This window comes from Nuphar pumila, chromosome 6 (genome assembly GCF_984573655.1).
Source record: "Nuphar pumila chromosome 6, dmNupPumi1.hap1.1, whole genome shotgun sequence".
NCBI classification, from domain to species: domain Eukaryota; kingdom Viridiplantae; phylum Streptophyta; class Magnoliopsida; order Nymphaeales; family Nymphaeaceae; genus Nuphar; species Nuphar pumila.
In genome coordinates, this window is record NC_143254.1 from 54,460,486 (window position 1) to 54,532,574 (window position 72,089).

General features: G+C 40.0%; 2 protein-coding genes across 2 annotated transcripts in view; both read left to right on the forward strand.

Moving 5' to 3' along the window:
- Positions 1 to 7,973: 7,973 nt before the first annotated feature.
- Positions 7,974 to 46,706, forward strand: LOC149834869 (gamma-glutamyl peptidase 5-like). The gene is made up of 4 exons (XM_090010334.1): positions 7,974 to 8,465; positions 44,609 to 44,758; positions 45,712 to 45,879; positions 46,493 to 46,706. The coding sequence occupies exons 1-4, from the start codon at positions 8,157 to 8,159 to the stop codon at positions 46,592 to 46,594; spliced, it is 729 nt and encodes a 242-aa protein (XP_089866460.1). The 5' UTR covers positions 7,974 to 8,156; the 3' UTR covers positions 46,595 to 46,706.
- Positions 46,707 to 68,328: 21,622 nt separating this feature from the next.
- LOC149834870 (protein mago nashi homolog) overlaps positions 68,329 to 72,089 on the forward strand; it is a 9,296-nt gene continuing 5,535 nt past the window's right edge. Inside the window, exons 1-2 of the mRNA XM_090011595.1 lie at positions 68,329 to 68,680; positions 69,370 to 69,546. Of these exons, the coding sequence (XP_089867721.1) occupies positions 68,429 to 68,680; positions 69,370 to 69,546 (429 nt within the window). The 5' untranslated portion in view covers positions 68,329 to 68,428. The remainder of the gene's footprint in view (positions 68,681 to 69,369; positions 69,547 to 72,089) is intronic.

Consider the following 72,089-nt stretch of genomic DNA (forward strand, 5'->3'; position numbering starts at 1 on the left):
AGTTCGCAGTCTAATTTGCATTCTTTTCTAATATGCACCACACTTTTACCCAGGAAAACCTGTCCCCGGAGGCTGCCCCCCTTTTTACCAAACCCACAGGGTCACACACGGCACTGGACTGAACCTAAGGGTTCAGTCCATATCCTGCGCCCGTGGTGCACTCCAAACCAAAGTTCGGTTGTGTCGGCTAGACAACCCAAGCCCTCACCCGAGCAAGTTCAAAATGGGGCAAAAGTAGGGGAAATGAGAGTCGGGTCTGGTCCTCTGGACTAGACCATAGTCCAGAACCCTCCCTGGTCTGAACTCAAAGGATCAGACCGGGCTAAACCACAACAATGGCCTGGGGAAACGAGCCCAGGCCCACCAGCAAACCGGGTGCAACTAGCACCCAACGGCTACCAAGGTGCTAAGGCCAAAACCAGGGGTGTTAGACCTACGGTCTGGTCCTCTGGACCAGACCATTCGGTCTGACAGAAATGTCGGTCTGGGCCCATGGCTCAGACCATATGTCATGGTCGGGAGCCCAGTCCAGACCCCCAAGCCAGGTGGGCTTCCCCAACAGCTTGTCGCGAGCACCAAGAAGGAAGGGGAGAAGAAAATAAAGAACTAAGATAGAGAGCTTGGGTGCTCCAAACTGGGTCTGTCCCAGCATGGAACAGACCCACCGAACCCTGCAACCCAGCGAAAAGAAACAACAACCAGAGGGTAACAAAAAAAAAGAAGAAGAAAAAGATACTAGTAAAGAGAAGTCCGGGCGATACTTAGGCAAACACAAGGGCACGAAAAAAAAATAGAAATGGAGGCTTTGGTTAATCTAACAACTTACTTTCAGAGATTACAAGTGCATCATAAGGACCGAGAAAGAATCATTTCCTCGTTCTTTCCTTTTTGAACAACAACGAAACGAGAGGAATAATGCATAAAAATGAAAAATCCAATTGTTGTAGCATCCTCTTTCCTTTCATAGACCAAGAAAAAAAATAGAGGAGATGCTCAACCATATGAGTTGAACATTTGAAAGTAACAAAAAGTATCACTAAGTCCACCGAGAAACCACCATGCTTGCATGGAGGCAAAAGCTTCAAGGTTTCATGATTCAAGTCATATACGTTTTCTAAGAGAAATAAAGAAAACGAGGGAACATGTTATCAAATCTTCACCTTGGTTATTTCGAAAGAAGGATGGAAGAGAGCTACGGAGAAGATGAAGTTCGCTTGCTAAGGCTCCACGAAGATAGTGGAAGCCACTACTCAGCTAGAGGAAGAGGATGAGAGAGTGAGAGGGAAGGGGAAGATGCTCAAACTCGCCAGCCACAAGAATGATCCCTCTCTCTTATCACTTTAAGGTTTTTTTGACAAGGCCCCACAAGAATCAAGGGCTATGATGGAGGTTGCAGGAGATGGGTGGCTGGGGTCAAACACGCCCCACCATGCTCTGAAAGAGCAGTGAATAGCTGGCCCTCTCAGCCAATGCATGCGCCCTCCGAAAAAAAAAGACTTACTTAAGTGCCATGGGGTGCAACCCCATGCACCACTTGAAATGGTGCACAACCTTAAATGCCTTCCTTGGAAACAATAAAAGGGATTTCGAAATCCAAAGGGACGCAACCCCATGCTGATTGCATTGGGGAGGCTCCCCCCTTCATGATGGTGCTCCTTGCACCATCATGAAATGTCTTTATGGGTAGGGCCAATCGTGGCCCTCCCTTTAAAAATCGTCCCACATATATTACAAACACGCCATTGCCTCAGCTGGTCAACTTGACCAGCTGGTTTCGTGGCTATAGTCGTCCTATAGCAGCCTAAAGTGGTTGATCTAAGGCTTGGTCGACCCTTTGACTAACCTGTCCAAAACGGTTTTACCAAAATTTCTCAATTTGTTAATCAAGGTTAAACACATATGTCTTAACGTATATCCTTATTTTGAAATTTCAATACAATGTCCTTCTAAAGATCATATCAAGGAAATTTTTCATCTTTTATGGAAATTGCTCTCGTTTGAATTCTCGTTCTATCGCTAGGCGATCTCCCGTAATTCACATGCACTAATGGGTTTTTTTGTCGTTTGAGTCCCGAATTCGGGGACAAACTATACCTATACATTATAGACTTATCCTTAAAATTTCAAAAGTTAATTCATCATGGATTTTCCTCATTTGCCATTTACATTCTATTTACATAATTCCGGACCTCAAATATCCATAAAGGTACAAAAATAAAAAATTCACGAATCGCACAAGAAATTTCCATTCACTGAAATACTTCGCATAATAATAATACCTTAAAAGTATCGTGGACCTCACATCTGCACTTCTTCCTCTTCCAACAACTGCCATAGCAGTTTTAATTTTGTTAAAACAATTGCGAAATGCAACTGGAAAGGAAAATTAAGATAAAACTATATATAGAACTCACAGTTGCAGTCTCGACAGATGCAATCCCATGCAAATTCAAGCAAATTTTTAGTTTGTGCTTCACACGTTCTCCCTTGGTAGATTGGAATGGACCAATCTAATCATACCCACACAGGAAAACGATGAGCATATGCACTATAATTGTACCTAACCAAGACAACATAACAGAAAACAAGTAAAACTGCATGTCTCACCGTGTAAGTGATTATCTTAGGTTGTGCTTGCACCTCATTAGCATCAGCATAAAGAACATCAACAGTAAATGTTCCAGACCTATAAAAGGTTAATGCCTTCACACTAGGGATGAAATTGCCCTTTGGAAAAACAATAGTTGTCTGCTGGTGCTCAACTGCACCATTTTGAGAGTCAGGCGGAGTGCCTTTCCAAGATAAAGCAATAGAGAATGGGTAGATGTCATTCACCTAATATGCATATAAACATAATCTATTTAAGAATATCCACCATGTAGCCAAAAAATTACTGTAAAGATATAGACGATAACCATCTACAACAACATTCTCATAAAAATAACCTCTCTCTCTCTCTCTCTTTATATATATGTATATATATATATATATATATATATATATATATATATATATATATATATTATAGATAAAACTTATGAGCCACATTTCCTCGTGCGCCCTAGAAATTAAACATAGAAAACTCAAAAGGTCTAAAAAATCAAGTAAAAAAACTAATATAAAACAAAATAATGAAAATAGAGTAACACACAATTGCATACATATAACTATCCCAATAGTCTACTTTGTTAAAGTGCAAATAGAACATCTATAGATTCAAGAAATCAAACAATTTAGCAGCCTATATAAAAATATAATTAAACAACAAAGGTGTTCCGAAGGCATAAGAATGACATTTTGGAACCAAGAAGAGATAATTATGTTAGCTGCACTGCAGAAAAATGCAATGATTCTTATTGCTCAATTTTAATCTTTTGTTTCAACATGTACAAAAACACAGGATGCCCCAAACAAGTATATTAGAAACCTAAAACTAACATCATTAGTTCAACACCAACTAGCAGAAAATTGCTCAAAGACTTCAATGATTCAAAGTGAGTCCCATAGTCTTTACCAACTCTCACTAAGCACTCCTTCTGGGTCAGATGGGTTTAGACTAAAAAAAGAAACAAGAATAATAAAGCCAACTAGGAGAAAGTTAGCAGTAAATTGTAAAAACTTTTTTTTGGCACTCTTTTTGGTGTATTTACAGTTTACTGCACCCATCTTATGTTATGAATGCTTTCAGAAACAGTTTTACAATGAAATTAGATTATGTTAGCTTGTTTGAGGATCAATGCAAATTTATTCTGGGCATGTTGTCACATTTTTGTTTGCATCATTCACTAAATTTAAGCTATAGTAGTTGGAGACTGATTAAAATTTATGGTGCATGGCAATACAAAATGGATATATTTGAAATGAGTTTTACTGATTTATATGAGTTATTACATGTGTTAGCTACTCAGTGTGTTGAAAAGAGCCAAAAAAACAAATACGATGCTCGACTATTGTCCTTAGAAAACAAGAATAAGATGTTCTATCGTGCCTTCTCACACAGAGAGTTCATTCCGTCATCCAGATCAATGGATGGTGGTTTCAAATTCTTTTGCTTTTCAATCATAAATGAGAATAAAAATGATACGAAATAAGATGACACACCGCAGAAAGCATCAGGAAGATTGTCAATCAATTGGGACTTCCACTTCTCCATAATCATTCTGGGTATAACCATAGGGTCTTCAACAAGCTCTTCAGTCCTTTTCCCCTTTCTATGATCCATAATGGTCACAAAGTTCTCTTTTGCAACGATCTCCAACTTCGGTTGCGCCCCAAGAACACTGTACCTCCCCTACTAGAAGAATAATCGAGACCACAATGAGCCCCACATGATTCCAACAACACAACTAACAAACGGGTCTGTCAATTGAGACGTGAAGTAGATGAACGACAATTTAACCGGAGGCTTACGAGATTCGTTCCCTTGTAGCCTTGTTCGATGGATTCGAAGAGGAAGCTAGGAGCCTCCCGATCGTCTTCCTTCACCAAACAATGGTAGGCGAGGACCGGATTGAGATGATCGAAGAATGTGCATATGTAGAGCGACAAAACGTTCCCATTTTTTGATGCCTCGACGAATCTCAACGCATCGTTCGAATCTGTTCCGGTCACAACCCACCGAAAATCACAAAAAAGAAAGGAAACGAAAACCAAAAGCCCCAATTCTCCAACAGAAGAAAGAAAGAGAGAGAAAGATAAAAGGATGGACTCAAGCAAAACCATACCAACAGAGACGATCAAAATAGACATGCATTTCACCAGAGGGCGAGTACAGAGCTGCATAGGGATCCTCCTGTTGCTGCCGCCATCACCGAAACCCCCATGCTTCTCCAAACCCCCCACACTGGGTCAGCCCTGCCATGTAGTCCTCCTCGTCGCTCTACGAGCTTACCACCAACTCGAGGATGCTGCCGAGGAGCAGCATGGCAAGGTGGGCGAGGATGCCGCCCAACTTGGTGCCGCAGCCAGCGGAGGGGTCGTTGCCGTCGCCAAAGATGATACAGACGACGACGGACTCGACCTGGGGGAGGAGGGAAGCGAAGCGCCCCAAGCCACTCTGTAACGAGAGAGAGAGGGAGGGAGGGAGAATTTAGCGCCCTAATTTGATATTTTTAATAAAAAATTAGTGACGAAATTAGCGTGGGAAACTTTCTGTCGCAAAATTCATCGCTAATTAGCGACGGATTAAAGATGAAATATTTCTGCCGCTTATTCGTCGCTAAGTTGCGACGGATCTTGAGACAATTTTTTTTTGCCAATCCGTCGCTAATTCGAGACGGATTGATGACAGAATTTTTTCGTCGCTAATTACGCAAATATTTCGATGGTTAGCGACAGATAGTTTTCTCTCGCTAAACCGTTGCAAATTTGCGATGAAAATTTCCGTTGCAAATTTTCGTCGCTAATCTGGGTTTTTCTTGTAGTTACAGAGCATGTTAGGGATCAACTCGTTTACCAGTAGATTGAGCTCGTGGCTCAACTTGTGTTCATGTTTAGCCGAGTCGAGCATGGCTCGTCCTTGAGTGAACGAGTTGAACATGAACTGGCTTGTGTAAAAACATGTCATGTTATTTATACATGATATATATTACACTTAATAGTTCAAATTTTATGTACATATTTTTCATTCATCATTCTCTTTATATTTATATATATTTTTTGCATTGTTTTTTTATATATTACACTTAAAATATAAATTATATATTAAAATATATATATTATCGATATGAGCTCTCCTGAGCTGACCCAACTCTTTTAAAAGTGTTTGGGCTCAACTCTTTTAAGCTAAACGAGCTTATCATGGCTCAGCTCGCCAACTATATTACAAACCGATAACGAATGAGTTTATAACAAGGCGAGTCACAAGCTGCTCGGTTCGTTTACCAGCCCTAAATTCTATTCAGTCTTCATGATTCAATATGCTTAAAATGGATGGATTTCTTTCTTCTTCTTTTCTTGAGTATTTGAAAATTTACAATTTGCTAGAAAAAATATCGTAAGAGAAAATGGTTTACCTTGGCCTAGCCAAAGGGAAAAAAATACTCTTAGAGAATCAGCATTTTAGCATAAGCAAAAGCCGACATACCACTGAAGTTATCCCCCGGTTTGCTTAGTTGTTACTAGTATCTTTTTTTATTAATGGTCATTAATAATGTTAAAAAATAACGATCAGAATACATAAATTCTGACAACATAATATATTCGTTATGATAGTCTTCTACTCCTTAAAAAGTCATCAACCATCTCCAAAACAGTTGATACTGCGTATTTGTTGATTTAGACATGCATTATGACAGTTGCATAATTATAAGAAACAAAATATCACGATTACAATGCTTGCTTGCATATTACATGAGCTCATCTTGTGAATGATTCAACCGTAGGCAATCAAGGCATTTTGATTTTTGCCTTTTCATTATGTTCCCACAATAAATTGTGGGTTCTACTGATCTTGCTGTGGACTAGTGCCCCTTGAATGGAGCAAGGCACCACAGCTGTAGATATGAAGGTTATAAATTAAAAAAAAAAAAATTAAAAGGTTAAACCAACGTCATATCGAAGTTTTACACTGTCAACGGCTGGCAGAGCCAGAGCAGGGTCTCTAATCCTGAGGGCGGTTTCTTCCTGTAAATATCAAAAAACAAATAACAACTCTATTGACTTCATTGAAAGGCATGCTAAGATGCCAAGATGGTGCATGCCTGAAATGACACATTGCTAGATGCACGAAGGATCTCAAGTTGACCTAGAAATCCTTGCCATAGGACAATATTTTTATGTTATGTCATGTTTAGAATTTTAGAGATTTATTTTCGTTTACTTTTTGTTCCTCTTTCATTTTTGTCGGAAAAATCTAATTAAGCAATAAACCAAATTTACCGTATAAAAAAGAACTGTAAAATAACAAAAAAAAAAATCAAGTGAAACTTTTCTTGTCGAGATACTGCAGATGATAAAGGCAACATATCATAATAAATTTGCACTAGTCTCGAAATTTTCTTGTGGGTGTTTCAAAGGTGAAAAGAACAGGTGCAACATGAATGCACAAATATTATTTGTTCATTAATCACCTGATCACCTTTCATCTTTGGGACAGGCCTGTCAGTTGCAGGGTCCAAGGCCTGATGGAGGGCAATCACACCCGATCCTGATTAATTCGTTTCAAAGTTGTGTCAAAATATAGTGTGATTTTTCTCAATATTTTCAACAAGGTTATTTAGCCATTTACGCAGCCTTTCATTGCATTTCTTTTTTCTTATGATGGAGACCACTGCATGTGAGCTGACTGCCCCCCCTCTTTGGCAGTAAATTCTCTATGACTAACACCATTAATTGTAAAATTCACTGTTCTAATGGAGAAGGAACTGACCTAAGCATGGCTATAACTATAATTTAGGGCGCCACATCACAATAGCAATATCAATACCAATGTTGTCAGTATCGGAACCGTTTGACCAACGATTCAGGTGAATCTGCCAACACCCACAAAAATCAATTAAAAAAGATTACTTTCCAACCAGAACGTGACACATGTTAAATTCATTAAAGTAATATTAAAAAATTAATTTTAAGCTATTTTTTATATTTATTAAAATATAACCGATTCAAGTGGGTATCATATCGATTTTCTGGAGATAAGAACTTATAGGCCGATTCACGAAACACAGATCAATACTTTCTTAAGGTTGTGATTGTGATTGCGATTGTGATTGCGAGAATCTTAAGAAAGTTGGTGACAAGTGTAAGACACAATTGGATCTTTTACTTTCTTGGTCGCGATCGTTCCTCCCTACTTATGACCAAAGCAAACATGCCTTAAAAAAAAAAAATCTCTATCAAAAGAAAACTGATCGTGGGGTTCTTTTTCTTTTATTTTTTTGGTGAGAGGGAGGAGATCGACAACAATTTTAAAACCTTAAGCAAACCAACGTACGGATGAGTGAGTGAGAGACAATAAAATGAAGATGGGCATTTTGGTAATTTGGCTCTCACGGAGGGACGCGATGGGACTTGAAGGGTACCCTTGTAATATCCAGGAAAAAGGAAGGGCCGCTAAGTTTATGCGTGTTATATAAAGGCGCCCGCCGCATGCCAACGATCGTGAGAAGGCAAGGAACGGGAAGGTGGCCGTGGGCGTTTTGGGCGACTAAACGGCAATGGCGAAGGGTAGGTTCGGGGTTCTGTTGTGTGCGGAGGACTCCGACTACCTGAGGAAGAGATACGACGGGTTCTTCGGGGTCTTCGCGGGGATGCTGGCGGAGGAAGGGGAATCTTGGGACGTCTTCCGGGCGGCCTCCGGCGAGCTGCCAAACGACGGCGACCTCTCCGGGTACGACGGCTTCGTCATCACCGGCAGCTGCCGCGACGCCCACGGCGAAGATCCCTGGATCTCCGACCTCTGCTACCTCCTCAAGCGCCTCCACGCCATGCGGAAGCGGGTGCTCGGCATCTGCTTCGGCCACCAGGTTCTCTCTCTCTCTCTCTTTGGATTCTTGTTAAATTCCTGTTTTTAAGGGAATTCTAATCGCGATTAGGCATCGTTAGGGTTGTGACGTGTCATAACGATACGAAGTAAAGGACACGGGACACGTCATTGGTTTCATTAAGAATCATGTACGAAATGACACGACACGAGGCTAGTTGAGTGTCCTTGTGAGGCGTGATGGAGATTAGTAACGACAGAGAATCGGCCAGAGTCCGTATGCATGAGGTGCGGATGAGTAGGGCATGTTCAAAGTTCAATACACGCACTGTCAGTGCATATTCTTGAGTCCCTATTGAAGGCAGCGTGGCGGCCAGTGGCACGTAGAGAGCCATACACTACCGTACATCCTGCAAGCTGATGTAAGGTGGTGTACGGCTTTCCCTAACACCTCACTGAGCGCCATACGGCGCTCAATAGAGACTCCAGAACACTAGCTACAGTGCATGCGTGTTCCGAGGGTGCACACGCAACACCCTCTCGGCCGGGCCTTGCCTCTTGGTCTTGGTGGTGGTTTCGTTTCTTGGGAGTTTTGTTATCGGGGGCCGGAGAGTTTGGTAATTTTTTGGAACGAACATTGCTCACTCATTTATAAAAAAAAAAAAAGATACGCTTGATTCTGTACAACCGGACAGCATGGAGCTTTGTCCTTTATAGGCAGGGGTTTCCGATCGTCGCTCGCCCAGCTGTTTTTATTAAAGCAGTGTTACACTGACGTGGAAGAAATCTATGTATAGAATCAGATGAAGACGAAACATGCTTCGTCACGTCGTAGGGGCTCAAGGAATTAAAAAAAGTGAAAGCGTTACTTGACGTAACACGTGGAGAGCAGTAATTAGTGTCTTTTTGTTCAAACCCGCCACAAAAAATGGCATTGCCTTCTTTCTTTTTTGTATGGCAGCGCTCAGTGGGCCCCCCACAGAGACAGACAAAAAAACGCCTGCCTGCACTCAAAACATGCCATGCCCATGTGATTCGTCTCGGCGAAGTAGGGGGATGGGGGTTATGTTAGAAGTTGAGAGCATTTTCGGTAAGAAACTATACATGTCCACACGTATGACGGGCCAAGCCATCCTGAATTTGAACCAGAGCCCTCGCCCGTGAAGTAAAAACTTTTCCCTTTTGGCTGTCAGATTGGTGGGCTGAGCTGCCCAGGCCTTTTACCCATTTGGATTGTTTTGCCTAACATGGCCAACCTGATTGGTTTTAGGTTTAGGAACCCAATATCTTGGTTAACATCTTATTAATTTACTATGTGAGTAGGGAGAGAGTACTTGTGGAGTTTTACACTTCAGACATAGACTCTGGGCCTGTAATGGAATGTTCAAACCAAACCATAGCAGTGGTTTTTCTATGGAAAAAAAAAGGTATGGGTTAGAACAGGCACCGGGCCGGGCTTAACTGTACCTGACCCATATTACCTAAAGTTTTTTTTTAAAGGAAAGCTGGGGTTAATTAGGCAGACCCCCACCAGTTATTATTCAACGTCCCACTGGGGTTTGAACCTGCAACGTCCCACCACAAGGAGACGTGTGCACTGACAGCTCATACCAGGGCGGAGCCCCCGTTGGTCATGTTACCCAATTTTTTATATTGAATGAGATCCACAATGCCCAGAAATCCCTTGCGTGCATCCCACCTAGATTGCTAGTTATGTTACCTATTTGTATAATTAAATAAGGCATATTTGTTTTTGTTGTTTCTCAAAGTACGTGTGCAACAACCCACCGAATGAGAAAAATGCATCCGTGTGTCCAACCTTTGCCTGCCCGAGTATTGTACGTGAAAAGATCAGGTGCAATATGATTGCACAAATATTTGTGCATTAAGCACCTGATCACCCTCCATCTGATGAATAGTACGGTTGGATAGTTTACCTCTCATATGGGGCCCATTAAAAATTCAGTCATTTATCTTGTAGACAAACGGCATTTAAAGCACAAAAAATGAACTGTTGTAAAACAAGGAAAATCGGTGGAGTTTTGGGTCACCGTTCATTTCATAGATGAATAGGATTCAAGCAGAAGCCAAGCTAGAAATCCAAATTAGAATGAGCACAATATATATATATATATATATATATATATATATATATATATATATATATATATATAGAGAGAGAGAGAGAGAGAGAGAGAGATGTTGGGTCGTTTTCCGGCGCCTCCTCCCCTGTGACAGGGAAAAACCAAAACATTGTTATTTAAAACAGTAAATCACACAGGACAGGGCTTGCGTACCTGATCCGGCCATTTGGATGTTGTGGTCACCGGAGATAGAGGTCGTCGGAGATGAAGGTGATGGCAATTGAGGACGCTGGAGGTTCTCTGCTAAGCTGGGCTGCAGCCACCACAAGCGCAGGCTTCCTTAGGCAGCCAGTGAGTAGACTTGTATTCCTCTTTTCGTATATCAGCGTCGCTCATGATACCCTGTATTTATAAAGCATATAGTGGGAACAGTTTGCGTAATTGTTTCCCCTTATTGTATGCTGATTTATCGGATGGATCATCCCTGATGTGGGGATGTATCCACATCGTGGATAACCACCACGTCAATCGTGGTGCTTAATCCAACATTCTCCCACTTGATCCGACGATAAATCTTTTAACCAGAAAACCTTATGGGAATAACTTGATAAATAGATTGGCCTTTATAATCTATTCTATAGATCTTGAGTTGAATCTCTGATCCTTATGAGATCAACAATAACCATAATAAGAATCAAGAACCGAAAGTGATCACTTTATTTATATACATATGTCAAAAAGAGTTTAACAATTACATCCTCATTACATGTTCAAAATATAATCCTGATGCTAGCCCTTTAGTAAGAGGATCAACGATTATCTCTTTGGTACCAATATTGACAATATACACTAAATGATTCTCCGTCCTTTCTTTGACAACAAAATACTTCAATTTCATATGTTTACATGACGTAGTACTTTTGTTGTTGTTCGAAAAGGACACCACAACTTCATTATCACAGTAGACCTTCAATGGCTTCACAATGGAATCGACCACTTTTAACTGTGATATGGAGTTCTTTAACCATATAGCCTGCGAAGTAGTCTCGTACAATGTTATGAATTCTGCTTCCATGGTGTGAGCAGCAGTGGTCGTCTGCTTCCCACTCCTCTAAGAGATCGCGCCCCCAGCAAGTAGGAAAATATACCTAGTAGTAGACTTTCTACTGTCGATGCATCATCCTAAATCCGCATTTGAGAAGCCAATGACCTCGAGATGATCAACTTTATTACGTCAACATATAGTCTTTTGTCTCTTGCAAGTACCACAAGACTTTCTTGGCAGCCTTCCAATGAGGTAAACCTAGGTTAGACTGAAATCTGCCAAGTACCCCTACTGCAAAAGAAATATCTGGTCGAGAACATGTCTGTGCGTACTGCAAGCTGCCAACAAATGATGCATATGGATAAGCACTCATCTGTACTTTGTCAATATCGTTCTGTGGACAATCCTTTAGGCTCAGCTTGTCACATTTTGATATGAGTGTAGAAACAGGAGAACATTTTTCCATCCCATATCGCTTTAATACATTATCTATATAGGATCTCTGAGAGAGGCCTAAAACACCTTTTGCTTTGTCTCGACGAATCTCAATGCCAAGAACATAAGCAGCCTTACCCATATCTTTCATATCAAAATGTGATGCAAGAAACTGTTTTGTCTCTGAAAGCAACTTTATATCGTTGGTTGCAAGTAAAATGTCATCTACATACAACATCAATATAATGAACTTACTCCCACTTTCCTTAAGGTATATACATTGATTAATAATGTTTTATGTAAACCTGAAAGTCACAACAACTTGGAAAAATTTAATATACCATTGTCGGGTGACCTGTTTAAGTCCATATATTGATTTGTTAAGCTTGCAAACCAAACAATCATTTTCAGAGAAACCAAGAGGTTGTTTCATGTATACCTCTTCATTCTGATCCCCATTGAGGAACGCTATTTTCACATCCATCTGATGTAACTCTAAGTCATAATGAGCTACGAGGGCTAAAATTATCCTCATTGACTCCTTAGTTGAGACAAGAGAAAATCTCTCATTATAGTTAATGCCCTTCATCTGGGTGAATCCATTAGCAACCAATCTTGCTTTATGTCTCTCTATGTTACTTTTGGAGTCCTTGGTTTTAAAGACTCATTTGCATCCTACGGGCTTTACTCCTTTGGGTAACGTGACAAGATCTCACACTTGATTTTTAGCCATAGAGTCTAACTCTTCTTTCATGGCTTCTATCCAGTGCGAAGATTGTTTGCTTTCAACAGTTTTCATAAAAGTCAACGGGTTATCATCCATATCTATGAAATCACCAGGCTCCTGAAGGTACACCACATAATCAGGACGTATGGCAGATCTCCTAATCCTTGTGGATCTCCAAACAGGCCGTTCTTCAGGCTCATATTGAACCTGATCATCTTGTTTGTGCTCTTCCGCATTGTCCACAATAGGTTCACTTTGAATTTGTGCATTAACAATCAAATGATCAACCACACCATCATTAGGAATAACAATATGGTATCTTTCAATGTTTTCCTTAACAAGTGACGAAACTAGATCCTGTACTTCCTTAAAACCAAGGTTTTGAAGTGCACTCAATCCTACTAAACCATCTTTTAGGAATTTTGTCTTGTTCGTTTTAACAATCTGTGGTGAGTGAGATGGACAATAAAACCTGTACCCTTTTTATCTTTCTGGATAACCAATGAAATATCCACTGGTTGTTCTTAGATCAAAGGTTTTAATGTGGGGGTTATACAATTTAGCCTCTGCAGGACATCCCCATATGTGCATATAAGACAGTGATGGTTTCCTACCTGTCCAAAACTCATAAGGAGTTTTAGGCATAGATTTCGTAGGAACCTTATTCAAAATATGCACAGCAGTCCTTAAGGCTTCACCCAACAACTTTATGGGAAGCGTTGAATAATTCAACATAGCTCTGACCATTTCCTTAAGCGTACGATTTCTTTTTTCAGCTAAACCATTTTGATAGGCACTATCAGGCATGGTATATTGAGGCACAATGCCTTTCTCTTTGAGAAATCGCACTAATGGTGCTTCCCTTTGCCTCATCTCAGTAAATCTATCATAATAATCGCCACCTCTATCAGATCTGACTATCTTAATAACCTTATCGGTTTGTTTCTCTACTTCTTTCTTAAATTCCTTAAACATTTGAAAAACATTAAATTTTTCAAAGATCAAGTAGAGATACATATACTGAGAATAATCATCAATAAATGTGACAAAATATTTTTTGCCTGTGTAAGAGAGGGAAAATGGTCCACATACATCCGTATGAACTATCTTCAATATCGCACTACTGCGTTTGACACCCTCTTTATATGTGTTTGTATGCTTAGCCTTTATGCAATCAACACATGGGTCATTGTCGGTAAAATCTAGAGATTTCAAGATCCCTTCATTTACAAGTCTCTTTATTATCTTTTCAAAAATATGACCTAACCTTCGATGCCAAAGCATGTAAGATTTATCATTTGTCAATCTACGTTTATTTTCAACCAATGCGTATTCAGAAGTCAGAGACTCCTAAGTTTGGATCTTCACATTCAATCTATATAAACCATCATAAACTGATGCAGAATCAATTTCAATTGGATTTCTGAATATGAACAATTTGAAATTTTCAAACTTAAAACAATATCCAAATTTATCCAACTTTGAAATTGAAATTAAGTTTCTATTATATGATGGAATATAAAAGACATCATGAAGATCTAAAATTATGCCTGTATCCAGAGTAATCATGCAGGTTTCAGCACTCTTCACATGTGAACGCATCTTGTTTCCCGAATAGATGCTCTTCTCATACATTGTTGGTTCCCTTCTACTCAGGAACAACTATAGACAGTTAAAAATATGAACATTAGCACCAGAATCAATCCACCAGCTATTTTCAAGAATTTGTAATAAATTACATTCATGAGAAACAAATGACAAATTACCTCTCTTTTCTAATCACTTTTTGTACTTTATACAATCTGCCTTCTTGTGTCTCTTCTTCTTACAAAAGAAGCACCTTATGGGAGTAGAGTCAGATTGCTTGTCTTGGGATGACTTATCCCCAGTTGACTTCTTCCTAGCATTTCTTTTAAATGCATTCTTCTTTGGTCCTACCTTGGATGTATGAGAAGCCATATGTGCACTCTGCACCTTCTCCTTTTTCAACCTCTCTTCTTCTTCAACACACTTGGACATAGACATAAGTTCATTGAACATCCATTCATCATTATACGTGTTGTAAGAGATTTTGAAAGGTATGTATTCCAAAGGTAAGGACGTTAGAAGTAAATGCACTAGGAAGAAATCAGAGATGGTGAGCTTCATGTCATTTAGCTGAGACACTATGTTCCTTATCTTCAAAATATGTTGGCGAATGTTTCCCCCTCCAGAATATTTCATAGATATGGGTTTTGACATCAGGGTATTGGCTCTGACCTTGTTTGAACTCGCAAACTATGTCTTAATGGCATTCATGGATTCCCTCACTGTTCTGCATTGTGGGATAGCACTGCGAATATTCTTAGCTACTTTAGATTGCAGAAGCAACAAGCTAAGCCTATTCGAGCGCTCTCACTTCTTAAAAGAAATCTTTTGATCAACAGTGATCTGATAAGTGAGGGAAGTGGGTTCATCTATCCATAGGGCCAGATCTAAATCCATATACCCTAATGTAAAAAGAACAGTTTATTTTCAATCATTAAAGTTAGATCCATCAAGAAAAGGTATAGAGCTTGAGCCATCTAAAATCACAGAACTAGAAACTGCATGACAAAAGACACATATCAAGAGGCATTCGTACGAGACTAAAACTTTAATGGAAAAAAGCACAAGAATAAAGGCCCTTGATATTGATATGCTTATTTCCAGGCGAGTGAAGGGGGTCATCGGAGTCCTACTTTGGTAAAAACTCTGACACACGAAACCACTTCTCCTATCGACCATATTCGGTAAAACTAAGGTTTTTGTGAAGTTAGACCATCGACACAAGGTACCTTTGGATACACGTGTGATGTATCTCGACACATTTACATTATTCTACCTTACTTAAATTCTAAACACAATAAAACTATATTTGGGTCGTTTATCGTTTCATGAATATAAGTACAACAATAATATTGGTTAAAACCATATGATAGTATAAAATTTTGACAACATACATGTATTCAGTCACTTTGGTGACATGAATTTACTAAGTCATCTTGCTATCCTTAATGCCAATACTATACACACATTTATATATGCATAATTACAAATAAATGCATGAGCAATCATCCAAGCCAAGCTTAAATGGGTAAAACCTTGGGTCCTCAAGCAGGAACCGGTTTGAAAGCACTCTGAATCGGTCTGAAACAACCCCGAATCGGTCATCCAAGGGTCCGAACCGGTTCTGAACCTTATGAACCGATGTCAAGTATGAACAAAAGTTCATAAAAACCCTATAATCATATGCCAAAATCCCTGTATTCTCTTATATTTAAGAAAACAGGGTCTTAGCATCTCAGAACTGGTGAGAAATCGGAAAGAACCAGTCAAAAACGGCTCTGAACCGGTCCTGAAAAAGGGTCGAATCAGTCCCTGATCCGGTTCGGGCCAAATAGTGACTGAACCCTACTGGATTTGGGTCGGACCCGACTGTAACCGGATTCGGTCAGACCCGGTATAAACTGGATCTGGGTTGGACCCGACTTGTACTGGATCCGGGTCAGACCCGGTATGAACTGAATTCGGGTCAGACCCGGGTGTATCCGGATCTGGGTCGGACCCGACTGTAATCGGATCCGGGCCAGACCCGGTAAGAACTGGATCCGGTCTGACCCGGTATGAATTGATCCGGGTAGACCCGGTATGAACCGAATCTGGGTCTGAACAAGCACAGAACTCGATCCGATTTCACCCGGTTAAAATCAGATCTGAAAAAGAGCAGAAAAAACCCCGATTTTTCTCGAAAGAGGGGTTTTCCCCATCTTCCAACTAACGATCAATGTCGCCTACCGATGACTCACATAGGAGCCTTGAGGGCGATGCACACCGGAGCCCTGCCGGTGATGTACCACCGGCAAAACCTGCCGCCCGACACAGCCTGTTGCTCTGAAACAGGACGTCAGAGTGTCCCGGATGTCACACATCGCCGGATGGTCTTTGACGCCGATGAATCGTTCATCGAAAACTCCAGTTTCCCGGTGATACAGCAACCTAATGGCCTCAGGTAAAAGAAAAACCCGAAACCCCTTAATTTTTTTATTTTTTTTGTCGCCCAACGGCGACAGTTGCCGGCTGCTGTCGACATCATGTCGCCCCACGACGACCTGTTGTCGATAGCCTGCAAGGTCGCCCCATGACGATGCCTCTCTTTCGGAAAAGCTCTGTCGCCTCATGGCGACAGTCGCCGGAAAACACTATCGCCCAATGGCTACAGTTGCTGGAAAACCCAAAAAACACCATCGAACCCTCGCAACAGAGGGGTGGCGTGGGCCCATAACCCATTGTTGGGTCGTTTTCCGGCAACGCCTCCCCTGTGACAGAGAAAAACCAAAATACTGTTATTTAAAACAGTAAATCACACAGGAGAGGGCTTGCCACTACAACAAAGCAGCAGATTAGCGACGACCACATTTTGTCGCTAACAGGCGTAGCGACGGATTAGCGACAACGAGGCGACGGTATGCTTACGTCGCGAATATTTCGACGCTAACTGGAGACAGATGTATTCCGTCGCCAGGTCCGTCGCTAATTGCGACGGACTAACGAACGCTGTATTCCGTCGCCAATCCGCCGGTACTAAACGACGACCACGGCTTGGTGACGGATTTACTTCCGTCGCTATGCCGTCACTAGATTTATATGAATAGCGACAGATGGTTCCGTCGCTAATCCGTCGCAAACACAAAAAAAAATTAAAAAAAAATTATTTGAAAAATTAAATACCGAGAACGTACAATTTATATTTCCTGTACAATTTATATTTTCTGTAAATAAAAAACAAACCACAAAAAAAATTCCATATAACAAGAATCTACAACAATTAATCGTTCCACCTTAAAATTAACAAGTTTAATTATTTACAATTCAACAATTACAATTAAGAAACATAAAAAAATAGAACTTCTTCAACACAGTTCTCTAATCATCGCCAAAATTTTGTGCGTCTTCTTGTTCATTGTCTTTATCTGTCCCTTCAGCTCCACTACGCTGATTATCGCTAGCAGCCTACACAAGAAAAGAACAGTCAGTATTGATAAACAAAATATAATGAAATAAATTACACACTATATGTGATTCTATCATGTGCTCATGTGTGATCTAAGGCAATAAAAAAACTCTATATGTGATTCTATCATGCTCATATGTGCTCTAAGGCAGGCAAAAAGTTATATATGTGATTCTATCATGATCATATGTGTGCTAAGGCAGTCAAAAAATTGAATATGTGATTATAGCATGTTCATATGTGTTCTAAGGCAGCTAGAAAAACTCTATATGTGATTCTACCATGATCAGATGTGCTTTAAGGCAAACAAAAAACTATATATGTGATTCGATCATGCTTGTATATGTGCTAAGGCAGTCAAAAAATTGAATATGTGATTATAGCATGCTCATATGTGCTCTAAGGCAGGCAAAGCAAAAAAATTTATATGTGATTCTATCATAAATGATATATGTTCTAAGGCAGTAAAAAAACTGTATATGTGATTTGTGCATGCTCATATGTGTTTTAAGGTAGTCAAAAAACTGAATATGTGATTATAACATGCTCATATGTGTTCTTAGGCAGTCAAAAAACTGAATATGTGATTATAGCATGCTCATATGTGGTCTAAGGCAGGCAAAAAAACTTTATATGTGATTATAACATGCTCATATGTGCTCTAAGGCAATAAAAAAACTCTATATGTGATTCTATCATGCTCATATGTGTGCTAAGGCAGTCAAAAAACTGAATATGTGATTATAACATGTTCATATGTGTTCTTAGGCAGTCAAAAAACTGAATATGTGATTATAGCATGCTCATATGTGCTCTAAGGCAGTCAAAAAAACTTTATATGTGATTCTATCATGCTCATATGTGTTCTAAGGCAGTCAAAAAAACTTTATATGTGATTCTATCATGCTCACATGTGTTCTTAGGCAGTCAAAAAACCGAATATGTGATTATAGCATGCTCATATGTGCTCTAAGGCAGGCAAAAAATTTTATATGTGATTATAGCATGCTCATATATGCTCTAAGGCAATAAAAAAACTCTATATGTTATTATAGCATGCTCATATGTGCTCTAAGGCAGGCAAAAAACTCTATATCTGATTCTATCATGCTCATATGTGCTCTAAGGCAGGCAAAAAGTTATATATGTGATTTGATTATGCTCATATGTGTTTTAAGGCAGACAAAAAACTGAATATGTGATTATACCTGAGAGGGACCTGGAATCGAAGATCCCATGTTCAGAACAAGATTGTTGATCTCATTTCGGAGAAAGGGGGCGACGGTGTCATGAAAGTAGTTATTCAGTGATTCCGTAACGATCTGACGTACATCATCACCGGAAAGAATAGTCTGCTGCTTGGAGCTTATGTCGGCGCAAGAAGTCGGTGAGCCGTAACTGGAAGAAGCAATAACTGGTGAAGTGTTCATATTACTCCCAAACCCGAACACGCGACCTTTTTTTGGTTCACCTGTTGCAGTCACCCATGCTGTAGGATCAAATGATGGATGCTGAGTAGCGTCGTCGCCATATCGCTCTACCATCTGTTGCTCATATGCCTCCTACAAAATAATGTTTAAAGTATTCATTAATAATTAATGATAACATTATGATAACTTGCATATATATTACAATTATTATTAATAGAATAAATACATACCGTTGTCGTTCTCGCCTTCTCTGATACGAAGACTCCCGTGGTCTTCCGTTTATGTGTTTCAACAAACACATCCTTATATGGTACACTGCCTCCTTTTTCTGCTTCCTGCGAAGTTAAATGACAAAAGATTTAGTACACAAGTTTGCAACAATACTTATAAAATGAATATTATATATTGATGAGTTACCATTTTCTTCAGGTGGCTCCCAAATGTCTTAGATCCACCTGTGTGTAGATGAGCTTCGGGCATCTTCGATCGATTTTGTGCAGCCTTCGCAGAGTGATTTCTAAATGCATCTCCCGCCCACTTATCGCACATTTCATCTCAGTAATCTCTCCTGATAGTAATAGGGTCATGGCCCTTCCACAGTAATGGATCATCTACTACGCCAGATGCTTTTTTTGCTGCAGTCTTCATAGTGTGCAGCATGTCTGCAAATCGATTGGCAACCACCTTCTGCCACACCTTCCTTGCATCATTTTCTTCCACCGTAATTGCGAAGTGATTCGAAGCCTACAAATATTTTCAGAAAGTTAGTAGACATTACTTAAATAAATTAAATATGAAACACATTAACTATGAGGAACAACTGTATACCATGAATGAGGACCACAATCTGTCTAACACCTCCTTTGGGTACTCTTTCCATTGAGCAACCGGTCCTGGTAGATGTTGAAGAAGTGAATTTCTAATCTCCCGTACTACTTCTTGTGGCTCAAACCTCGTGCTGCACATGAATTGTTACACAGTAAATATCAATATAAAATATTTATAAGATATGCAATAACTGAAAACAAAATACTTACGGTCGATTATCGATATACACTATTCGAATGAGTCTTCTTGTGCCAGCCTGAGAAGACCCTGTTTCCTGTGTTGGCTCTTGACTTGTGTGATCAACTGGTGTAGGTGGGTCGTGTACAGGCACAACATCATCTGTAAAAAAATACGTTAGAAATTCTCAGAATGCGCATTTGAACTAATCAAGCATCCAATTAGTTATATGATATACCTATCACAGGAGCCCGTGAAGATGAAGGCTGAGCCTGGCTACTACTGGATGAGCGACCACTATAACCTCCATGAACCATATTCTAACAAATAACATATGTCATACAATACATTCAAATCATTCACATCAAGTATTGTAATAATTCAAATCATTCGTTGCATAAATTATAATACATTCAAATAATTAAAATCATTCACATCAAGTATTGCAATGCATTTGAATCATTCGTATCAAGTATTACAATACATTCAAATAATTCAAATCATTCATATCAAGTATTACAATGCATTCAAATCATTCGTATCAAGTATCATAATACATTCAAATAAAATTTTTAATCATTCACATCAAGTGTTGCAATACAACTCATGCATTTGCATCAAGTATTACAATACATTCAAATAATTCAAATCATTCACATCAAGTATTGCAATGCATTCGTATCAAGTATTACAATACATTCAAGTAAAATTTTTAATCATTCACACCAAGTATTGCAATGCATTCGAATCATTCGTATCAAGTATTACAATACATTCAAATAAAATTTTTAATCATTCACACCAAGTATTGCAATACAACTCACATCAAGTACTGCAATGCATTTAAATAGAGGTTTGTAGTATAAGATTTTGCTCACTAGTTTGAGAATTCTTTCTCGTCACTAGTTTGACTTTCTTCTTCTTCTTCTTCTTCTTCTTCTTCATTGTTTGCCCATCCACTTGGTACATCATTTGGATCACATTCCTCTATGAATGTTTCATCGGCCAATGGAGATATGACATGCATATCATGCACAACATCGTGACCATAAGCGAAATCATAGACATCATCTGATTGATAGTAATCGTTGTCTTCAGCTAACTCATCTTCCTGTAACTGATCATACTCGGGGTATAGTTTGGACTTCACCTTGCAAACTGCCCACCATTCATTTCTATCTGACTTTTTTATACTCGGATATGAAGTATAATAAACTTGTTGAGCTTGCGAGGCTAATATGAATGGTTTATATGTTCCAAACCTGGATTTATGATTCACCTCTACAATGCCTGAAGCTTTGTCGAGTCTTGTTGCAGTTGGATCAAACCAATGACACTTGAATATCGTAACCCTGTTATTCATGCCTAAGTAAGTCAACTCCATTATTTCCTCTATAACACCGTAGTAATCATGTTCATTTTCACCGTAGCTGCTACCCTTGACACACACGCCACTATTTATCGTTGATTTGTTTATACTGTAGTCTTTTGTATGGAATCGATAACCATTTACGATATACTCGTTGTAGCATTGCACAACTTTGGTCAGACTATTTTCTAAATCACATATTCCTTGATCTTTAACATCACCATGGCGAACCTACGCACAGACATAAACAATGATTGTGATCACGATCAATTAAGTAACTTAGTGTTGTTTATAAGTACAAAATTTATGTTAGCTTCTTTACCAACTATTTCAACCACTCCACAAACTTAGTTTCACGTTCTTTTTGTACTTCTGCATCAGTGAGATACGAAACTTCGCTTTGCAACTCCAGATCAAATCGTCTGCAAACCACAAATACATATATTACCGAGCCATGTATCCACATATAGAACATAAAAGGATTTATAATTGAGTTGCATATACATATACTTACTCGATGTATGGGTCGATCGCTGAGCAATTAAAAAGAATATAGATGTGTGCTGCATATTGCTCTCGATCTGTCAATAGCCTTGATCGGCAACTACCAAATGCATGCCCAAGTGGTTGAAATATTGACAGCTTGTCAGCTACAGTTACTTGTTCTCCATCATCGTTACGGGGCGGACATGTGTAACGTGTTGGAATATGAGGTTCGAAGTACATAGATGAGAAATTTGAAATCTCTTCTAAAGTGTACGCCTCACAAATAGAGCCTTCTACTCTTGCTTTATTACGAACATTTTTTTTTAGGTCGAACATGCATCTGACAAGAATATACATTTCAAATTTTAAATATCTGTCATTAAAGAGACAAATATAAAAAAACATATACCTTTCAAATGGGTACATCCATCTATATTGCACAGGGCCACCAACCCTTAGTTCATATGGCAGATGTATGATCAAATGTTCCATAACATCGAAAAATGCTAGCAGAAATATCTTTTCTAGCAGACAAACAGTGGTGATGACAGAGTCCTCAAGATTCTTTACATCTGATACAACGACCTCCGATGCGCACAATGTTCTGAAAAATCCGCTCAACTCAGACAATACCCCCATATAGGTTTGTCTAACATATCATGGAATGCTAGGGGTATCAATTGTTGCATAAAGATATGACAATCATGGCTCTTCAACCCATATAACTGTCCATCGTCAATCTTCACAGCTCGAGCAATGTTAGAGACATATCCATCTGGAAATCTTAGTTGTCTCAACCATTGACATATATGTTTTATTTGATCAGGTCCGAGCACGTACTTTGTCTTTGGTTTCAGTATTTTGCCATTATACTCTTTGAGTTCCAATTCTGGTCTTTTACATATTAATTTTAAATCCATACGGGCCTTCGGATTATCCTTCGTTTTTCCTTTAATAATCATTATTGTATTGAACACATTATCAAACACATTTTTCTCTACATGCGTCACATCCAAATTGTGTCGTATCAATAGGGTCGGCCAATACGGTAGTTCCCAAAAAATAGATTTCTTCGTCCAATTGTGATCCTTCCCAAATCCACGGAAGGGTGTAGGACTGCGGGCATCTGTTAATATATCTGGAAAGTATTGCAATCTTCTTAGAATCTCTATGCTGGACAATCTTGAGGATGGACCTTCTGTTTCAGTTGTGCCTGCTTTAAACGCATTTTTTTATCGTCGGAATGGATGATCGCTGGGTAGAAATCGACGATGACACTCAAACCAGCAAAGCTTCCTTCCATGCATCAATCTAAAAGCTTTGGAATCCTCCATGCAGTACGGACAAGCCAACCTCCCATGTGTGCTCCAACCAGATAGCATACCATATGCAGGGAAGTCACTGATTGTCCATAGAACAACGACCTTCATGTTGAAATTTTGTTTTTTGTGGGCATCATACATGGTAACACCGTCATCCCACAGTACTTTTAGTTCATCAATCAATGGCCTTAGATATACATCAAGATTTTGGTCAGGTGAGGTCGGACTAGGGATCAACAAAGACAAGAAAAGATTTGGACGTTTCATACACAAGCTTGGTGGAAGGTTGTATGGAGTTACAAATACTGGCCAGCATGAGTATGGAGTTGATCTACCCCCAAATGGATTAAATCCATCTGTATATAGACCGATTCTAACATTTCGCACTTTATTGCGAAGTTCTGATAAGTATGATCAAAGTGCTTCCAAGCTTCAGCGTCAACAGGATGCGTGATCTTGTTTTCATCGTGTCGAACTTTATTTGCATGCCATCTCATGTGTTTAGCTGTCCTTGAAGACATATACAATCGCTGCAATCTAGGAGTGATAGGAAAGTAGCGGAGCAACTTGTATGAAATTTCCTTTGATCTCGTGCTACCATTGCCTCTTGTCTTTGGCTTGAACCGAGGATGCCCACATGACGGGCATGATATGTTGTTTTTCTGCTCCTTGAAATACAACATGCAGTGATTTGGACAAGCATCAATCTTTTTGTAACCCATACCTAGAGCGTTGACCATAACTTTCGCACGATAGAAATTTTGTGACAATTTCTCATCTTTGGGCAACATACTCTTCACAATCATGCACAAACGGTCAAAACATGATTGACTCAAATTATACTCGAACTTCAAATTCATTAGTTGAAGAACTGCAGACAAGATAGTATGACTCTCACAACCGTTCCAAAGTGGCTCATCAGCATCTCTAAGTAAATCATAAAATCTACTAGCTGCATCGTTTGATGATTCTTCATCTACGGCAGTTCTTACATCACTAGAACTCATAGCAGAACCCAGTTCTGTTCCTGCGGCATCAAATATCAAATTCGTATATGGATTATCGTGCACCACATTCACCTGTGCATCAAAATCGTTTCTAAATTCTTCTCTATGAAACGTCAAGTTCTGATAATCACTCACAAAACCCTTCCTATATAGGTGATGTCTAACGCCATGAGGTTCTACAAATCGATTATTCTTACAAATCTTGCAGAGACACCTAATCCGACCTGTGGGATCTACTGTGCTGACACTTGCTGTTGCAAATTCAATAAAACTGTCAACACCATCAATATATTCATATGATAACTCATTGTCCATTATCCTACGGTACATTCATTCACGGTTTGCAGTCATTTTGTCGTATGATGTTATGAATAGTATCCAAACCAGTTAAAAGAGAACCATCAGAATGCTATGATGAAGAAAATATCAAATTTATTATGCAATATATGATGTCATACAATCACAAGAATTATGATGCATGCATTGATAACTTAATACTTTCATATACAAACTATTCATGACACGATACATTCATTTGAAGCATGCTTTCAGTATACAATTTCACATGGAAGACATAATCAAATTGAAAGTAACTACATGCAAGCATGGATACAATCACATCAAACATTGCAATACATCGAAATAATTCATATCAAACAAATGTCAAACTTGTACCTGCAGCAAACACACTTCAATATCCCACTAACTACTACCATGCCTAGCATGGACTCCGTACTCTAAAAATAAAAACACTTCCATATTCATACATTAAAATCATGCTCAGCATGATCTCCGAACTCCAACAAAGCAGTCCTAGATATTAACAACTAAGTGAGTGTGTGAACAATAAAGTGTTACATTCAATAAATTAAATAACATGTGATGCGCTTGCATCACTTACTCACCACGGCTATTTACCCGATTTGTATTGTTTTTGTCACTTACTTACCACGGGTGGCGGGGCACAAGCGAGTTCCGTTGAAAAATCTGCACAAAAAAACACTGTTTTAAAATGAAGTCACCACGAAAAAAAAACTGTTCTGGCAAGGGGTCGACTCCCCTGCTGTTCCGGCAGGGGGTCCACCCCCTTACGAAACATAGGGGGTTAACCCCCTTACGGAACGTAGGGAGTTAACTGACCCCCTGTTCGGGCAGCGGGTCGACCCTCAGCCTGTTACGGCAGGTGGTTAACCCCCTGCCGGGGTCGACCCCCTACCGGAAAGGCAGGGGGCAAGGGTCCCCTGTCGGAAAACGCGGGGGTTAACCCCCTGTCGGAAAACGCGGGGGTTAACCCCCTCCGTTTTTTGGAAGGGGGTTAACCCCCTGCCGGAAACGACAGGGGACGCAGGGGGTTAATTCCCTGCGTTTTCTGACAGGGGGTTAACCCCCTGCGTGAAAACGACGGTTAACCCCCTGCGGGAAACGGCAGAGGGTTAACCCCCTGCGTGAAAACGGCGGTTAACCCCCTGCCAGAAACGGCAGGGGGTTAACCTCTTGCGTGAAAACGGGGGTTAACCCCCTGCCGGAAATGGCAGAGGGTTAACCCCCTGCGTGAACCGAGAGGGGGTTAACCCCCTGCCGAAAACGACATGGGGGCGTCCTTTACCTTTCTCCGGGCGGCGAACAGTGGGACCGGCGGACGGTGGGACCGGCGAACGGCGGGAGCGGGACCGGCGAACGGCGGGAGCGGCGAACGGCGGGAGCAGCGAAAGAAGAAAAGGAAAAGCTGCCTGGGATTAGGGTTATTTGAAAGTTAGCGAAGGCTTAGCAACGGATTAATTCTGTCGCTAAGCCAACGTAAAATCAAATTTACGAAAATAGCGACGGATGATATTCTGTCGCCACATCCGTCGCTATTTAGCGATGGACTAGATTCCGTCGCGAACGTCGTCGGTAAATGGTGCGATCGTAACGACAAAACAGTACGTCGCAACATCCGTCGCTAATTAGCGACGGACTAGGCGACGGACTATCTTCCGTCGCTATTTTCATAAGATTCATTAATTATGGCGACGGATGTTTGTCGCTCGCTAATCCGTCGCTAACTAGCGACGGAAAAATTCCGTCGCTAACAACGTATTTTCTTGTAGTGTGCATACCTGATCCGGCCATTTGGATGTTGTGGTCACCAGAGATGAAGGTCGCCGTAGATGAAGGTGATGGCAGTTGAGGACGCTGGAGGTTCTCTGCTCATCCGGGCTGCAGCTACCACAAGCGCAGGCTTCCTTAGGCAGCCGGTGAGTAGACCTGTATTCTTCTTTTCGTATATCAGGCTCGCTCATGATACCCTGTATTTATAAAGCATATGGTGGGAATGATTTTCGTAATCGTTCCTCCTTATCGTATGTTGATTTATCGGATGGATCATCCCTGATGTGGAGATGTATCCACATCATGGATAACCACCACGTCAATCATGCTGGTTAATCCAAAAAGAGAGAGAGAGAGCAGCATTCGGTCCAAGATGGGTACTTGCCTACCCTGGCCTGTATGTGGCTTTGCTACTGCATCCAAGGCACCTCTAAAGATAATATCGTCAAGGATGTGTCTGACCTGATACGGTCTATTTGAAATTTGTTGTTGTTTTGGTATTTATTGGGAGGGTTGTGTATGTTCACCCCCGATGATTCACTGAATCCCACGTCCGTGTTCGGGGGATCGAATGAGCGCCACGTATTCATGCACATGGGGCTCGTATTCTCGTGTATGTTGACATAACTTTGCATCGGACTCTGGTGCTGTTGCAAAGACTTAATCACCCTTACTTGCTTTTCTTGCCCTGAAATGACGGTTCGAGGAAATGACAAAAATATCCTCCATTCAAAAGTTGTGAAACGATGGGTGGGGAAAAGGACAAAAAAGTCCTCCTTCCAGAAAGTTTGATGTTAACCATTTAAAGTGGAGACGTTCGCCTGCGCCATCTGCTGTAACAGTGCTCCCATTATCAACGCAAACTTTGCCTTCGTCTCCAGTCGAGCTTTCCGCCTTGTTTTTTATCCTGTTGTACAACACACTGTCGCCTTCTCGTGCCTGCCTTGTGTTACAAAACATTTCAGTGTCTTCTCTTCATTTCTGCTGTCGTTAGGCATCATGGAAGAAAGCAATGATTCACAAACATTCCAACCAGTGCCATTAAGGCACCGTGAGTAGCTTTTCATCTCATCATGCTATCGATGAAGAAGGCATGTCGTCTTGTGTGCCATTAAGGCATTGTTTGGTTATTGCAGGTAGATCTTGTTATTACGAAGGTTGGAAACTTATCGATATTTGTAAGACGCTGGGACCTGTTGACAAGAACGCTTGTTTGCAGATGCTAGGAAGGGCCTCTACCCCATCAGGTATCCTACAGTCACTCATCATATGCATTGTATCTCAAACCGCTGTATTAGTAACAGACTCTCGTTTTTGTGAGATATATTTTTGTTAGTTAATATCGATTTGTTTGCTATTATGTTCAAGTTCTTCCTTATCGATTTGTAATTTATTGTGCGATATATTTACCAACCTTTTAGATAGTATGTTTTTGTATCGTCGAGTTATAAGTTATAAATACTGAACTGCCGTATCGATTTTCAATATCTGACAAATCGCTATACATATCATTTTGTAAGATATTATATGTTTTGTAATATGTATTTGTAAGATATTTGTACACAGACTTTGAAAACGTTTGGGTGCAGAAACACATCTTGACACGCATGGCGGGGCGATTTTCGCATGCATATCGTTGCTCTCTCAGCGACTTCTATTGAACTCGCTTTAGAGCCTCGTGGATATTATGAGAGCGTTATCGTCAACACACATGTACGACATGTTTATTTTATTGGCATGGTAAGTGACACGTCGATGCTCAGCATAAGCAAACATCAAACCACACTTGCTTTGATACTTTCATTCATTAAATCGTTGCTTTGACTTGCGTAACCCTAGTGGTATCCGTTCTTATATGCATCCTGATTAAATCGTAGTAAACCTATTCCGCTTGCTAACGGAAATTGATATATTGCTTACAAAACATTCCACTGTCTTCTTTTATTTGTCGTTGTTGTTAGGCATTAAGGAAGAAAGCAATGATGCACAAACATTCCAACCAGTTCCATCAAGGCGGCATGAGTAGCTTCCCAGCATCATGCTATCGATGAAGAAGGCATGTCGTCTTGTGTGTCATCAAGGCTTTTTTTGGGTTATTGCAGGTAGATCTTGTTCTTACGAAGGTTGGAAACTTATCGATATTTGTAAGACGCTGGGACCTGTTGACAGGAATGCTTGTTTGCAGATGCTAGGAAGGGCCTCTACCCCATCAGGTATCCTACAGTCACTCATCATATGCATTGTATTTCAAACCGCTGTATTAGTAACAGACTCTCGTTTTTGTGAGATAATATCGACTTGTTTGCCATGTTACTGCAAACACAAATTGATATATTGCTTAAAACATTATTGAGCTTATCATCAGGTTGTAATAAAGACGATGTAGCTCAATCAATAGAAAGATCTGGAGAATTGAATATCTATACTTATGACCCAACTGAAGAATTGAACATCTGCACTAACGATGCACATGAAAAGAAGGGTGCAGGCATTAGACCCACTATTGACTTGAATGTTCCTGTGGAAGAAATGCAATTCAATGATGAGGTAGACTACCATGACAGCGCACATAATAAAAGTGTATGCACCGGGAATGTACACGGAAGTACACCTGACTTCAATGTTCCAGGAGAAGAAATGCAATTCAATAATGATCCTGATTTTGATGTCAGTACACTTAATAAAACCGTAGGAACTGGGAATGTACATGGAATTGCACTTGATTATGTTCCTGTAGAAGGAATGCATTTTAATAACGAAGAAGATGCATATAAATTTTACAATGATTATGCCTTAAAAGTTGGCTTCAGTGTGAGAAGATTTTCTTGGTCAAAAAATGCACAGGGTGTCTTGGTTAGAAAGACATATGTCTGTTCCAAGCAAGGTTGGAAGAAATCAATGGGAAATCCAACTAGGAGCACGCCAGAATCAAGATGTGGATGTCAGGCGAGATTGGTTTTGAGAAGACATCCGAATGGGAAATTTGTCGTGCGTACTTTAATTAGTGATCATAATCATGATTTATCTGCATCATTTATGACTCCTATGCTAAGGTCACATCGTAAAGTAACTGTAGCTCATGCTGCAATGGCTGAAATAGCCGATAGCGCCGGCATTGCACCAAGGAAGACATACAATTTGTTTACCCGCATTGATGGTGGTCGCGAAAATGTGCCATTCACACCTTTGGATCTTAGAAACCACTTGAGTAGGAAGAGGACAGATAACATGAAGAACGGAGAAATATGTTGTTTGGTTCGTTACTTACAGAATAAATCAAGCAATGAACATGGTTTCTTTAGTGCAATGCAAGTGAACGCAGATGGATATGCCGTGAATATGTTTTGGTCAGATTCAAGGTCTAGATTAGATTATGAATGCTTCAATGATGTGCTTGTGTTTGATACTACAGTAAAGACTAACACTGAATAGTAGCCATTTGCGCAGTTTGTGGGAGTGAACCATCACGCACAGAGTTTTATATTAGGCGGTGCTTTTGTATATGACCAGACCAAGGAAACCTTTGAGTGGTTGTTCAGAGTATTTACACAGGCAATGAACGGGAAGCATCCTGAAACTGTACTTACAGATGGTGATCACGCAATTGCGGCTGCAGTGCTTCATGTGTGGCCAGATGCACATCATCGCCTGTGTTTGTGGCATATCTTTCAAAATGCAGCAAAGAACATAGGACACATATTTAATCAGAATACAGGGTTTGACAAACATTTTACAAGGTGTGTACTTCATAGCGTAGACGAGGTCACCTTTAAGTCAGATTGGGACAAAATGATTAAGACATACGACCTTGCTGACTGTCTGTGGTTACAAAATTTATATGCAAAAAAAGAGAAGTGGGCATTGGCATATGGAAGACAATACTTTTGTGCAGGTATGATAAGCACACAAAGAGCCGAATCTATGCATGCCACGCTGAAGAAAACCCTGTATTCATGTTTAACAATGTTTCATTTCATGGAACAATATGAATTATTTGTAGACGGTCTAAGACAGAATGAGCTTGAACAAGACGTGAAATGCTTCAATACACGACCTCTAACTTTTGGCATGAAAATATTGATGCGACCTGCAGCTCTGTATATACTAACTGTATTTGAATAGATCAAGAAAGAGGTGTTGCATGTCATGAATTGCAAAATAGAAGAACTGGTGCAAACCAAGAATATGCACAAATACCATATTTTTTGTTAGGGCGAAAAGCATCAGGAAAGGCAAGAAGCGCATGTCACGTACAATGTCGACAACGGAAGGGTAGAATGTTCGTGCAAAATGTATGGATTCAAAGGTATCCTATGCTGTCATGCATTAAAGGCACTCAATCAAGAGAAGATACAAGAAATACCTGAGTCTTACGTAATGCGAAGATGGACGAGACGCGCGAAGATTGAAATGCTCGTTATGGACAATGCGAGTAAATCTGGTGTTGACGAGAAGTGCCACATAGCCTCCCGTTACCAACAACTGTGTAGGTCATTCATGCATGTTGCTGATTTGGCATCGAGAAGCGAAGAAGGCTATGCATGTGTGAGAAAAACTGCAACAGAGTTACTTGAAAACGTGGAGTTAATTCACATTAAGTCTGTTGCAGCGAATGAATACCAGCCGAAGATAATGGGATCGAACAACGTAGGTCAAAATCATGTCTCGCTTGACACTCCCGAGAAGTTGCGTCGAAGCGTAAACATTATCTTCAACAAGTCAGTAGTGAACGTTGTTGATTATGATGGACATATTCATGAAGCGCAGGGTATCAAAAGAAAATCTGCCTCTGATCGCAGTCGTCGGAGGGAAAAGGGTGCACTAGAATTGGTTGGCAAGAAAAGGACTAAGAAACAACCAACCTGTAATAAAAAACAACAAAGCCCTTCGAATGAACAGGTATGTAAAACATTATATTGCTTCCCATTGCGTGAAGCTTGTCAAATAGCTAACTCGTGTAATGTCCATCATGCAGCAATACCCTGCAGAAGTACCGGCAAACGTTCAAACCTACATTCCGCCTGACCAGATTTCCGGCAACGATCGCTACAGTTTTACAAGGCTTTTGGTATGTAATCGATGTTGCGAGGAGGTATGCATTTCTTGTGAAACTTAATTCAGTGTCTAATATTTTCTCTTTCATGACAGGCTATGATGCAGTCGACAGATAGGTTTGGGACACAGGAATCTCGTGTGGGCTATTAACTTAGTTGTCATGCCTCTTTGCATGACCCGATCTCCACAATGCCGGATTTTTTGAGAGTTTATAGTCGTTTGTCATTGACGACTTGCGGTTCGTGGTTGAATTTGTTCAAATCGATAGATAGCGGGTTTTTGCTTCTGCAGGAAGGCGAATGATGACATCACTGTATGGCGATTTGTGGTTATCGTTGAATAGCGATATGTGGCATCGCAACGTAGAACGTTGTTGATTATTGTTGGACTGTCAATCTTAGCGTGATGCGAAGGATTGTTCAAGTGTGTTGCGATGTGTGGCATCGCAGCGTAGGACTGTCAATCACTGTGCTGCGATGCCACAGATCGCTATTCAACGATAACCACAAATCGCCATACACCTCCAGTCAACTTCTTCTCCAGCAAATCTTTCGCGTTCACGACACCTCCACTTGCCTTTTGAAATCATTATTGTTATCTTGTGAAAAGTTGTATCCATATATTATAAATAAAAGGCTACTCAATGTGTATTTTCCAACGGATACCCATAAATATTTGAGTTGTCGTACAGTATTCATTGATCATGTTGGTTGAGCAGTACATCTTTTAGGTCATAAATAGTCGCACAAGCACTGGAAGGTGTGTTTGTCTTCTACTTCGTGAACCAGCAACAACCAAACCGACGGTTCCTTCATAAACCTGGAGATCCGCCCTCGAACATAGAAAATTATAGTCGGTGAGGCAGACGAAGACAGTTACACGACCAACAATGGCAAATCATGGGTATATTGTCTACACATAGTCTACATGTTCAGCAAAATCCGTCTCTTTCATGCATTTTTTGCGATTTGTTTTTGTGTACTATATAATGTAATTTAAATATCGGTCGTTGCAATGTCCGCAATCATTTCAGTCGAACATCCACCGACGAAGTTGGGCGAAAACTTAGTCAATCACTCCTGGAGGACATCAACCGAATGCGCAGTGAATTCGCACAATGCAATATGATCAGTAATTTTGTTAGTATGAAACTAGTAGTAGTTGTCTATAAACATAAGCCATATGTACGTATGATCAATACAACACCTATTTGCTGCAAACAGACTATATCCGATTTCGTAAATTATATTAAAAGCAACGCACCAAGCCAGACTGTGAGCGTCGTCAGCCCATATTTCATGGTATATCGGTTGTATTTTATGTTGCTTTTCATTATTGATTTAGTCCAATTGATTCGTATGTTAACGTTGGTGTTAGCAATGTTTCTTTCGGTTTGCAGACTATATTACGCCGTTTGCCATACTCCAGTGGATTTCAAGACGGCAAACCTTATTAGGTTAACGGTAATCACTGCAGAGACCTTATGACAAGTGAAAAGGTAAGCAAACAAACCGACAGTGCAATATTACAGCGTGACAGTGGTAACAACATTTTTTCGATCTATTTGCAGATACTGATTCCTACACTCTGGCAGTCTGAAAAGCATTGGGTCTTATACGTGATGGATTTACGCGAAAAACAACTATGGTGTTACAATTCGTTGGAAGTTGACAGTGGTTTACGGCTAGACATTTCCCATCTCGTAAGATTCCATCTATATGAGTATCGTGTAGTGTACTGGGGTCATGAATTTACTTTCGGTCGCATTATTCTCAGATCGGTTTCCTCATAGCCATTTTGGGAGTCGATGTCAGCGAGTGGATCTATCGCACGGCATACCATGCTCCTTTATAAGATAATGGCGTTCATTGCGGCGTATTTGTAATGAAGTACATTGAAGCGAAATACAATAGTGCAGAACCCTGTTTCGACGCTGTATGTCATTCCTTGGCCTCTGTTATTGGGAATTAAGGGCATGTCTATTGCTTCTAGTTTACAATCTGTTTTTGCAGGTTGATATACCCGGATTCCGCGAAGAACTCTGCAAAAAGTTGACGTCCTTTCTAATTTCGGAGGCGAAACTGACGGAGGCGAGGATCTAAAAGGCTTGTAATTGATAAAAGATGTGCGCTCAACCCGCGTGATTGACAGTCGCAGGGTGAGACTGCGATGTGTGCAATGAACAAAGACTTCTAATGTTCGAAATGATAATATTCAACATCGCTATGAAATGTTGTATGCTTAAACATCGCTTTAATGTCGCGTTCGTATTTAACGAATAGTACAAAGCGATACGCTTAGTGGTCTAACGTCAAACTACACTGCTACGACCATGAAAACCTGTGCCAGCATTTGAAAATTGTTTGAATTTTAAACGACGGTTTCTTCAATTATGATCTTACAGACCTATGAAAAAGGTATAGACGGATACGACAACTGCGTCGAAGACGCCTATGCACTCGATTCAAGAATAAGTCGTTTATGCAGGAATTGTCGATTATGTCGGTTCCTTATTCGCGAAGCAAAGTGGAACTGTGTGTTGTGTCATTCAAATATTAATGAAACGTCCTATCACCCTCCGTCAGTTTTCGAGTATATACGTCAGTTTCATTAAACCAAAAGCAAATCTTAAATAAAAAAGCACTCCGCATTAATGAAAACAATGTCATGCCAGAGGGCTATTCTGAATCGTAGTCAATGCGATTGGACCGAATCTTTGGGTCTCAAATAAATCCACAAGTACGTCTCAAGAAATCGCCTTAGGTGTACATTACCGTCGGTTCATCAATACAGCGATTTCTAAGAACAAACCTTTCTTATTGATAAGTTCACGTAATGCGATATTTAGAAATATCTTTCGCCGTACAGTATTCTTTATTGATTAAGAACAACTTCACCAGCATTGATTATGCGTATACAACACAAAACTATTTCTGAATACAATTTACTTTTCATAGAACACCCGTCAACGGAACATGATGAACACCCGTCAGCGGAACGACAAATCCGCTTAGACCTTGCTAGGGAGATGAAGAGGACTTGGCGGAGCTCCTGCTGGCCACCCTCAGCGCGACTGCACCGACTGGGTTGCTGTCGAGGAGGACGGCTAGAACGGTGATGGAGGGGCTCGTTAGGTTGTACAGACAGAGCAATGCGATATTTAGAAATATCTTTCGTCGTATAATATTCTTCATTGATTAAGAACAACTTTACCAGCATTGGTTATGCGTATACAACACAAAACTATTTCTGAATACAATTTACTTTTCATAGAACACCCGTCAACGGAACGTGATGAACAACCGTCAACGGAACGACAAATCCGCTTAGACCTCGCTAGGGAGATGAAGAGGACTTGGCGGAGCTCCTGCTAGCCACCCTCAGCGCGACTGCACCGACTGGGTTGTTGTCGAGGAGGATGGCGAGAACGGTGATGGAGGGGCTCGTTAGGTTGTACAGACAGAGCAATCGATAGGTTTCACTTTATACTATTCTGTCTGCCGTTCATTTTAAACTCAATCAATTTTCCGCATATTTCGTCGCGTATTAACGGCATATGTTCCTGCAACAAAACAGGTAATGTGAAACCAATATATAACAGGAATACCCAATAACATCGGATACGAAGCTCATACAGCGTGGAAACAAGGTTCTTCTCCATTGTATATTGCTTCAATATGCTTCATTACGAATATGCTACAATCGACCCCATTACTTTGTAACGGAGCATCGTCAGCACAGAGCAACATCTACTCACCAATGTCGACACCCATTTGCCCGTTAAGGAATCCCGCCTGTGAAAAAGGGATAATATATTACAGTCCGGTCCACCTCGAATAGCTACTTCACCTTTGGGTACAAGCTTACCAAATGCATAGCATCGCGTTCTACGCCACTGTGGCAGTCCAATGAGTTGTAGCACCATAGTTGTTTTAGCTGAAAATTCATCTCGTATAGGACCCAATGGTCTGGATGTTGCCAGAGTGTAGGAAGTAAAATCTGCGAATCGATAAAATCATTTTTCGTTCTAGAGACTTATCGTGATGGGGATGTTACGAATAAACCTTGGATAAGAGGTTTGTTCACTTACCTTTCCAAATTTCGAAATGTCTATGCACTCATCATCGTTGTTCCAACAAGGTAGTGCATCTTCGAATCCTATGTCGTATGGCTTTCGCCGGACGTACATCTGTTGCACGAAATAGCAAGGTTTAACCACCAATAAACGTGAGTACATCATGAAAGCAAACAGAACAACAGCAGCCCAGACATACCATGAAATACGAGCTGATGATGCGTACTGTATTGCTCGTTGGGTTGCTCTGAATGTAATTGACAAAATCATACATTGTCTGGTTGCACAAAGTTACGAACTTTAGAACATGCAAACCGATGACCTAGAAATTGATAGTGAACAAATACTTACAAAATTACTGATAGTGTTCCCATCTGCAAATTCATCTTGCATCTGCTCGATGTCATCTACGAACTCGTCAGGGCGTTGCCACCCACCCGAGACTGTGGATGTTGCACTGAGTGCACCATGAGCGTGGTATTCAGGATTGGACATTGAAATTATTGTCTACAATAAACAACACTAGTCCAAATACGACATGAAAAGCCAAATGTTCACTAAACCGCTCAGGCGTTTCAAAAAATATACCTCTTAAGCGCTAGTCCTGGTACTGTGGATGTGGTTGTCTTCTTCTTCAGAGTCGTGCGTGGCCGTTTTGCTCCCATCGTCCAGTCCATTGGCAACGTTCCTGGTCGTTTAGCTCCCATCCTCCTATCCGTTTGCTCCGTGCCTGATCGTTTTTCTCCCCTCGTCCACTCCTCTGGCGCCGTGCCTGGTCGTTTTGCTACCATCGTCCTCTCCGTTGCCGTCGTGCCGGGTCGTATTGCTCCACTCATTCTCTTCTTGTCTGCCATGGCTGGTCGTACTGCTCCGATTGTCCCCTTCTTCGGCGCCATGCCTGGACGGAGATATCGATGGCACCTTTGCAACGGAGATACTGAAACGCCGTCCTCACCTACAAAGCTAAAGTCCTTTAACGTGCAGCCATTTTTTGAAAACAGCCCGCTAATTAATTGATTGCGTTTCAAAAAAATATAAATACGGCTTTTCGCATGCCGCCTTTTTTTGATAACCGCCGCCAAATTAAATGCTTGCGTTCAAAGTATTCAAAAATACGTCTTTCCATGCCGCTCATTAAGTTTTAAATATTCAAAAATACTTTTTCCACGTATGATTAGACATTCGAACAATACCCACAAATCACTATGCTACGATGCCACAGATCGCTCTCCGACTCAAAGCACGAAGTATCCAGCGATGGCAACAAATCCTTTATCTTAGCGATGCCATGGATGTTATGTTTCTCATCCATAACTTTGTGCCGTCAGAACTTGCTTTCAGTTTCTCAACTCTCGGACCATGGATGTTATGTTAAGTTCTCATCAAATAAATGTTGGGTACAGGATCGTCGATCCGACAAGTTGATTAGGAAAGGCTCTAGAAAAGGAGATCTCTACTATATAAAGTTTCTACAAATTCTAAAACATTCTTTTTGTAATATTACCCAACATAAAGATATAAATGTTTGGCATAAAAGACTTGGACATCCCAATGTCGTCAAGCTTTCTTATTTGCATTTTGTTAAAGATCTCTGTAAAAATAATTTCAATTGTAATCATTGCATTTTTGGAAAAATGAGAAGCTTGACTTTTGAACAAAGATCTACGTTTACAAACAAATCTTTTGAACTTGTGCACTCGGATTTATGGGGATCGACACCCGTAGTATCTAAGGGAGGATTTGCTTACTATGTTATTTTTTTATGATTATTCAAGATTTTGTTGGATATACTTCCTTAAACATAAGCATGAAGTCTTTGCATCGTTTAAGACATATCATATGATGATTAAAAATCAATTTAATGATAATTTAAAAATCTTTAGAGTTGATTCCGGAGGAGAGTATCTTTCAAATGATTTTAAAAACTATCTTGAAAACCATAGAATAGTTCATCATAGATCTTGTCCAAAAACACCACAACAAAACAGTCTAGCTGAAAGAAAACATAGGTATATTATTGAAACAACTAGAACTTTACTCATTTCTCAAAACATTCCAAAAAAATTTTGGGCCGAGGCGGCTCTTACATCCGTTTATCTTATAAATCACTTTTCTTCAAAAAATCTAAACAAAACTTCAGCTTTTAAAATTTTATACCAAAAGGAACCCGACTAAAATAGGTTAAGAATCTTTGGATGTAAATGTTTTGTCCTTACCGACAAAAATGACAAACTCTCACCAAAAGTCATTCCTTATGCATTTCTTGGATATTCTGAAACTCAAAAAAGATTTAGATGCTATGATGTTAAGAACGACAAACTATATGTTTCTAGGAATGTGACTTTCTTAGGAAACGTTAGTGGTTTTGAGAAGGATGAATCCCATAAAGAGAATATGGATTACTCTTTCTTGTTTAAGTTACTATCTAGAAATGATGATATTTTTAGTGATGATGAACTCAATTAGTTTAGTAAAAAAGAAAATATAGATGAAGACAACCATCCTTCTTATCAACCTACTAATCCTCCCATAGAGGAAAGTTTATTTATTACCGAGACCCAAAGTCGGAAAGATGTAATAATAAAGAATTAAACAGTAAAAGAATTTCACGTTACCGCAACTCATTATACAATTACAACAAATGTATAGCGTGATAAAAATGAAAAAACTAGGATTTATTTCGAGTCACTGGACGAATCTGATGAAATTTCATAGACTTGTCTCTCACTTTTTATTGGTGGACTGTCTATCCTGGGTGGCCTCCTCGTTGCGAAACCTTGCCTAAGAAGACTGGTCATCATGTCCACTACTGCATTCAATTGGGTCCCCATAGTGCTTACTTCTGTCCTTAATTTCTTATTCTCCCTCTCAATAAGTTCGAACCTTGCGGCAGAGACAGTCTTCTCTTTTGGAGCAAGTGTTCGGTCTTTCTCGTGATTTGTTACTGATGGACTAGTCGTATTAACCAGAGCGAGACGACGTTTTGGTTGTAGAGGCTGGGCTACAACATGAGAAGGGACAGTTGGGAGGCATGGGTTGACAATTTTCTCAATCTTCCGATTTCGCCGCATTGGTTCCCAATAGCTTTCGAAATAGAAGGGATCAAATTGTCGTCCTTCATGATCATACGGTACGGCAGGGACACCACCTGAGTTCCAATTTAATAATTCGTCCCTGTAGCGATCGCTCCAATTCACGTGCCTGCCCCCACCAATATTCATCTTCCTTCTCACCTCCAAAGGCTTATTTGGGATAGACTGCCCCAAGCCAGATTGTAGGAGAACTCGACTACCTTGCTGTAACTCGGCTTCAAAATTGCAGAATAGCCACAAATCGCGGTCAGACAATCTGGCAGCCTCCGCAACAACGCCTTCATCATCGCCCCCATCTCCATAAGGTCTCCACAAAACCTGTACATTGGTAATTCTTTTTAATAACGAATGACAAATATATTAAAATTTATTTACGCATGATATAGCAACAACGATATGCACTACGGAAGACAATCCTACAACGATGTATACTTAAGAATGTTGAATATTACAACGACTTATAATACTCAATGGTAAATGCTGACGCGATTGTAAACAATTTTAGAACGTTTACCTCGTTTAATTGCAGCCCATCTAAAATGGACTTAGCATTATAAACTGCGACGTTTATTCTAGCCCAGCGACCGATCTTTGAAAAACCACAAATCGGAGGGCCACACCGTGGACGCAATGGGATAATATGTTCCAACGCCCAGGCCTAACAAAAAAAATATTATTAGCAACGCCACAGACTGCAATGAGATTTGTCTACAAATACTAAGTATGTAATCAACAAATACCTGAACAAATGGCCAAAATTCGCCAACTGTTTTCGTACCATTACTCGCACGGTGGAGTTGACTGTACAGGTGTGCGAGCATAGCGGCACCCCAGGCATAGTTGTCGACTTCGTCTAAGTCTGCCAGGTACTGCAGCCACATGGAACTTATTCTCGAACCAGAACAATCGGAAAATAATGTAAGAGCAAAAAAATATAGAAGGAAGTCGCGCAACTCTTGGTCAGCTGTTTCAGATGCACAAGTAGCGGAGTGGCCTTCCCATTTATTACGAAAAACTGAGACCTTCATTGATGTGGAATTGCTTCCACCAGAAATACATTGACTCCATTCGTCCATCGATATTCCTAGAAGGGCAGTGCAGTTTTCCCTTGCGTTATAGTTTGAATGCCGTAATAGGACAGCACTGCCATCGCACTTAAGGCCAGTGATCCTCGCCACATCTTCTAGAGTCATGGTGATCTCAAAAGAATCAAACTGGAATGTATTAGTCTTATCATTCCACTTATTTACCAGGTGAGTCATGGTATTCCAGCAAGTTTCAAAATATTGCTGGTCCAAAAGGCCACCGAAGTGCATATTTCGTAGTCGGTCCTTCTGATATGCACTCAGTTGACCATACCAAGACAGAACTACAGGCCATTGACAGCGACCTCCGAGCTTTTCACCTGGTGCTCTACTTCTCCCGTGACCTCCCTGTAACACAAAATAACATATTATTCCTACAAATTATAAATTACTTTCATTTGTACTTATAAATACTATTCTACTAACCGTTATAAATAATATCGGTTGCAGACATACTATCGCAGTAATTGCTATAAATATCAATACCTAACACAGTAATCGCTATACCAAAATCGCTAAACATATTATTAAATCTTCGCAGACAGGACGAATATATTTACCTTGGTCGCTATTTTCTGCTGTTCTCGCTCCAACCTGAAACTTTCTGGTGGGTCCACTGCCTCGAACTGCCTTTCAATCTCCATCTCTACCGGCTCCACCGTCGCCTTCCTTTCTCTCGCCTTCCTTTCTCTCGCCTTCCTTTTCTCATCCTCCTTCTGCTTCCTTTCTCTGTCTCTATTCTCCTCCTCCTCCTCTGCTTCCTTTCTCTCTCCTTTTCCGCCTGCTCCTTCTGATTCCTTTCTCTCTCGCGTTTCTCCTCCTCCTTCTCCTTCCTTTCTCTCTCCCTTTTCTCCTCCTCCTCCTTCTCCTTCCTTTCTCTCTCCCTTTTCTCCTCCTCCTCCTTCTGCTTCCTTTCTCTCTGCCTTTTCTCCTCCTCCTTCTCCTTTCTTTCTCTCTCCCTTTTCTCCTCCTCCTCCTTCTGCTTCCTTTCTCTCTGCCTTTTCTCCTCCTCCTTCTCCTTCCTTTCTCTCTCCCTTTTCTCCTCCTGCATCCTTTCTCTCTCTTTTTCGCATTCTCCTCCTTCTCCTTCCTTTCTCTCTCCTTTATCTCCTCCTCCTTCTGCTTCCTTTGTCTCTCCCTTTTCGCCTCTTCCTCCTGCTTCTTCCTTTTCCTTTCCTTTTCTTCCTCCTCCTTCTCCTTCAACCGCCTTTCTTTCTCTTCGATTTCTTGTTTCCTTCTTTGCCGCAGTTCTTCCACCTGCTTCTTCCTTTCCCTTTCCTTTTCTTCCTCTTTCTCCTTCCGCCGCCTTTCTTTCTCTTGCAGTTGTTGTTTCCTTCTTTCCTGCAATTCTTCCTCCTGCTTCTTCCTTTCTCTTTCCTTCTCTACCTCCTCCTCCTTCTCCTTCCGTTGCATTTCCTTCTTTTCCTCATTCTCCTTCTGCTGCCTTTGCATTTCCTTAGCTTCCTCGAACTCCAACTCCCTCCTTTGCCTTTCCTTTTCTTCCTCAAACTGAGGAATATTCTGTTCCTTCTCTTCCTCCTCCTTATTCATTTGCCTTCGCCTCTCCTCCGCCTCCTTCAGTAGCCTTGCCTTGTGTCGCATTGCTCTACTCTCCAAGTTTTGCCTACGAGCCTCCGCCATCATATTGCTAACATCCCTTTCCCACTCCTCCGCCTTCTTCTTCCTCTTTTCCATCTGCTGTGTGTTAATCCTCCGCCTTCTATTTATATTCTCATCAATATTTCTGGCCTTTGCCTTCTCTTCGTCATCCTTGTTCTGCATCTTTTGTTCTTCAGAGTTCTTCCTTTGGTCCGCAGCCTCGATATCTGATGGATAATCTTCCGCAAAATACGATTCCAAGGCTTTTTCCCTGTCTTCATCGTTCTCAATCTTAAGTATATTTTGGTATCTTTCAAAAACTTTAGATAGATGGGACTGGCGGATCACTTCTCTAATAGACAACCCATAGAACGACGGGGTATCTCTAATCTGATGAGGCGCAGACATTGCTAACCTGCACAACACAATCCACGATTATCATCATTAGAAATCGTCGGAATATTTGGGTTCATAATACAAATCCTTGTATAAGAACTAATCTTCAGATTGAAGAAAGAAAACTTACACGAAACTCACCGAAACGATAGGAATTTGGATATTCCAACTGTAGAGTAAGCAACAGTAACAACTAATACGCAATAGAAGGTGGCAACGATGCTGCGACTGCGCGTAAGACGGAAACAGATGCTCTGGTAAAAAGGAAAGGATGCTCCGGCAACTCGAGATGAAAGCAAAGAATCTCCGGTAGAGTGCTTAGAGCGAGAAAGGATTTTTTTAAACTATTTGTATCATACAACATAACGCTTGCTACATACGCAAACTCTGCGGAACGTTTTCCCGCGATATCGATGGAGGGCAGTTTTGTCATTTTCACGAACCGACGATTCAGTTTTCTAGAAGGAGGGCATTTATGTCCGTCCGAGGAAGAGGAACTGACGATTCAGTTTTCTAGATGGAGGGCATTTATTTCTGTAAATTTTCAACGATTTCTATTGTCATTTCATTCCCCATTTTAACTTCAACGATACATTACAACCACCTGCGGAACGTTTTCCTGCGATATCGATGGAGGGCAGTTTTATCATTTTCACGAACCGACAATTCAGTTTTCTAGGAGGGCATTTATGTCCGTCCGAGGAAGAGGAACCGACAATTCAGTTTTCTAGAAGGAGGGCATTTATTTCTGTAAATTTTCAGCGATTTCTATTGTCATTTCATTCCCCATTTTAACTTCAACGATACATTACAACCACATGCGAAACATTTTCCCGCGATATCAATGGAGGGCAGTTTTGTCATTTTCACGAACATCGTAAATGAGGCAGAGTACGGCCGGAGCGAGCGCTACGGAGTGGCCTAGAGAGAGGCGCACCGCCATTTCGAAGACTCCCCTCCTCACCCACTGCCCCCTCGAGCAGCAGATCACGCTGCGGCATAGCCACAACACCAAGAACGCCTGGTTCTCTTGCATGGAAGGCTCCTCCTCTTCTTCTTCTTCCTTGCCTCGCGCCCACTCTTCCATCCACATAGCAAACGTCACCCTGCTTGAACCACACCTAAGAAGCTTCTTGAATCGTTCCTTCAGTTCTTTGCCGGATTCTGCACTGTTGCTTTTGAAATTGTTGGGGTCCTCTCGAGCGAGCTCTCCAAGCAATGGGAGTCCCATCATCACCAAATCTTCCAAGGTGATCATCATCTCTCTCCACGGAAACACAAAGGTGTTGGTCTCCCAGCACCATGCTTTAAACAGAGCCCTTATCACGTTGGCCTGGCACTTTATGTTCCCTAAGGATGCCTTCAAAGCCCCGTAGATCCCAACCTTGTTCCAACCTCCTCCGAACTTGGGTTCCAGTCGCCGGAACCAGTCGGACAGCCTGGGCAGCGGCCTCATTGCACCTTCTAACCTGCAATTTTCGGACCAATCTGCCCTGCCGGACTTGATTTTGGCTTCGAGGGGTGGCATTTCCATCGACGTCTCAAACGCCGCAACCTCCTCTTCTTCTTCCACCTCTCCAACGGTTGGCTGCAACAGTTGGGCTTCACCCTTCCAAACCTCACGCAGCTGTCGTAGGCCCACGTCGATGGTAGCCATGGTCGCCTTGGTTTTCCTGACATAAGAGTCTTGAGAGAGTAGAGGAGGGCCTCACCACCCACCGAATAACAAAAAATACAATGACTCAACTTCAAGTGCAGTAAGGACCCAGAGTCGAATAAATTTAGAGGCAGCTCATCAGTAAGGACCCACAACAGTCAATGTGCAGGTCAGTCGGTGCTTGATGGAGCAATATAGGATCTTGTGATGGATGTGCACAGAAGCAGAAATAGAAGGGAGAGAGAGCGAGAGATGGTTGATGAGCCCGAACGGGTAGCATCCTGTGAGGGCAAAGGGCCATGAACACGCTGGGAGGAGCCCTCAGACCCCCCTTCTGTAAGGGTAAAAGCTCTGAATCAGACTCCATAACTCTTCAAGTTGAATGATGCTACCCACACTGAGAGGAGCCCCCAGACCCTCCTCCTGTAAGGGTAAAAACTCTGAATCAGGCTCCACAACAGTAAATGTGCAGGTCAGTCGGTGCTTGATGGAGCAATGTAAGATCTTCTGTTGGATGTGCATAGAAGCAGAAATAGAAGGGAGAGTGAGTGTGAAAGGGTTGATGTCCAGGGGAGATATCTTTCTCGGATAATCCTGTAGTGCAGAGACTGGGTCTTAAATAATCATCTTCGGGGCACTTAAGTCTTTACAACCACTCCTTTTCAAGAACCGTCATTTTTTTTTGCACCAATGGAGGAGAGGGTACTTAAGTCTTTGCAATCGCATCAAACTCCAACGCTAATTAATGCTGACAAACATGGGGATACGAGACGCACATGCTTACATACGTGGTGCTCTTTGGGACCCCCGATCATGAGATGTAGCTAACTGCCCTGTTCGGGGGGGGGGGGACATATAACCTGCTTCGGTATTTATTAGTAATGTGCATGTGCGATGCACGAACGTGTTGACAAGTGTACACATGAATTTATTTTCATCACGACATGATTAATAGCATTTCATATTAATATTAATCAAACAAAGGGCTAAATCAAGTTTCTGGTTCTGATCTGATACGTTTCCTTTAGATCTAGATCTATAACCCAGATTGTAGTGATTATTTTTAATTCACAAATACTTTTGCCTTTTGAGTATTTTTAATTCACAAATACTTTTGGCTATTTTTGTTGATAAACTACATTGTCTTGTTGTTTTGGTACTTATTAATGAGAAAAATAGCATACAAATTTGTAGGTATTGTGCCGTGCACTAGGAGGGAGAACCGGCAGAGCAATTCGGGGATGGGATATTGGTGTGACGAGCGTGAAGATATTACCTTCTAAAGCACTGCCTGCACAAGGAATTCCTTTCTCTCTCCCTGTCATCGAATGCCACCAGGATGAGGTCCGTGAGGAACAACTCGTGTGATTTTTGTTTGTTGCATTAAGATACGCTGTGATAATTCACCAATCTTGCAGCAGCATCAATTGTTAAAGTATTAAGAAATCATCAAGTAACCAAAGGACCCAATTCTAGCATTAAAGACATGTTTGGAAGCAGAAAATTCGTAGGAAAAGTGAAAGTAGAAAAGAAAAATTTATAACTTTTTCATCTATCCCAAATGAGAGAAAAAATTGAAAGAAAAGTATCTTTATATAAAAAATTCTTGCACTCGGGAGTCAAAGATATTTTCTTGTCAAAAGTTTTTTTTGCATTAGGGCAACCTTTTACCCTTAAAGGGTCTCACTCCATCGGTTGCCATTACTCTCTCTCTCTCTCTCTCTCTCTCTCTCTCTCTCTCTCTCTCTCTCTCTGGTCTGGCCTAGTTTGGTGAACCCACTCTCCTTTTCTTTCAAAGGGGTCCACTTCTCCCTGTCTTGCTCCAAGAAGAAGCTCATATGTTCAACCACACAGCACCTGAATGGCTTGTCACGTTTTTCCAGCTTATTTTTCTCATGCATACAAACAAGCCAAAAATTTTCATTTGGATAAGTTTTCATATCAAAACTTCTCATAGGCAAAATTTTCCTTTTTTGTGAGACTTTTTCTTGCTTCAAAACGTGTGCTATAAAAAAAGGCCTTTGCTTTGCTGCTCTACTTGGAGTTTGGTGCCTCTTAACTGGGTTATCATCTTCTAGTGGGTCGTGCAGATTATACGTAGAGAGCACATGACTCGATCATTGGCTAAATTTTGCTGGTTTTTATTAGGTGGTGACTTGGAGAACTAGTGAATTAATCTAACCACGTAATGATAGTGATTTTTTTTGATAAATTATATAGTGATAGTGAATTAATCTGACTAATAATCTCTCTCTCTCTCTCTCTCTCTCTCTCTCTCTCATTTAATTAATGTGCAGATTTTAGAGCTACCTCCATCTGCAGAGGTTCTTGCATGGTCAGACAAAACGAAGATCGAAATGTTTCGCTGTGGTGACAACATCTTAGGCATTCAAGGCCACCCAGAGTACACGAATGACATTCTCTTGCACCTCATTGATCGTCTTCTCCACCGCAATCTCATAGTGGTATGTCTTTTCTTTCCTATTCATGAGATCCTTGGTCTTGTATTATAGAGGGATATCACATGACTAGCAACTTACCTGGTCCAAGCCTTCCCATAAACAGCTTCAATCAATGTTACAAATCTCTGATATGAAAAAAAAGAGACAAATCTTGGTATCGGGAAAACCTGGATAAGAGAAAATCTAATGACATTTAAAAAAAAATTATTTTGGGAAAATCTTAAGAAAAATCATAGAATATATAGAAATTAGAAATATAAATTACATAAATCTGTTTATAATATCATTCTAAATGTGTGATATTTTCAAAGAATTGCAATAGCTTGAATAAATAATGGTTTTTAGCCATTGCCAAAAATTTTAGAATCGGGCCATTTCGAAGAGTTTTTTATTTAATTTTATTTTTGTAATAAGGTTTTTAGAAACATATGAGTGAATTGATTCAGGGTAGAATCGAGCCAACTCTGCTGATTCGATCAAAAAATGGCCGATTTTTTGAAATAGCCAAATCAACCCTTGTTTCGTTTTGTTAGCGGCTGATTCAAAATTGGCCGATTCAGATCGATTTTGAAACATTGATATTATTGTCTTAAAATGACTGTGGTTCAATGTGCAGGATTCATTTGCTGATAAGGTGAAGGCAAACTTGGACAAGAATGAGCCGAACCGTGAGGCGTGGAAGAGGCTGTGCCGGAGCTTTCTCAAGTGTGGTATATGACAATTGGCAACAACTAATAAATACTTAATGTGCATTTGAATAACTTAGTTGAAGTACATAAGTTTTCATAAATTAAATAAATGTTATTGGAGTTTTTTTCTCCATTTTCTCCTGTCCTTTTCTTGTAAATCAAAGGCCATGACATTTAAGTTACTGAAGGAGGGAGTGTTTGAATAGTTTATTTATATTTGCACGGAGAAACCGCCCTCAAGATCAGAGACCTATACGAGTTGTCTTTGCTTGCTGTACTTAGGATCGCTGTCCTTGCAGCGTAAAATTCATTGGGCTTATCCCTTGCCCCCAGGTCGCCATGTTTTGGCTTAAGCAAGGGGTGATGCCCATGGGATTTGAACCTAGACCGCATGCACGCAGCCTGCCCAGGTGGGCCTTGAGGGAAACGGCTTCTGGGGGGCCTACGAAAATAATGTTGTACAAATAAATGCTTTTCGTATGAAAACAAGGGCCGAACTCAATCTGGTGGGAGAGGTATTTGTTTTGCCCACTGAAAAAATGGCTCATTTTCATATGAAAATCGGTGATTTTCCCATGGGATTGGGTGAAACGAATTATTGGAGGGTAAATGAGCCAAAAAGAAGGGCGGCAAACAGGCAGCATCCCCGTTAAACCGAAACAGGTTATATGTCCCCCCCCCCCCCCGAACAGGGCAGTTAGCTACATCTCATGTTCGGGGGTTCCAAAGAGCACCACGTATGTAAGCATGTGCGTCTCGTATCCCCATGTTTGTCAGCATTAATTAGCGTTGGAGTTTGATGCGATTGCAAAGACTTAAGTACCCTCTCCTCCATTGGTGCCAAAAAAAATGACGATTCTTGAAAAGGAGTGGTTGTAAAGACTTAAGTGCCCCGAAGATGATTATTTAAGACCCAGTCTCTGCACTGCAGGATTATCTGAGAAAGAAATCTCCCCTGTAGGAGGCCATGAACATCAACCCTCTCACTCTCTCTCTCCCTTCTATTTCTGGTTCTATGCACATTCAACAGAAGATCTTACATTGCTCCATCAAGTACCGGCTGACCTGCACATTGACTGTTGTGGAGCCTGATTCAGAGTTTTTACCCTTACAGGAGGAGGGTTTGGGGGCTCATCCCAGCGTGGGTAGCATCATTCAACTAAATGAGTTGTAGATCCTGATTCAGAGTTTTTACCCTTACAGGAGAGGGGTCTGGGGGCTCCTCCCAACGTGGGTAGCATTATTCAACTTGAAGAGTTGTGGAGTCTGATTCAAAGTTTTTACCCTTACAGAAAAGGGGGGTCTGAGGGTTCCTCCCAGCGTGGGTAGCATCATTCAACTTGAAGAGTTGTGGAGTCTGATTCAGAGTTTTTACCCTTACAGAAGGGGGGTCTGAGAGCTCCTCCCAGCGTGGGTAGCATCATTTAACTTGATGAGTTGTGGAGTCTGATTCAGAGTTTTTACCCTTATAGGAGGAGAGTTTGGGGGCTCCTCCCAACGTGGATAGCATCGTTCAACTTGATTCGTTGTGGAGCCTGATTCAGCATTTTTGCACTTACAGGAGAAGGGTTTGGGGGTTCCTCCCAACGTGGGTAGCATCGTTCAACTTGATTCGTTGTGGAGCCTGATTTAGAGGTTTTGCCCTTATAGGAGGGGGGTCCGGGGGCTCTCCCCCGACACAGGTTGGTCCTAATTCGGGTAGCGATTTACAGCGATTTGCTTACTAAATAACACTATAAATCGCTATAGCGATTTGCGAAAGACACTACAAATCGCTATAGTGAGATTCAAAAACACTATAAATCGCTATAGTGATTTGCGGAAGACACTACAAATTGCTATAGTGAGATTCAAAAACACTATAAATCGCTATAGCGATTTGCGGAAGATACTACAAATCGCTATAGTGAGATCCAAAAATACTATAAATCGCTATAGCATTTGCGGAAGACACTACAAATCGCTGTTGAAAAGTCGAATAACACTATAAATCGTTGTGGGGCTTGTTGGAGACCCGAAAATACTACAAATCCTTGTAGGAAAGCTCGATAACACTACAAATCGTTGTTGGAAGGCCCCAAAAGAATTTGGTCTAGAGGGCGCTGCCCCTCGAGCCCCCCGCCAAGAGCGGCCCCCCCTTGGACCCCCGCCCGCTAACCGCGCCGCGGGGGAGCCCCCGGACCCCCCTCCTCTAAGGGCAAAAACTCTAAATCAGGCTCCACAATGAATCAAGTTGAACGATGCTACCCACGCTGGGAGGAGCCCCCAAATCCTTCTCCTGTAAGGGCAAAAACTCTGAATCAAACTCCACAACTCTTCAAGTTGAACGATGATACAGTCAGTGTGCAGGTCAGTCGGTGTTTGATGGAGCAATGTAGGATAGTCTGTTGGATGTGCACATAAGTAGAGAGAGAGTGAGAGGGTTGATGTTCATGGCCTTCTACAGGGAGAACTCTTTGCCTCTCTTGATTTCTTCTCTACAAAGAGAGAAGGGGTTTTACAGTGTTTTACGGAGAAAGAAGAAGAAGACTTTGAAGAGTCAACATCATCCTCGACTTTCTAGATGGAGGACATGTTTGTCCTTTTTTTGAACGGAGGAAGAAGAAGAAGACTTTGAAGAGTCAACATCATCCTCGACTTTTTGGATGGGGGACATGTTTGTCCTTTTTTTGAACGGAGAAAGAAGAAGCAGACTTTGAAGAGTCAACATCATCCTCGACTTTCTGGATGGAGAACATGTTTGTCCTTTTTTTGAACTATTTGTTTTTTCTTTTTTGAATGAAGGGCATTTTTGTCATTTTCTCAAACCATCACTTTATGAGAAGAATAGCAAGAAAGGGTACTTAAGTCTTTGCAACAACACCAGAGTCTGATGCAAAGTTATGTCAACATACACGGGAATACGAGCCCCATGTGCTTGTATACATGGTGCTCATTCAAAGCCCCGAACACAGACGTGCGATTTAGTGAATCATCGGGGGGAACATACACCACCCTCTCCCGTTAAACACCTCCTGCTGAAGAGAAAGCCTGGTCTTGCCGGACAAAGGCTTTAAACTTGGCTCAAGCCCACCAGCTGAGCTCAAACTGGCTGAGCTGCTCATGGTCTACAAGCTGCTTGTCCCAGATGGTACGTCAGACGGGGCCGAGATGGTCTAGGTCCATTTTTTGGCAGGTTAATTGGTCCATAGTAGCTGCATGGTCATGCTATGGCTGGACTTTCAGTAAACGCAATGTCTAGCCCTACTAGCTGTTCACTCAGAGAGAGAGAGAGATTTCATATTTGGATCATCCAAATCTGGAATTAAAAATGAGAAGCTTATATACAATACATAAAGAGCCATCCATCCAAATTCCAATGAGTCCCACGCATAAATGGCCGAAATAGACAAAGGCTTAAGCATGGTCACCAAATTAAGCTATATACTCAATTTTTAAACTCAGGAGTCTAAGATTTTTTCTAATCAAAAGTTGTTTTTTTTGCATTAGGGCAACCTTTTACCCTTAAAGGGTCTCTCACTCCATTGGTTTCCATTACTCTCTCTCTCTCTGGTCTGGATTAAGCTATATACTCAATTTTGCACTCAATAATTATTTAATTAATTATGAGCCTTTTTATTGGGATTTGCATTTAATATTGGTGAATAAGGGTTCTATGTTAAAATGGGATCGTAAAATAGTCAAATATGGGTTTGGATCGTACCCGTTTGGATTTGAAGATACTATGGTTGTTTTTTTAAAAAGATCATAGTTTTTTGGCAAGGAACACGCCCGATATTTTGGAGGAAAACCATGGGTGTTTTGGCATAGGGATTATGTATGAAATTTATCAAAAAGAGGTTGGTTTGTAAGGCAATGATATAATTATAAAATTAAAATATAATTAAGGGTAAAATTGGTATAAAGAGTACCTGATGGGTATTAGAGTTTGTTGTAGGGGCATTGCGATCTTTTAGAGGGGACAAGTGTTGCTGAGTAGGGACAGGTGGCCCCACCCCCCCACCCCCAACCTTTGTTTTAATGAGGTTTTCCCCCTAAATCCCCTTTCCTCTCTCCCTCTCTCAATTGAACCCTCTCTCTCATATGCTCTTCTCTCTCGGTCTCACCCGCACACCCCCCTTTCCTTCCTCACCAGTGAGCTCCCTCATCTCTCATTGGTGGAGTTGGACCAGTGGAGTTGCTACGGTGGAGCATTTTTCAGTGTCTTGAAGGTTTTCAAAATAAGGGGTGCATTTTTCGGTGGATATGAAGCTGGAGAAGTGTCGTGGACCATGAATTATTCATTATTGTGGGCAATTTCGAGGTATGATCCCTCACTCCATGAACTCCCTAGGCTGTGTGTAGCATGTAAGTGTATTTTCATGCATGAAATTAGAAACCCATGTTTCGAGTGAGTCAATTTATGGAAGAATAGCATGATTGATTATGTTTTCCCATGATTTGTTTTTTGGATTTTTGCATGTTACGTGAGTTATGATTTTTCCAACTTGATAGGTACGTAATATGCTATGAAATCATGCTCTAAGATTTTGTTTTGAAAGAACATAAGGATTAGGAGGCGTGTATGCATGATATTTGGATGTAGCATGCATTTGAAGATCATTTGTCTTGGAAAAAATCAGTTTCAGTATGTCCATGTGAGGTATGACTGCATGTGTTGTTTCAGAGCAGTATGAATTAAGTTTCTTGTTGAAGATCCATGTTAGAACATTTTTGTTGATATGATTTTCCCTTGGGTGTGTTGAGGAAGAAATTTTGAATGTTTTGGGTGCGTAGTTTCCTGTGTTTCTATTCTAAATGTGGAAAAACCGAACTTTGTTTTTGTCAAGAGTTGACTCCTACAGTTCAAAAGACAACCCCTTGTTTGGTTGGCCCGAGGGAATTCAAGAGTCGACTCCTACATAAGCAGAGTCGACCCCTGCAAGGAGGAGTAGACTCCTGTGTTTGCAAGAGTCGACCCCCGCAATGGGTAGGTTGACCTCTGCTTGGTCAAGGTCGACCCATGCAATGGAGAGTAGACTTCTGTTGAGTGAGGGTTGCCCCTTGCCGTGCTTGAGTCGGGTTTGTGTCGGCTCTAGTGCTTGTGAATGGACTTCCATTGGAGTTTTGAGTGCGGGTTGATGTTGTTGAGCTTGTGACATGAGGGATCCAACCTAATAAAATTGTGGTGTGGTCTATGGGACCCTATCTATGTGGTGTTGGAGGTCTTATGTATGGGTTTCACCTTCGTAATAGGTGTTTGGGCTGATGGTTGACTCTTGCAGGTCAAGGGTTGACTCCTTTGTGTTGAGGGTCGACTCCTGCTGAGAATGAGTTGACTCCCTAGTGTAAGGGCCAACTCTTGTAGTGACAAAGTTGGCTCTTGAAGAGATAAGATTGGTTTCCTCATATTGGAACTTGGGTGTTTGGTTGTTTATCTAGGATTCTAGTTGGAGCTTTGTGTTACTCTTGATCTTATCGTTGACCACATAAGTCATGGCATGTGTGATATGATTCTTGGTGTGTATGTGGTGATGTGCTAGTATGAGTTTGATGGTTTAAAGAGGGACTTGGTTCATGTTTAACATGCACTCGTGGTTTGCAAGCATACATGTGATGCAGTTATTTGAGTGTATTGCAAGTGTGGTAGTACATATTGATGGAAGTTGGTTGTTATGGTCGTTGTGTATGGCATTGCGTAGTTTGAGTTTATATGAGATTTAGTTTGTTTGAGGTTCGTATTGCAAGTGTGGTCTATGTGAGCATGGATTTTTGAGATTGTATTTCAAGGTTTGGCAATACATAGAGGCTTGCCTATGATCATAGCATGGATTATTGTACTTGGTGCATTGGGCACCTGATGATTGACTTTATTTGTGTTGAGGTCAACACCTCTAAATTTAGCCATGGAGGCTTTGGACTTTGATGTGATCTAGGGTCGACACCGGTGAAATTGCAACTTCTCTAATATTTCTCAAACTTTTTCCTTATTTTTTTCGCCATTGTTCTCATAAAGCCAAAACCTTCATTTGTCTATTTATCCAATACCTCCTTCACCTTCCAAATCTCCAAAAAAACAAGTTTGTAGTCGGATATTGGGTCCCTAAAAAAAGCTGAGAAACATTATAGAACACTTTGAGGAAAATGCATATATCTTGAATTCTATCTCAATCTTTATCTTCAAACAACTAATCAAAAGATGCATCATCAAATTTATATCGCAGAAAAACATCATTATATATCAAGGCAATCTCCAACATTAAGTATGTTGAATTCCATCTAGTAGGGACATCCAAAACTAACTTTCTTGAAGTTAGAATATCTAGTTCCCTTGCTGCAACTATGAAATCATGAAGCCTTGATGGTGAAACTTTAATATATTTGATGCTTTTTCTAACATTGTGAAGTGCCCCTTTGATCTCCTCAAGCCTGTCTTATATCATTAAATTTAAAATATGTGCACAACATCGCACATGAAAGAAGTTGCCACCACATAATAAGTGTAAACCACTTTTCTCCAAGCTATCTTTTAATGTTCTAACGAGAACATTATTGGTAGAAGCATTGTCAATTGTAATCGCCAAAACCTTCTTTTTAATCTCCCATCTATAAGGCACTTTGCAATGGTATTAGACAATGTTTTTCCAGTGTGACTGGCCTTAACTCATAAAAATTGATATTAGGCTTATGTAGCATCCATTCTTTATGGATATAATGAGCAGTAAAAAACAAATAGGAAACAAATTGATTAAAAGTCCAAATATTAGTGGTGAAACCAATTTTCTCAACATCATTGAACAATTCTTTCATTTTCTTTTTTTTTTCTTTATACAACTTCATGCAATCCCTCTTTATGATCGCACGTGATTAATTAAAATTTTGGATTCGAAGTTTAGCAAAACATGATGATTCACTCATGTTCTACTATTCTAAATGGATGCTCATGAGCAACAATCATTTTTGCCATTACCTTTTTTTCATGTCAAGCTTCCCACTTGAAAGAACCATATTGTTTGGATAATCAAATCTTTGAGCACCACTAAAACTCAAAAACTATTGTTTGGATTTAACAGATTTTTCTTTGCATCTTATCAACTGCTTAATCATTATAATAGTGCAACTATCCTTAGAACGCTTTAAAGTAACTGAGCAATGCTTCCATTTAACCTTCTCCACACCTTTGACTGTAATTTTATCAAAGTCATCCCATACAGTAGATGTTTTTTACCTCTTTTGCTTAATTTCTTTTAGTTCTTGTTCTTCAATTTCAATATTTTCTTTCTGACCATCTTTACTGGTGGTTGTCCTATTGGTTGCTTTTCTTTTCTATTGTATTTTTCTTCTGGTGCCATTTTTCAATTTCCAATAAAATAACAAATATAAGCATGGTACAATATCCGACAAAACCAGACATTCAACAAAGAGATATATTGGAAAAATGGGGAAACATGGTTTAATCATAAGAATAAGGTCATTATTACAACTAAGGTTGAATCAGAAGGCTCTACTAGGTGCAGCAGAAGGAAACAATTCAAGCGATTCAAAAACTTATATATAAACCAACTGCAGGCTAGCTCAATCCACCACACTGAGCAAATCCAAACTAAAAGTGGATTCAATAGTTGAGCATATAATGTACTTGGATTCAAATGTGTAATGACAAGATGGATTGAATAGCTAAAGCTTAATCCGCCCATGTCTCAGGATTGAACAAAATCCTTTAGCATTGAATAACATTAAGCAACATCAATGACATAAAATTGACATATTCACTTTGAACACCAATATCGGAGCAGGTTATATGTTACCCCCCCCCCCCCCGAACAGGGTCGATAGCTACATCTCATGTTCGGGGGGTCCCAATGAGCGCCACGTATAAGATGCAGACCGGCTAGTATCCCCATGTGTGTTCACATCACATAGCATCATAAATTGGTGTCATCGCAAAGACTTAAGTACCCTTTACCGCCATTCTCCTCCTCTTCCTGGAACAGACATAAATGCCCTTCATCTAGAAAACGAAAATGGTGGTTCGTGAAAAGGACAAAACTGCCCTCCATTGTGATCACGCCAAAATTTTCAGCAAAGTTTGCATATGTAGCAAGCTTTATGTTGTAGGATTTAAATAGTTCAAAACAATCCATTTTCGCCCTAAGCAGAAAAGTCTACCGGAGCATACTTTGCCTTTATTTGTTGTCGCTGAATCATTTGTTGCCTTCTTTTGTTGCCGTTGGAGCATCCTTTTCTTTGCTCTTCTACCGCTAGAGCATATGTTTCCGTCTTACGCGCATTCGCAGCACGGTGAGTTTCGTGTAAGGTTTCGTTATGCAATCTGAAGGTTGTGATTTATACAACGATTTGTAAGTTTGAATCGATGATGATTTATACATTCAAAGCAATAGCGATGTGTGTTTATTAAGATACCTCGATTTGTACATAAGTTTGCTAAATCTTACAACGATGTGTACTTATGAAGTCAAATATTGCGACGATTTGTAATCATAATGATCGTTTAATGTGTTGTGCAGGTTAGCAATGTCTGCGGCTCATCAGAGAAGAAATACCCCATCGTTCTATGAGTTGTGTATTAGAGAAGTGATCTGCCAGTCTCATCTATCTCAGTTTTTTGAAAGGTACCAAAATATACTTAAGATTGAGAATGATAAAGACAGGAAAGAAGCGTTGAAATTGTATTATGCGGAGGATTATCCATCAGATATCGAGGCTGCGGACCAAAGGAAGAATGCTGAAGAACTAAAGATGCAGAAGAAGGGTGACCAAGAGAAGGCAAAGCAAAAAAATAAGGAGGAGAATGAAAAGAAAAGGCAAAGGAAGAAGACAGAGGAGAGAGAAAGGCAAAAAAAGAATGAGGAGGAGAGGGAAAGGCAATTGAAAAATCTAAAGGAGGATGCTAAGACGGAAACACAGAAGTTGTTGTTGAAGCATATAGCAATGCGAAACATGGTAAAGCTATTCAAGGAGGCGAAGGAGAGGCAAAGACAATTGAATAAGGAGGAGGAAGAGAAGGAACAGAATAATCTTCAGGATGAAGAAGAAAAGGAAAGGCGAAGGAGGGAGAAGGAGTTTGAGGAAGAGAATGAAAGGCAAAGGAAGGAGAAGGAGTTTGAGGAAGAAAAGGCAAAGGAAGGAGGAGGGTGAGGAAAAGAAGAAAAGAGAAAGAAAGGAGGAGGAAGAAGAAAAGGAAAGAGAAAGGAAGAAGCAAAAGGAGGAAGTAGAGGAAAGAAGGAAACAACATGAGGAAGAGAAATAAAGCCGGCGGAAGGAGAAGGAAGACGAGAAAAGGAAGGAAAGAGAAAGGAAGGAAAAGGTGGAGAAGGAAGAGAAGAAAAGGGAAAGGAAGGAACAAATTGAAAATCAGACGATACTGGTGATGGAGCTAGGGACGGTAGAAGTGGAAAAGCAGTGGGAGGCAATGGACCAACCAGAAAGGCTTAGGTTGGAGGGATTGATTGAACAGGAGAAAAGTGCGACCAATGTAAATAAATTTGTCCTGTCTATGAAGATTTAATACTATGTTTAGCGATTTTTGTATAGCGATTACTGTGTTAGGTATTAATATGTATAGCGATTACTGTGATAGTGTGTGTGCAACCAATATTATTTATAGTGATTAGTAGAATATTATTTATAAGTACAAATGGTACTAATTTACAATTGGTAGGAATAATATGTTATTGTGTGTTACAGGGAGGTCAGAGGAGAAGTAGAGCATGACCCACCTGGTAAATAAGTGGAATGATAAGACGAACACATTCCAGTTTGATTCTTTTGAGATCACCATGACCCTAAAAGATGTGGCGCGGATAACTAGCCTTAATTGCGTAGGCAGTGCTGTCCTATTACGGGATTCAAACTATAATGCAAGCAAAAAAATGCACGGCCCTTCTAGGAATGTCAATGGACAAATGGAGTCTGTATTTCTGGTGGAATCAATTCCACATCAATGAAGGTCTCATCTTTTCGTAATAAATGGGAAGGTCGCTCTGCTACTTATGCATCTGAAATAGCTGACTAAGAGTTGCGCGACTTCCTTCTTTATTTTTTTGGTCTTACTTTATTTTCTGATTGTTCTGGTTCGAGAATAAGTTACATGTGGCTACAATACCTGAAAGACTTAGATGAAGTCGATAACTATGTATGGGGTGCCGCTATGCTCGCACACTTGTACAGTCAACTCTATCGTGCGAGTAAGGGTACGAAAACAGTCGAGAAATTTTGACCATTTGTTCAGGTATTTGTTTATTACATACTTAGTACTTGTAAACTAAGCTCATTGAAGGTTTTAGTTTTACTAATATATTATTTTTGTTAGGCTTGGGCGTGGGAACATATTATCCTATTGTGGCCCTGCGATTTATAGTTTTCCAAAGATCGGTCGCTGGGCTAGAATAAATGTCATAATTCATAATGCTAAGTCCATTTTGTATGGGCTACAACTAAATGAGGTAAATGTTCTAAAATTGTTTACAATCGGTTCAGCATTTATCATTCAGTATTATAAATTGTTGAAATGTTTAGCATTCTTAAGTAATCATCGCTGCAGAATTTTGTCTTCCTTAGTACATATCGTTGTCGCCATATTATTCTTAAGTAAATTATAATATATTTGTCACTCATTATTAAAAAGAATTACCAATGTACAGGTTTTGTGGAGACCGTATGGAGATAGGAAGGATGATGACCAAGACGTTGTTGTCGATGTTGCTAGATTGTCTGACAGCGATTTGTGGCTGTTTTGCAATTATGAAGCTGAGTTGCAGCATGGTAGTCAAGTTCTCCTATAATCTGGCTTGAGGCAGTCTATCCCAAATAAGCCTTTGGAAGTAAGAAGGAAGATGAATAGTGGTGGGGGCAGGAACGTGAATTGGCGTGAACGCTACAGGGACGAATTATTAATTTAGAACACAGGTGGTGTCTGTACCGTAGCGTATGATTATAAAGGATGACAATTTGATCCCTTCTATTTCCAAAGGTATTTGGAACATATGAGGCAAAATCTGGAGATTGAGAAAATTGAGAACCCATGCCTCCCAACTGCCCCATTTCATGTTGCATCCCAGCATCTACAACCCGTCTGTCGTCCCCCTTCGGCTACAACAATGATTCCCTCAGTAACAAATCACGATGAAGAGCGAACACATGTTATAAAAGAGAACGTTGTCTCCGCCGCAAGGTTTGAACTGATGGAGAGGAAGAATAAGAAATTAAGGACGAATGTAAGCAATATGAGGAGACAATTGAACTCAGTGGTAGAGATGATGACCAGTTCTATAGACAGACCACAGAATAAACCCTAGCTATTTTTTTTATCACGATAGTTATTTGTTGTAATTCTATAAGTAATTGTCGTAACGTGACATTCTTTTATTGTTTAATTCTTTTTTATTACATCTAACAAACATGTTTCGTCTATGGATCTCGTAAATAAATAAACTATAATCGAAAATAGATGTCTGTTGTTCAGAAATCGTAGCATTGCCTAACCTCCTTGATTGAATGAAAATCGCAATATAACTCGCAATATAACTCATCGTTTTTTAATGAAAATCGCAATGAAAATCGCAATAGATGTCTGATTGGCACGAGTAATATTGTTCACAAATCACAATATAACTCATCATTTTTTAATGAAAATCGTAGAACACATGCGATTTATGCGGTCAACAAGGTCCCGTAATTGACGTTAGGAAATGATTAAGGTCAGCATCGATATAATAGATCATTTCTGTTCAGCAATCGTTGTATTTGTCTCCGTCTTGATAGAAAATCGCAAAAAGGATTTGCAATGTATGTCGTGAACAATAATTGAACAAGTTCTGACGTCGTAAATGATAACAGTCAACAGCGATAAGAAAAGTTTGATGCTCAAAAATCGCTATAGTTATTTGTTGTAATTCTATAAGTAATTGTCGTAACGTGATATTCTTTTATTGTTTAATTCTTTTTTATTACATCTAACAGACATGCTTCGTCTATGGATCTCATAAATAAATAAACTGTAATCGAAAATAGATGTCTGTTGTTTAGAAATCGTGGCATTGTCTAACCTCCTAGACGTTCATTATCGCTTTAGACTATTATCATTTAACACCGACAAAATTGTTTTGTCTTGTTGTCCGCATATATTGCAAATCGATGTTGACTTACACCGTTTACAAAGGGCGATTATTACAAACCATTGGCGGTTGCATGAATCGCTAACCTATTACTCGGCCAAACATTAGTAACCTTTGTTAATTGCATATACTTGAAATTAACGTGTACAACGATTGTTGACAATATACGTCGCATTCAAGGAGGTTGAGCTATAACAACCATTTTTGGCTCCATTAATCGCGTATGAGTTTTGCGATTTTTATTCATTGGCAACGAGAAAAATTGCGATTTCTAAACAACAGACGTTCCATTTCCTACATGGCCAGCCTATTGATGACCTATATCCCTTTCCACTTAGTGTACTCTAGAACATGCGAGGCGTGTCGGTAGTACGACGATTAGATGAGAATGCCTTATGACCTCGATTATTGCTTTGTGCATGTTGTTCAACAATACTGCCATTTGCGATCATCAAAATCTTCTTATCGATGATTTCGTTTACGAAAGCCGAATATTATAAGGCATTGTTGACCTCATGAATTGCAATTTTATTTCGCGATTTGCATTTAAGGTGTCTCTGCAAATGAGCAATTTCTGAGCAGGAACCATATCGTACCGCTTTTGGCCGCCAACCTATTGCACGATTTGAATTTACTGGTGATCATTAATAACGATTTCTGAGCATCAAACTTTTCTTATCGTTGTTGACTGTTATCATTTACGACGTCAGAACTTGTTCAATTATTGTTCACGACAAATTATGTGTCATGAATATATTGATGTATCCATATATGATAATCAATACAATAATTATCAAAGATTATACATACCTAGACAATGGGTTTGGTCGGGTCGGGTCAATCTCCCACTCAACTATTGTTATAATATGCAGTCGAAACGACGTTTTTTTATTTATTTAAAACACAATCAATTAATTTGCGGGCGGTTTTTGAAAAAGGGCGGTATGTGAAACGACGTTTCCTTTATATTTGACTGACACGTCGATTCTGTAGCTGCATTGCAAAGGGGTCATCGATATCTTCGTCCAGGCATGGCACCGAAGAAGAAGATGATGGGAGCAATACGACCAGGCATGGCGCTGAAGAAGAAGACGACAGATAGACAATCAACGTCGACGAAGAAGAAGACAACCACATCTACAGGACCAGCACTAGCGCTTAAGGCGTATATTTTTTTAACCTCGTGTCCAGTTTAGGCAATATTTGCCTTTTTATGTCGTATATTCGATTTATTTTGTTTACTGTAGAAAATAATTTCAATGTTCAATTCTAAATACTATGCTCATGGTGCACTCAGTGCAACATTCACAAACAAGGGTGGGTGACAACGCCCTAAAGAGTTCGAAGAGAACATCAATCAGATGCAAGATGAATTTGCAGACGGGAACACTATCAGTAATTTTGTACGTATGTAACCACTATCATTTTCTAGGTCATCGATTTATATGTTTTGAAGTTCATAAATTTTTGCAATCAGACAATGTGTGATTTCGTCAATTATATTCAAAGCAACACAACAAGCAATATCGTACGCATCATCACCCCTTATTTCATGGTATGTCTGTTCTACTATTGTTTTATTTGCTTTTATGACTTACTCACGTTTCTTGGTGGTTAAACCTTACTATTTTGTGCAACAGACGTACGTCCAACGAAAGCCATACACCAGTGGATTCGTAGATGCACTACCTTGTTGGAATACCGATGATCACTGCGTAGACTTTTCGAATTTTGAAAAGGTAAGTGAACAAACCTCTTCTCCAAGGTTTAGTCCTAACATCCCCATCACGATATGTCTATGGATTTATAAAATATTGTATCGATTCACAGATTTTACTTCCTACACTCTGGCAAAATCCTGAACATTGGGTCTTATACGAGATGAATTGACGGAAAAAAATAACTACGGTGCTACAACTCATTGGACTGCCACAGTGGTGTAGAACGTGACGCTATGCATTTGGTAAGCTTCTGTCCATAGGTGAATCGTATCTATTTGCGGTGGACCGGATTTTACTATATTCTCCATTTATCACAGGCGGGATTCCTAAACGACATTTTGGGTGTCGACATTGCCTAGTGGATGTTGCTCTGTGCAGACGATACTCCTTTACAAAGTAATGGGGTCGATTGTGGCATATTCGTAATGAAGCATATTGAAGCAATATACAATGGAGAAGAACCTTGTTTCGACGCTGTATGAGCTTTGTATCCACTGTCCTTTTATATATTGGTTTCACATTGCATATTTTATTGCAAGAAGATATAGCAGAAGTACGCATCGGCAGACATAAATAATAAGCCAACGAGACTACTTACAAAGGAAACAAACGGCACGATCCAGAAAAGTTTAAAAGGATATAAATAGATTTCTAACAGATTTTGGAGACTGTCTACACCAATTTTCATAGGCAAATTTTGTAAGACTACAAATTTTGTAAATCTGTCTCGGTTGAAATATAATTTGAACTTTACTAAACACGCTTGTAAATCGTTGTACTGCTTCATCTACGAAAATTAAATCATAACGAAAAATAGTTTTGTGTTGTATGCGGTGAACCAATGCTAGTAATGCTGCTCTTCAGTAATTAAAAATGTTGCACAACGAAAGATATTGTGTTGCTATTCCGAAATCTTTGTATAACTCACACTCCGTGAATGAAAATCACGGAAATAGATTTCCACTTTATGTGGTCCACAAAGGCACGTAATGTTTGCCCTTAACAAATGACGAAGTAATTATCGATAAGAAAGGTTTGTTCCTCAGAAATCACTATATTGCTGAACTTACGAGAATGAAAATTGTAATATATATGCCCCATCGTGAATGAAAATAGTGCATAGCTAGAAGAGATGCTTGATGCTTAGAAATCGTTCTATTGCTCAATATCATTGAATTAAAATCGCAAATGGCGAAGCAGTCTGAACAATGTCTCGTTTTCTGTGAAGGGTTTAGTTGGGAGAGTGACTCGGGCCGACCGACCCATTGTCGAGGTGTAAATCCATAATCTACACCTAAGGTGATTTGTTGGGACGAGGGTGGACGAAGTTGTAGATTTATATAAGACCAAAAAATATTTCTAAAATCAAACCCACACGATACGTGCTACCGTGATTTGAACTACAATGTCCAATCGCATTGAATAGTTTTGTATACAGCTGTATGAAATGACATTGTTTAATTTCATTAATGCGGAGTGTATTTTATTTGAGATTTGCTCGTTGTTTTTTAAAACTGTCGTATTTATTTGAAAACTGGCGGAGGGTGATAGGACGTTTCATTTATATATGAATGACACATAACACAGGTTAAAGATGTGTTCCACTTTGCTTCGTGAATAAGGAACCGATAAACCGAAAATTTCTGCATAAATGACTTGTTCTTGAATCGAGTGTATAACCAACTTCGTCTCAATTGAGGTATCCGTCTAGACTTATTTCAGATGTTCGCAAACTCATAATTAAAGGAAACATCGTTTCACAGTCCAAAATTTTTCAAATTATTACACAAGATTTCATGGTAGTAGCAGTCAAGATGACGTTAGACCACGATTTCTGAACAGCAAACTTGTCTTATCGTTGTGTACTATTTTTAATTATGAAAGCGACATTAATGGCTTTTGTTGACCGCATTCATCGTGAATCTCTTTTGCGATTTTCATTCTGTGAGTGTGAGCAATAAAGCGATGTGTAAACATCAAGCATTTCCTATCGATGTTGACTATTATCATTTCGAATTTTACAAGCCTTTGTTGATTGCATACATCACAATCTAATTTTGTGATTGTCAATCATGCAGGTTGAGCGCACATCTTTTATCAATTAAAAGATTTCATTATTTGCGCATGCTGACCGTATAAATCGCATATTTTTCTTGCGATTTGCATTCAATGACGATGAAGAATATTGCGATTTCTGAACAACAAACGTTCCTTATCGCTGTTGAGTATTATTATTTTAGGGCGAACATATACATATTTTTTTAGAGCATGCATAATTCATGTTTGTTGTAAGATATGCTCTCATGATAAAGGCCAAAAGCGGTAAGATATGTTTGCTGATCAGAAATCACTCTTTTGCTGAGATACTTTAAATGCAAACCGCGAAATAGGATTGTGATTCATGCGGTCAACAACGGCTTGTAATATTCAGTCAAAATAAGATTGATTACACACAAGTTGGTTGTACCGTCTCTAAAATCTACTTGAAATAGACGAACATGAAATTACTTTGACATGGTGGGCACCATTGTTCGTTGCCTTTTAAATCCTCGTGGCGGTTGCGTTAGTTTCTCCTCCGCAATTAAAAAGGCCGTCAATTTTTGGCAAAGTTCTTCGCGGAATCCAGGTATATCAATCTGCAAAAAAACTGTAATGTGGAACCAATAGACATGCATTTAATCCCCAATAACAGAGGCCAAGAAATGACATACAGCATCGAAACAGAGTTCTGCACCATTGTATATCGCTTCAATGTACTTCATTATAAATACGCTGCAATCAACGCCATTATTTTGTAAAGGAGCATGGTCTGCCGTGCGATAGATCCACTCGCTAACATTGACTCCCAAAATGCCTTTGACGAAACCGATTTGAGAATAATGCGGCCGAAAGTAAATTCATGACCCTAGTACATGACACGATACTCCTATAGATGAAATCTTACGATATGGGAAATGTCAAGCCGTAAACCACTGTCAACATCCAACGAATTGTAACACCATAGTTGTTTTTCATGTAAATCCATCACGTATAAGACCCAATGCTTTTCAAATTGTCAGAGTGTAGAAATCAATATCTGTAAATGGATCGTAAAAATGTTGTTAGCACTGTTATATTGTAACCTTGCACTCTAGGTTTGTTTACTTACTTTTCACTTGACAAAATGTCTCTGCAATGATTACTGTTAACCCAGTAAGGTAGGCCGTCTTTAAATCCACTAGAGTATGGCAAACGACGTAAGATAGTCTGTAAACCGAAACATTGTTAACAACAATGTTAAAATACGAATCAACTGGACTAAATCAATAACCAAAAACAATATAAAATACAACCGATATACCATGAAATAAGGGCTGACGATGCTTATAGTTTTGCTTATTGCGTTGCTTTTAATATAACTGACAAAATCAGATATAGTCTGTTTGTAGCAAATATGATGTTGTTAACGTATGTACACATGACTTACGTATATAGATAACTTCTACTAGTTTCATACGAACAAAATTACTTATCATGTTGCATTGTGTGAATTCATCGTGCATCCGTTTGATGTCCTCCATGAGTGATTGACTGAGTTTTTGCCCAACTTCGTCGGTGGATGTTCTACTGAAATGAAAAAGGAATTTGCAATGAACGATATTGAAATTACATTATACAGTACACAACACAAATTGCAAAAACGGCATGAAAGAGACGGATCTTGATGAAAATGGAGACGATGTGTAGACAATATACGCCTGATTCACCATCGTTGTCGTGTAGCTGTCTTCGTCTGCCTCATCGACCACAATTTGCTATGTAGCTGGTTACATATTCGAGTGACGAACTCTAGGTTTATAAAGAAACTGTCGGTTTGACTGTTGCTCGTTCACGAAGTAGAAGAAAATCACACCATCCAGTACTTGTGCGACTATTTATGAGCTAAAAGATCTATTGCTTAACCACCGTGATCAATGAATAATGTACGATCAATGAAAAATTTGTCAATACATCCTTTGTTGTCCTTATGAATTGCATATGTGTCCTGCGATTTATATTCAATGATGACAAGGAAAATTGTGATTTCTGAACGACAAACGTACCTTATCGCTGCTGACTATTATCATTCAACGGGGAACATTACCATGTTTTTTTGACATCATACAACGCAAATTTATTTTGCGATTTTCAGTACAGGAGGTAGAGAATTACAGCGATTTGTGAACGTCAATCATTTCTTATCGATCTTTACTTTTATCATTTTCAAACGTCGATTACATGCCTGTGTTGACTGAATAAATCGCAAATGTGTTCTTCGATGTTCATTCAGTTTAAGGTATAGGGTTTATGTTATAGGGAATCGGGTTGAGGCTTCATGTTCAATTTTCGTCTCGATTTGTATTGTATTATGCTATACATACATCGATTTCTGTATTGAAATCATTACTTATAAATTTCTCATTAAATTGATGCACAGTATTTGAACTACGAATCATTGTAAATACGTATTAAGCGCATACAAATGACTGTTATAGATTTCTCATACAAATCACAGCCAGTTGACTGAACAAATCGCTATACAGCGAATACGAAATCGATTCACGCACCACCAAGCACGGACCACAATCGTCACCGACAAATCAAAATCCAGCGAATATGAAAGACTTCCTCGGCAAGATCAGTGGACGTCCTAGGAGTTCCACTATGGTCGGAATACGAAGGGAAACCCAACAATTTCTCAGTAAATGAGCTCTGCTATAAATCCTAAACTCTTAACAAATCCGACAATGTGGAAATCGGGTCATGCACAGAGGCATGACAACTTAATTAATAGCCCAAACGAGATTCTTGTGTATCAGTTTTCTCTTGCGAATTCATCAGAGCCTGTCATGGAACAAAAAATATAAAACACTGCCTTAAGTTTCACAAGAAATGCAAACCTCATCCCAACATTGATTACATACCAAAAGACTTGTAAAACTGAAGTTATCGTTGCCAAAAATCTGATCAGGAGGAATGAAGGTTAGCACGTTGGGTATTACGTCTTTAGGGTATTGCTGCATGTTGGACATTACACGAGTTAGATATTGACAAGCTTCCCGTAATGGGAAGCAATATAATGTCTTACATACTTGTTCATGAGAAGGGCTTTGTTGCTTTTGATTAGAGGTTGGTTGTTTCTTAGACCTTTTCTTGCCAACCAATTCTAGTGCACCCTTTGTCCTCCGACGACTACGATTAGAGACAGGTTTTCTTTTGATACCCTTCGCTTCATGAATATGTCCATCATAATCAACAACGTTCACTACTGACTTGTTGAAGATGATGTTTAGGCTACGACACAACTTCTCAGGAGTGTCAAGCGAAGCATGAATTTCACCTACGTTGTTCCATCCCATTATCTTCGACTGGTATTCATTCGCTAACTGCACGTTTTCAAGTAACTCCCTTGACGCTTTTCTCATGCATACATAGCCTTCTTCACTTCTCGATGTTAAATCAGTAACATGCATAAATGACCTACACAGTTGTTGGTAACAGAAGGCTATGTGACACTTCTCGTCGACACCAGATTTACTCATATTGTCCATATCAAGCATTTCAATCTTTGCTTGTCTTCTCCATCTTCGCATTACATAAGACTCTGGTATTTCTTGTATCTTCTCTTGATTAAGTGTCTTTAATGCATGACAACATAAAATACCTTTGAATTCATATATTTTGCACGAACATTCAACTTTTCCATTGACCACATTGTACGTGACATGTGCTTCTTGCCTTTTGTGATGCTTTTCGCCCTCCCATAAAATACGGTATTTGCGCATATTCTTGGTTTGCACGGATCCTTCTATATTGCAATTCATGACATGAAACACCTCTTTCTTGATTCATTTAAATACAGTTAGTGTATACAGATCTGCAGGTCGCATCAATATTTTCATGCCAAAAGTTGAAGGTCGTGTATTGAAGCATTTCACGTCTTGTTCAAGCTCATTCTGTCTTAGACCGTCTATAAATAATTCATATTGTTCCATGAAGCGAAACATTGTTAAACATGAATACAGGGTTTTCTTCAGCGTGGCATGCATAGATTCAGCTCTTTGTGTGCTTATCATACCTGCACAAAAGTATTGTCTTCCATATGCCAATGCCGATTTTTCTTTTTCTGTATATAAATTTTGTAACTACAGACAATCTTCAAGGTCGTATGTCTGAATCATTTCCTCCCAATTATACATAAAGGTGATCTCGTCTACGCTCTCAAGTACACACCTAGTAAACTTTTTATCAAACACTGTCTTCTGATTAAATATGTGTCTTATGTTCTTTGCTGCATTTTGAAAGATATGCCACAAAAAAAAAATCTTGAAAAGTCAACATAAAATTACATAACCCAAAATGAAAATGTGAGAGAAAGTTAATACTTAAGAGAGAGAGAGACCTAAAGGCTGATGCTCGGCTTTACTGAAACCAAAACCCTCCCTAACCACCGACGATTCAGTGATACTGAAACACAAAATCGAAAAAACAAACTGAAAAATCAACATAAAGAGAGAGAACCTAAGCACAGTGAAGAAACCATTTTTCCGTTCCTTCGTTGGATGCAGGCTTAATTCATATTCGCTCGACACAGGCATCAATCGTCAGAGAGGAAACTAGGAAGGAGAGGACGAAGATGGAACGAATAGGAAGAGGGCACGCAGAGCGGAAGGGCAAGGAAGAAGAAGGCATGTAGAGGTAGAGAGGAAGGGCAAGGGGGAAGAGGGCACATAGACGCAGAGGCTCAGTGCGGAAGGGCAACGAGGTTTCGCCGTTCTGGGGTAGAAATTGAGAAGTCCAAACTGACTTTCAATTTCGTTAGAACTCTAATCCATCATAAAGTCGGTTTAGCAACATGCTCTATAACAGGATCCGAGTCCAATCGGGTCGGGCAATCTTGAGCTTAAGCGAGCTTAAATGAGCCTGTACATAGGTACAAACTCGGCTCATTTGTACGATCGAGCTTGTACCTTATGTACAGGCTCACGCGTTTAAAGACAGGGGTGCACACGAGTCGGGTTCATACCTAGCCAAGCTCGGGCGAAGCCCGACTTACTGTGCACCCTTAGGTAAAGTTAAAATGATGATTTTGCAAAGATTTGCAAGGTAATTATGTATTTGAGATCTTCGTTTAAAACCCGTGTTTCGAAAAAGAGTTTTGTAAAAGAAAGTTTGCCTTTTGAGAAAGAAAATTTTAAACTAAGTGTTCGAAAAAGACGAAGAAAAAATATTGTGGGATAACATTTTTACCGAAAATATATGAACTTTCATGTTAAAATTCATCTTTCTAAAATCCTTTTTTTTGGGGGGGAGGGGGGCATATGCCATATGGATGTCATCTACATGCTCGGCTTTATGGGAATTGGTTCTTGGATTGTCAATTACAACACATAAGTTTGCAAATATTCAACCATTCAAAATTTTCTTGTCAATACCACAATCCAACATACGATTCCTATCGAATGGATCATGCCCCCACACATGTACAAGATTGGATTTGCGATAAAAGTTTAAAATATTTCAATAAGTCTCTCTCTCACCCCGCCATCTTTAAAAATAAAGACTCTTCTTGTTGGGCCTTTTACTTTCAAAGTGAGATAGGGACAATAAGTGGTTGTAAGAAGAATGGAAAGAAGGGTAAAGTTGATCCATATATGATTTTGGTCAGTTTTGGATCGATATTTTATCTCATATCTATTTTGAAATTCAAACTAAATCTGATCTGTTTGCGTTTTCTAATATTTTACGTGCAGAAACGTTGTTTTCAGTCTGTTTTTCACTAGGACTAGTATTCCGGATCCGGATTCATCCCTATTTCACCTGATATTATTCTGATCCGAACGGGATTACTTTCGTATCGGATTTGAATTCGGGTCTGTCACATTCCGATCCGTTTTCACCCTCCAGAGGGGGAACTATAAATAGGAAGGGAGAGGTGCTTACGAAGGGAAGAAACGAAAACGAGAAGAGTCGCGAGACAAGGAGAGCGAGAAGGCGAAAGAGGGAGATGGCCGCATTGGTGGGTGGTGGTGGTGGCGGTGGGTCGTCGGCGGACGATGGAGGGGAGTTCTACCTGCGGTACTACGTGGGGCACAAAGGGAAGTTCGGCCACGAGTTCCTGGAGTTCGAGTTCCGTCCCGATGGCAAGCTGCGCTACGCCAACAACTCCAACTACAAGAACGACACCATGATCCGCAAGGAGGTCTTCGTCACCCCCGCTGTCCTCCGAGAGTGCCGGCGGATCATCGCCGAGAGCGAGGTCCACTCCTAATCCTAACCCTAGCTCCCATTTTTTTCTTATCTCTTAGTAGCCGGCCGGCCGCTTCTTGTTCTTCTTATTGTTCTCTTTGCGATTGGAAGTGGAATTAAGGTTAGGGCTCTTTCTTTCTTTCTTTTTTGTTCTTTTGATGGATTTCTTTACTTGAATGCTCCGTGTCGAGTAAGGGGATTGTGTTGGTATTTGATGGCTTCGATTGCCGTTGGTGATTTGATCTCCTTTCTCATGCTTTTTTGCCTGCGCGTTATATTCGTTTCCGTCGTCATTCTCATCATCATGATCTTCCTCTTGTTCTTCAAATGGGGTCAGGGTTTTGGCTCGTTTGCCTTTTTTGCGGAATGGAATTAGGGTTAAGGTTTGATCTTTTTACTTTTGGAACACTATTTTCCGTACTTCTGAAGGTTGCTCTGTTGAGGAGTTCTTGGTTTTGGTTGCGAGAGAAAAGTGGGGAACTAAAGATGGGGTTTTTTTCCCGCGTTCTTCTTGTTATGTAGATCGATGCTGCTTCATTTTTATCTTGCTCGCTGCAATTGTTACCAGGCGTCAATTCCTTTTTTTAGTTTTCTGTTTACAGGATTTGACATTTTTTTATTAGAATGTTTGCGGTACATTGAGTTGTTTGTTTTTGTTCCGGGAGTATTGGAGGGAACTGATAATGGGGTTTTCGCTAGATAATGCGGGAGGATGACAACAACTGGCCGGAGCCTGATCGAGTGGGTCGGCAGGAGCTTGAGATCGTGATGGGAAATGAACATATCTCCTTCACCACGTCCAAGATTGGGTCGCTCGTTGATGTACAGAGCAGCAAGGATCCTGAGGGCCTTCGCATCTTCTACTATCTCGTGCAGGCTAGTCCTTGGACCTCTTATTGTTAAATTTTATTGCACCTTGTATATAAACTTCCTTTTTTCCTCCAACCAAGTTCTTGAGGGCTCTTGATGGTAGAGTACTTATTTTTTGGCATCCCGTTCTTTTGTGTTGATGATTTTCTGAGTCTGAGTCGTTTAGTTCAAAGGCTTTGTTGTTTTCAAAGAATTAGAGACAACTAGATAGCTCTGTTTGTGTATGCCTTTGTTGCTATAACCTGAGATGTACTATCATCCCGTCTCACATTATAGGAATATCAATTTTATTGTTAACTATAAACTATAGAATGTAAAGTTATGATTGTAGCCAATAGTAAACTTTATATGTCATGAGACTGTGCCTATCTTGGTTTTACTAATCTGTTTGCATATAATTTGTTTGTTAGGTTACAACATTTCTTCTTTTTTTGTCTGATTTTGATGTTTTTGAGTTTCAGCTCACCTGAAGCAAAACTAGTCAACTAGTTGATAATCTTATGTTTGCCATCTATGTCACAGGGATTCGGCTAGCAGGGTGCCGCACCCGCATCGACACGACACGACACTACGTGGGTGCAGTCAACCCAACCCTGGGTGCGGTCAATGCATCCAGGGTCATTTTGGTCCAATTTTTCAGACTTAAAAAAAATTGCCAAGAATTTTTTTTTTGCCCTATATGTCACAGGGATTCTCCAACTAGGTGCCGCAGTCAACGCACCCAGGGTCATTTATGTCCAACTTTTGGACTTAATATATATATATATATATATATATATATATATATATATATATATATATATATATATATAAAATTTTTTATATTTTTGCCGCACCCCCGCACCCGGGTTTTTTGGAAGTGCCGCATCCCCGCACCCGCACCCATGTGACATAGTTTGCCATATGTTGATTTGTACCTTAAGAATAATTTCTAGAGGCAATAATGGTTAACAACTAGCCATCTTCAATATTTATTTAGATGGTTCGTTAGATGTTCCAGTTATTATAGGTTTAGGCAAACACCATGCACACAGGGGCAGAGCCAGAAACCTAAACTAAGTGTTAAAATAGGTTATCTTCATACATATATATTATTTATTTATTTGTGTATATATTTATATGTATATATAAAAGGAAGGGGGGAAATGCAACCAACCTGTCACATCATATTCACCATTGGATTGAATTTAACTCAATGATTTAGAATTAATTTTGAAAGTCAAACATACAAACATCATACATATAAATGACGTAATTCATAAATGATAAACATTGAGTAGATAATCTTCATGAGGCTTTGAATTTTTATTTGTCATTGGATTCAATCTAATAGAGAGACGGATAATGTCACACAGGCTCCATGTAAAGGTGGTTGGATCTTTCTCCTTAGCACACATACATACATGTGTGCGTGCATGTGTATCTGTGTACATATGCAAGGTAAATGCTCAGGGGAATCATAATGGGAACATGACATCATTATCCTTTATCTGCTTAAAGATAAGATTCCATAGGGTTCACAGTCACCAGTCAGTTCTGTAATGAAATATGCGGAAAGGTAAACACAAAGTGCACAAGCACTATCACAAGTCCAATAATGAACAACACAAAAGCACTACTACACAAAAGTGCATATACACAACTCACAAGAGTCGAGAGAAAAACACAAGAATGTAAAAATATAGTCTTTACTTTGTCACAAATGCTTAAGAGAAGCATTGAATACAAGAGAGGGGATCATCCCCTATTTATACATAAAGGAGAGCAATGGGCTCTATTGGGGAGCTCCCAATAGAGTCGTTGGGAGCTCCCAACTTGGGTAGCCCCCAACGATTCTATGGTCAAAGACCATAGAGCCCATGCTCAAATATAAAAAAGACTAAAATAATGAAAGTAATAAAAGTAGAAAATACTGATTATAATGAACAATATTTAATACATTAAGTGAAAAGACAAATACCCCTGAGAGGCAATACAGATAACAGACTTGTGTGTGTGTGTGTGTATATATATATATACTATGTCACAGGGATTCGGCTAGCAGGGTGCCACACCCGCATCGATGCAGGTGCGGTCAATGCACCCAGGGTCATTTTGGTCCAATTTTTAGGACTTAAAAAAATGTTTTGCCAAGATTTTTTTTTAATATATGTCACAGGGATTCTCCAACTAGGTGCCGCACCCGCACCCGATGCGGTCAACCTGACCCTGGGTGCAGTCAATGCACCCAGGGTCATTTATGTCCAACTTTTGGACTTTATATATATATATATATATATATATATATATATATATATATATATATATATATATATATATATATATATATATATATATATAAGGTGGTCACAAACATATAATAAAAAGGAACAAATAATTACTAATAAACTATATTAACAATATGTTTCAGAAAAAAACAAAACAAAACTTGTAATATTCTAACTAAAATCAGTCACTCATTATTCATGGAGTTATGCCTAATGCTATTTGAAAAACAAACACAAAAGCCCTAAAACTCTAATTAAACATTCATGCTATTTGAAAAAAAT

What these genes read in the sequence shown, in the direction of transcription:
- LOC149834869 (XM_090010334.1), top strand. Translation starts at nt 8,157, where the DNA reads ATGGCGAAGGGTAGGTTCGGGGTTCTGTTGTGTGCGGAGGACTCCGAC. An exon ending in GCATCTGCTTCGGCCACCAG is followed by an intron (nt 8,466 to 44,608) that starts GTTCTCTCTCTC and finishes ACAAATTTGTAG; the next exon opens with GTATTGTGCCGTGCACTAGG. An exon ending in TCGAATGCCACCAGGATGAG is followed by an intron (nt 44,759 to 45,711) that starts GTCCGTGAGGAA and finishes ATTAATGTGCAG; the next exon opens with ATTTTAGAGCTACCTCCATC.